Source organism: Gossypium raimondii, chromosome 5 (assembly GCF_025698545.1).
Source record: "Gossypium raimondii isolate GPD5lz chromosome 5, ASM2569854v1, whole genome shotgun sequence".
NCBI classification, from domain to species: domain Eukaryota; kingdom Viridiplantae; phylum Streptophyta; class Magnoliopsida; order Malvales; family Malvaceae; genus Gossypium; species Gossypium raimondii.
Window position 1 is genome coordinate 16,237,182 of NC_068569.1, and position 69,990 is coordinate 16,307,171.

General features: G+C 33.4%; 8 protein-coding genes across 13 annotated transcripts in view; 4 read left to right on the forward strand and 4 right to left on the reverse strand.

The window, feature by feature from the left end:
- Positions 1-723: 723 nt before the first annotated feature.
- LOC105770375 (probable thylakoidal processing peptidase 2, chloroplastic) lies at positions 724-3,217 on the forward strand. Of its 2 annotated transcripts, none has more exons than XR_001126196.2 (6): positions 724-1,751; positions 1,846-1,914; positions 2,006-2,074; positions 2,198-2,284; positions 2,422-2,600; positions 2,681-3,217. XR_001126196.2 is itself a non-coding variant. In XM_012591547.2 (6 exons), the coding sequence occupies exons 1-6, from the start codon at positions 1,071-1,073 to the stop codon at positions 2,799-2,801; spliced, it is 1,095 nt and encodes a 364-aa protein (XP_012447001.1). In that variant the 5' UTR covers positions 724-1,070; the 3' UTR covers positions 2,802-3,217. The 2 variants fall into 2 exon arrangements, 1 of the variants encoding a protein (XP_012447001.1); XM_012591547.2 differs by having other exon boundaries at positions 2,422-2,489.
- Positions 3,218-3,361: 144 nt separating this feature from the next.
- On the reverse strand, positions 3,362-10,897 carry LOC105770374 (protein NRT1/ PTR FAMILY 4.6). Its single transcript, XM_012591545.2, has 6 exons — positions 10,793-10,897; positions 10,599-10,683; positions 10,293-10,510; positions 4,617-5,051; positions 4,384-4,502; positions 3,362-4,306 (listed from the first exon to the last, which is right to left on the reverse strand). The coding sequence occupies exons 1-6, from the start codon at positions 10,793-10,795 to the stop codon at positions 3,445-3,447; spliced, it is 1,722 nt and encodes a 573-aa protein (XP_012446999.1). The 5' UTR covers positions 10,796-10,897; the 3' UTR covers positions 3,362-3,444.
- A 5,711-nt stretch (positions 10,898-16,608) lies between these two features.
- LOC105770822 (protein NRT1/ PTR FAMILY 4.6) lies at positions 16,609-25,647 on the reverse strand. Of its 3 annotated transcripts, none has more exons than XM_052630005.1 (6): positions 25,616-25,647; positions 19,012-19,090; positions 18,685-18,902; positions 17,849-18,283; positions 17,657-17,769; positions 16,609-17,590 (listed from the first exon to the last, which is right to left on the reverse strand). In XM_052630005.1, the coding sequence occupies exons 1-6, from the start codon at positions 25,616-25,618 to the stop codon at positions 16,717-16,719; spliced, it is 1,722 nt and encodes a 573-aa protein (XP_052485965.1). In that variant the 5' UTR covers positions 25,619-25,647; the 3' UTR covers positions 16,609-16,716. The 3 variants fall into 3 exon arrangements, with proteins under 3 accessions (XP_052485965.1, XP_012447630.1, XP_052485966.1); XM_012592176.2 differs by lacking the exon at positions 25,616-25,647 and adding an exon at positions 19,238-19,409; XM_052630006.1 differs by lacking the exons at positions 19,012-19,090; positions 25,616-25,647 and adding an exon at positions 25,407-25,430.
- Positions 25,648-28,695: 3,048 nt separating this feature from the next.
- On the forward strand, positions 28,696-30,738 carry LOC105769424 (serpin-ZX). Its single transcript, XM_012590047.2, has 2 exons — positions 28,696-29,276; positions 29,717-30,738. Exons 1-2 carry the CDS (start codon positions 28,887-28,889, stop codon positions 30,497-30,499), a joined length of 1,173 nt encoding a protein of 390 aa, XP_012445501.1. The 5' UTR covers positions 28,696-28,886; the 3' UTR covers positions 30,500-30,738.
- A 9,969-nt stretch (positions 30,739-40,707) lies between these two features.
- LOC105769173 (nucleobase-ascorbate transporter 3) lies at positions 40,708-45,363 on the forward strand. The gene is made up of 14 exons (XM_012589632.2): positions 40,708-41,373; positions 41,815-41,912; positions 42,007-42,183; positions 42,534-42,634; positions 42,802-42,877; positions 42,966-43,025; positions 43,106-43,290; positions 43,367-43,463; positions 43,576-43,662; positions 43,808-43,866; positions 43,996-44,087; positions 44,181-44,258; positions 44,352-44,512; positions 44,848-45,363. The coding sequence occupies exons 1-14, from the start codon at positions 41,211-41,213 to the stop codon at positions 45,061-45,063; spliced, it is 1,650 nt and encodes a 549-aa protein (XP_012445086.1). The 5' UTR covers positions 40,708-41,210; the 3' UTR covers positions 45,064-45,363.
- An 894-nt stretch (positions 45,364-46,257) lies between these two features.
- On the reverse strand, positions 46,258-49,368 carry LOC105769172 (probable disease resistance protein At4g33300). Its single transcript, XM_012589631.2, has 5 exons — positions 48,588-49,368; positions 48,075-48,478; positions 47,626-47,981; positions 47,314-47,519; positions 46,258-47,183 (listed from the first exon to the last, which is right to left on the reverse strand). Exons 1-5 carry the CDS (start codon positions 49,255-49,257, stop codon positions 46,345-46,347), a joined length of 2,475 nt encoding a protein of 824 aa, XP_012445085.1. The 5' UTR covers positions 49,258-49,368; the 3' UTR covers positions 46,258-46,344.
- Positions 49,369-53,373: 4,005 nt separating this feature from the next.
- LOC105769609 (protein OSB1, mitochondrial) lies at positions 53,374-55,368 on the reverse strand. The gene is made up of 4 exons (XM_012590351.2): positions 54,852-55,368; positions 54,635-54,773; positions 54,320-54,404; positions 53,374-54,034 (listed from the first exon to the last, which is right to left on the reverse strand). The coding sequence occupies exons 1-4, from the start codon at positions 55,181-55,183 to the stop codon at positions 53,754-53,756; spliced, it is 837 nt and encodes a 278-aa protein (XP_012445805.1). The 5' UTR covers positions 55,184-55,368; the 3' UTR covers positions 53,374-53,753.
- A 6,765-nt stretch (positions 55,369-62,133) lies between these two features.
- Positions 62,134-69,990, forward strand: part of LOC105769608 (mitogen-activated protein kinase kinase kinase 5) — a 7,907-nt gene continuing 50 nt past the window's right edge. Inside the window, exons 1-11 of one of the 3 annotated variants that reach the window (XM_052631249.1) lie at positions 62,134-62,683; positions 65,307-66,044; positions 66,132-66,219; positions 66,498-66,560; positions 66,647-66,810; positions 67,113-67,188; positions 67,738-67,797; positions 67,895-68,020; positions 68,287-68,496; positions 68,616-68,698; positions 69,640-69,990. The exon at positions 69,640-69,990 is cut by the window's right edge and continues 50 nt beyond it. In XM_052631249.1, coding sequence (XP_052487209.1) covers positions 62,277-62,683; positions 65,307-66,044; positions 66,132-66,219; positions 66,498-66,560; positions 66,647-66,810; positions 67,113-67,188; positions 67,738-67,797; positions 67,895-68,020; positions 68,287-68,496; positions 68,616-68,698; positions 69,640-69,868 — 2,244 coding nt within the window. In that variant the 5' untranslated portion in view covers positions 62,134-62,276 and the 3' untranslated portion in view covers positions 69,869-69,990. Of the gene's footprint in view, positions 62,684-64,478; positions 64,973-65,306; positions 66,045-66,131; positions 66,220-66,497; positions 66,561-66,646; positions 66,811-67,112; positions 67,189-67,737; positions 67,798-67,894; positions 68,021-68,286; positions 68,497-68,615; positions 68,699-69,639 lie in introns of those variants that run through there. The other 2 variants (XM_012590347.2, XM_012590350.2) reach the window with 2 other exon arrangements.

The window sequence follows — 69,990 nt, forward strand, 5'->3', positions numbered from 1 at the left end:
CAATGGTGTTTTGAAATTTTATATAAATTTCATATAGAAGAATAGAAATATAAATACACACGATATGATTTGAAGTCAAATATCTATTCAATCGAAAACTCATTTATTAATTGTATCAGTCTTTTATAAATATCTTTATTATATAATTCTTTTTTCACCAATATCGTGGATGTACTATAATATTGTAATATTTAAATAATATTTTATTTACTACTTCTAAGTGATTGGATTTATTTTAAAGATTAAATTTGAAAATTGTGTTAATTAAAAATTGAACACAAGTATTTTGTGGTTCACTATGGTTTAGTTGGATGCTTATTTTATTTTTACATAATTATGCCATGGTAAATATTTTTAAGTAAATTATATAAATATTTTAAGTTGTATTTTAGTATAAATATTTTATTTTTCAATATGTACTTGCTCTTTTAAAAAAAATTGTTGCCATTTTCATGATATAATTGATGGTTTATGAACTGGTGGGATCAATTTTATTAAATTTTTTATAGTATAAATATAATGGAGGTAAAATTCATAATTTACTAAAAATTGTCAGAGTTCAAAAAATAATATTTCAAAAATAAAATTTGATTAACTTTAAATTTTCGTATTTTTATTGAGTTGGATTTTTTTCTAAATGGCAAAATTCGTAAATATGGAAGCAAACAAGTCCACTAGTTGAGTGCATAAAAATAATCGCCGTCTCTTATAAAAGCCGTCTGGTGTAGACGCTATTTAACTTTTGCCTCCCCAAAAATCGCAAACCCCGTCCCTCTCCAGCTGAGCCTGGTTCCCTCTTCTTGGAAGAGCCGACGAAGCTCAGGTTTCCCACAATCTCCACCGTCCTTTCCCTGAAATAAACCCCACCTCGCTCCACAATTTAAAAAATCGCTTCCTTTTCTCTTCCACTGACCTAGCCCAACTCTCCAATTCCCCGCTCTCGTCTCTCCTTCACTGATCACCTACTCCAAAATGGTTTTCATTTGCTGTTAGTGTTTTTAAGATCAACCCTTTTCGTTTCCGGACCCAGTCTGTTCCCTATCTTAATTTACTTTTTCCAAATCCTAAATATGGCTATCCGTGTCACCTTCACTTACTCCGGCTACGTTGCCCAGAACCTTGCCTCCACCGCCGGCTTCCGTCTCGGCTCATGCTCCTCTCGCTCCGCCCATGAATGCTGGCTCCGTTCCCGTTTCCTTTCCCCAAACAAAAAGGCCGACATCGACTCTTCCCCTCCCCGTACCTACCATTCCGCTGCCGATCTGCGCCACCCTCGGTCGGGCATGTACTCTACCCTGGCCGCCGAGATCCTCAATGACGGTTGCAAGAATCCAATTATTGTGGGTTTGATCTCTCTGATAAAGTCAACGACATATGGTTCTTGTTCCCCGGTCACCACCATGGGAATTGCGTCTTTTAAAGCCACTTCGATTATCCCTTTCTTGCAGGGATCGAAGTGGCTTCCGTGCAATGAACCGACTCCTGGCGGACTGGAGAGTATTGAGGTGGATAGAGGAGGAACAACAAGCAATGATGGCCGAAATTTGAGCTTGGAGTTGGATCCCAAAGCGCTTGCTAAAAGCAGTTGGATTTCGAGGGTGTTAAACGTTTGCTCCGAAGATGCCAAGGCTGCTTTTACCGTTTTAACTGTTAATTTACTGTTCCGGTCGTTTATGGCCGAGCCAAGGTCAATTCCGTCGGCTTCTATGTACCCTACTTTGGGTGTTGGCGACCGCATTTTGGCTGAGAAGGTAAAAGTTTTTGATTACTGAAACACCCACCTTAATAGACAGTGAAATTTCTGATGTTTTGTTTAATTTGTTTCGTTTATTCTGATATCAACAGGTTTCATATTTCTTTAGAGAGCCTGAAGTTTCCGATATTGTTATATTCAGGGCACCTCCTATCTTGCAGGTAGGTCTTGAATTGCTTTTCGTTAAGCTCTAATTTCATTGCTTAATCATTTGCATCAATTTATAGCTGTTGATTTTATTTCAATACGCAGGAATATGGATACAGTTCAAATGATGTTTTCATTAAAAGGATAGTTGCTAAGGCTGGGGATTGTGTTGAAGTAAGCTCTTAAGATTGTGTAATTCATTTTCACATTTTCTTTGTTTCTTTAACTTTATCCCGATCTTTCTATAAAATGTATAATGATAACTGTTGCTGACATTCCATATTGAATTTGTGGTAGGCTCGTGATGGCAAATTGTTTATAAACGGCGTTGCACAAGATGAAGATTTTGTTCTAGAGCCATTAGCTTACAAAATGGATCCAATGGTTAGTGTCTTATAAATTTACACTGTCCTTGTTTATTTATTTTGTTTCTCTGGTTCTTCATCATGCTTTATTACATGGTCACTGGATCAATCACAGTGGTTAACAGAGTTCATCATTTATTTTGGATGATTTTACAGGTTGTGCCTGAAGGTTATGTTTTCGTGTTGGGGGATAATCGCAACAACAGTTTTGATTCCCATTACTGGTAATTCAAAATTTTCAACATTATACTAATGGCTATTTGGTTTTTAGAATGCATTGGAAAAGCCATGAAAGCAAAAGATGCAACACGGTTCTTCAACCTAACAAAAAGAATGTATGCATGGTGTGCCTTGTTGTTTTAGGACTGTAAGCTCCTATAACTGGCATCTTATTTCCAATTATCTTGTTTTTCAGGGGTCCACTTCCCATCGAAAACATTGTGGGTAGATCTGTATTTCGCTATTGGCCTCCATCCAAAGTTTCAGCCACTATATATGACTCGAATGTGGGGAAGAATGCTGTAGCAGTTTCTTGACACCTGAAATAACTTGAAAGACTTTATGTGAGTCTGAGCTGCAGCGAATTCGCACCTGGATTTATTGCCATCGTGCATGTTTTATTATGGATAATCCATTCATCATATTCGTTGTTTTTGTAAATTTATTGACGGCCAATTGTAGGCCACTCACAATTTTTCCTGTAATTAGAGTGTCAAATTTTCTTTGACAAGGATTTGGGCATCCCTTTTGTACTGAACTGAATTGAGAATAATCTGAGGTCTTAAGCTGAGTAAAAGCAGAGATAGGAGATTGTTGAAGAAAGGGGTTAGGTGATGGTCAATGTTTGTGCAGGCTGATTCCCAACTTTGGTGGGCCTGTGAATGTAATGTCAATCCCATATTTGGATTATGAACTTTGTCTTCATTTGTAATAAGGAAAATACCTTTGTCTTGTTCTTCGTGTGATCAGAGAATATTTTTCTCCACATTTTCCTAACCAAAAGCCGCGTCTTGCGCATGAAATCTTTACATGCACCCTTGGCGGCTTGACCATTATATTTTGGAGGAAGAAAAGCCTAAAACTGGATTAAAACGTATTCATTATGATGTATATAGATCTTATTCATGTGATTCACTTATTATTACATCAAAAATCTTTAAGCAGCAGCCTCTTGAGACCTTAATTAGCAGCAGAACCATGAATAGAAATTTCTTCTTGTTTCATTTCCTCCACGTTCTTGTACTTGTACCAAGATGCACACACCAAATAAATGACGAAGTTAACAGCACTTAACCCTGATAATAACCAATAGAAGTAGTTCAACTGGTCTCTGTTGAGGTTGTTTGAAGCCAACCAACCCCCGCTGGCCTTGTTCACCACCTCCACCACTACCGAGCTTATAAAATACCCAAATGCTAGTGAAAACCAGGAGAGGGCTGTGCTTGTTCCTTTCATTCCTGCTGAGCTCTCCGCATGGTAGAACTCTAGCAGCCCTACCAATGTGAACATATCAGACAACCCAAACACGGCGAATTGGAATCCAAGCCAAAACACACTCATTGGCAGTGGCTCATTAGAATCTACCATGTTGTGCTTAACAGCCACAGATTTACGCTTGCTTTCCATCACTCCAGAAATTGCCATGGAAATGGTTGAGAGCACCAATCCAACTCCAATCCGCTGAAGATGCCGGATTCCTGTTGGAATTCCTGTTATTCTTCGGGCTAGTGGAACGAAAATGCGTTCATAAATCGGAATGAAAATGAGGTTGAATCCCAGGGGAATGACAGGAAGGGAGGAAGCAGGGATTTCAAAACCAAAGATACGAGTGTCCAATGTCATGCTTTGTTGTATGGAGAATGTTTGGAGTTGAGCCAAACAAGTATTTATGAAAACTGTGCTGAGTACGATGGGAAGCATGCGCAGCAAAATCTTGGTTTCTTCAACTTGGGTCACCGTACTAAGCCTCCAGGGTCCTGGAGTCATTGCTGCTGATGCACCCCAAGTGGTCATATCATGAACTGCTGCTCGATCTAAGAATCTGTGTATTTTGTTAATCTATCCAGGTTAGGGCTAGTTTTTCAACAAATGAAACATGCCAAATTATAAACTGTGTACCTAAACTGATTGGTTCTCTGAAGATTTTCATTTTGTGTTCCTTTGTCATAAACCTCATAAAGTTCATCTTCCTTTCTTGGTATTGGAAGGTATCGGTTACGGATGGATGCAGCAAGTACCTTCAAACAGCAAAATGGAGGCCATGATTCACTTGGAAAATAAAATTACTACTATTTATTATGAAAATAAAATTACTACTATTTATTATGATGGAAAATTGGAAATAGACTTACCCGTAGGATTCGAATTATGGGGCTTCCTTTAAGTGCATTATCCCTATAAAATGGCTTGCCAATGCACACCAACACAATTGCAAACAAGACTGCTATGGTGCACACTCCAAAACCCCAGTCCCAACCTTTTTTAGAACTTATCCACACTACGAAAGTGACCCCAACTATAGATCCACCCGTCAGGCTAAACATGAACCAGTTGAAGAAGCTTGAAAGTTGCACAGCCTCTTTAGGGTCCTTGCTGTCGAACTGGTCAGCTCCCAGCAGTGGCAAAGCCGCCTTAACCCCACTGGTTCCTAGCGCTATCAGGTATAGACCTGTGTAAAGAATTGCTGCTTGGCCAGTATTTGCAGCCTCGCATTGTTTTGAAATATCCGTGCAAGGAGTTGGCCTCAGTTGATCGAAATGTGCTTGTACTGTCAGCAGGGCATATCCCTTAATATTCGAAAGCGTCAGGTCAAGTTTTGTCAGATAAGATGATTTTAATTATTGAATTATTTATATCAAGACGAGTTACTATATATATATATATATATAAAATTCTAAATAAACCATGGCTTTAACTACCAACGTTCCAGAAATTGATTGATCATGTATATATAGCCATTGTCAAAATGTGCATTTGTTGTGACATGCAATCCTGACCTAATGCTATGTTTGCGTGAGATGTAGCCTGTGGAGCAAGCTGCTCATGGAATGCTCATGTTAATTAAAGATAATTTAATCTCTTTTGGGTGTTTTGAAATCATAATCATCTTCTTTTCTGGCACTATATCTTCCATGAAAGCATCATATATACATAGTAGTGTTTTAAATATATATATATATATGTGTGTGTGATATATATACAGTAAATGAAAGAAAAATTCATCACGTCAATCATCCCACCATTCATAAGTTTTATTAATTATATAATTCAAGCAATAAATCTAATTTCCCATAGTAACAAGGATTGACCTCTCTTTTCCTCGAGTTCTAACACGTAAAAAAGTAAATTACATAGTTGATCACTTAATTTTCATAAAATTTCATTTTGGGCACTAAAATAAAAGTTTATAATATGGGCACTATTGTTTCATATTTTTATCATTTTGGTCATTAACGTTACATACTTTTATCATTTTAGTCACCCGCCGCTAATTTGTCATAATATACACTCATTTTAGTCACCAAATTTTTACAATTTTTATTTTGGTCACTCATTTTATCTCTTTAATTTCCTTTTTTAAGAACTCGTTTTAGTTTTTTTTTCAATTAAGGAAAAACTTGAGTTTTTATAATGAAAATCTGAGTTAGAAAAACCATGTTATCTTTTTATTTCTTTTATTTTTCTTTTTAGAATTAATTTTAGTTTTTCTAAGTAAAAGAAAAGGAAAAACATGACATTTTATAGGAATTACCTAAGTTTTTATAAGAAAAACTTGAATTTTTACAAAAAAATTAAGTTATCTTTTTCTTTTTCATTTTTAGAATTAATTTTAGTTTTTAAAGTGAGAAGGAAAAAACTTGGGGTTTTATAGGAAATTAACTGATTTTTATAGGAAAACTTAGATTTTTTCTAGGGTTGTTTGAACTAGATCGGATCGATTAGTTGAATCGAGAATCAACTGAGTTATTGGTTTGGAGAAAGGCATCAAACCAACTGACTTAGAAACCAGTTTGGACTAGTTGAATGTAATGACCCAATTTTCAGTGGTACTGGAAAATGCAGTTTTGGAACCCCATTTTCGTAAACTGAGTTTGTAAATTTAAATATTAATATTTAATAGGGTAATTTAAAAATGTATTAAAGTTTGGTCAAGAAATTTAGCCGAATTAATAGTTAATTAAGGTCCAAGGACTAAATTATAAAATTTTAATCGTTATAGAGTTTTAATTGTCAAGAGGCTTGAGGACTTAAATGGAAATTAGACAAATGTCTAAAATGATAATAAATCCATTTTGTAATAGGAAATAGTGGAAGATGACGGAAGATTCCACTAATTCTTGATTAATGATTAATTAAGCTAGATAAAACATGATTAGCTTAATTAAACCAAGTTAATTAACATCCAAGCATAGTATAAAAGGGCAAGATAGTTGAGTTTTGTCATCACTTTCTTACTCTCTACTATCCAAACCTAAGAAAATAAAGGAGAAAAGGGGTTGTTGCTTCAATCACATTTGACCATCAATATTAAATTGATTCCACGTCTTTTTCTTGTAATTTTTATAAATTTGGAGTCATGGGAGCTTGATTTAACTAGCACATGTACCAATTTATAAAATTGTTAAACTTTATGAAAGTTGTCATTGTTGATTTCTTGAAGAATTAGGCTTGAAATTGATAGATTTTGAGCTTAGAATATAAAAAGGACTAGATTGTAAAGTTACTTTAGCTTGTTTGTTAACTTCATTACATTAAGGATCAAATTGAATTATTGTAAAACTTGTTATGAAATTATGTTAGAAATAGAAAGTTAAGGTCCCTAATGATAATATTGAAATTAGATTTTAATCGAGGTTAGGAATTGAAAGTTATGACTATCCCGAGTTTAGGGACTAAACTGAATAAAATGAAAAAAATTAGGGATATTGAAAAATTGAGTTATATAGGTTCATGCATATCATAACATAAAATGGAGATATTTGGTATTGATTAATGTTATAAAATAATTGTTTAGATCGAGAATTGGATCGAAGTGGAGTTGATAGGGGAAAAGTTAAAATTGCATATTAAGTCCCTACAGTATCCACTTTACATATTTTGAACAGGTAAGTTCATATGAAACTTACCCCACTATTTTATTTTATTTTATATATGAATGAAACTTGAATTTTACTTATATATTAGAATTGAGTAGAATTAGTGAATTTGACACATGTCTCAAAGTGGACTAAATTGTAAAGTCATGTAAAAATTGGCTACATGGAATTGGTTCAAGATGTAAATGTGAATATTGATTAATTATATAACTCGAAAATGAGAAATAAAATTACATACAAGAATTGGTGTTGACAATTATATGGAAATGATGCCTGAGTAAAGTTAGTAAAAGGTTAGGATATGTATGGCATGTCATTAGGGTTATATGCGCGTTTAATTAGGGATTATGCATGTTATTACGAGATCTAGCATTTGTTGCAGATTCTCAGGTTATACATATCGAAGGTTTAGCTCGAACTGGTAACTTCGATATAATGCCAGCTTGTGTAAGCACTTTTGTTATAATGGCAGCTTGCATGAACAACTTATTCCCATGTATTCGAGTTTGTTTTAGTATAGTTCCATCGGGTGATATTCAGTTGATTTAAAATGAAAATTAAACTATAGAATGAAAATGAAAGGGTATTTGATGATACTTGATATATGAATGGTTACATGAATTTGTTTAAGTTTTGAGATTTCTTATGATTCTAGAATATAACTAATGCTTTTGATTGATGATGTTGCTATATTTATAGATATGTCATAATGTGCCAAAGGATAGTTAAGTTGGTTGCCAAATAGATTAGTTAATTTTGCCTTAATGATCGAGGTATGTTTTAGTTTCAATTTGAATTTACTAAACATTCTAAATGCTTACCTTAGTTGTTTACTTCCTTGTAGATTTGCACCTCCCGAAATTGCCAAGTCGGATCAACTAGGAAGCACACACTATTTAAAGATGATAATTATATGTTCATTTTGAGTCTAGGATATGCAACATGCACATATGGGTCCTAGTATGCTTGTGGTTATTTTGAAGTGAATGGCAGCATGTGCTTATAGTGAGATTTAATGTTGGATGTATATTTTGGTATATAAACTAATAATACATATTTTGGTTAAGTTTGATAATGTAAGAATGATGAATTTACCTTTGAATGGTTTGGTATGTTAAACTATCATTTAGGCCATTTGAATTGAGTAAACTAAATAATGTTGTAGGAATGGTAAGGTTCATTATAAGTATGTTGTGTAATTTAGTATATGTTTTGACTTATTAATGCTAATCTCTTGAATTGGTGGTTTTCAATTGGTAAGATGATTGTGTTGAGTTGGAAATTGAATGCATTTTGGTAGGTCTAGATGTAATAGTCATGTATATAGCTAAATGTGAATAATTAGTTGGTAAGGTATTGAATGGTTTATTTGGTTGTTAATTGGTTTAGCTAAATGGCCTTATTTTTGTTGAAGATGGGATGAAAACATGTTCGGAATGAATTGGAATTACTTAAAAGTGGATACCAAATGTGCATTTTGGCAAAAACAGGGGCAATGTTGCGACGAGAGGTCTTTGAAGTTGCAATGTTGTTCAGCAGTGAGTGACGTTGGGACAAGGAATCTTAAGGCTGTGACCTCGGTCCTAAACTTTTAAAAACTTTACACTTTGAACTTGCTTCATACTCGACTTAGCAAAATAGCTTTGTAAGCTTGTGTAATACCTAGAAATGAACATGTTACATTTTTTAGTATAAGAACTATGATTTAGTTGATTTTAGGACTGAATTGTAGTGTAAGCCGAGTCTAGAAATACATGTCACAATAGTTTATAATAGTGTGTAACATTGAATCGATTAAATCAATTTTTTATGAATTTTTTTAATAATTATCAACGACTTGGTAGTCTGTCCAATTTGACCATCGGTTTAGTTCTAAAAACCTTGATTTGTAGAAGGAAAAATCATTTTGTCTTTCTAGTTTCTTTTATTTTTAAAATTAATTTTAGTTTTTTCAAGAAAAGTGAAAAACATGTGATTTTATAGAAAATTACCGGTTTTTATAGGAAAATTTTGAGTTTTTACATGGAATTGTTATTAAAATTAATTGCTATCAAAATTAATTGTTATTAAAATTGTATCAAATTATATTTTTTGTACCAGTCAACATTTTGTAAAATCTAACATTTTGCTAGTAAAATTATTAATTGTTACTTCTATTAATTGTTACTAAAATTATCAAATTATTAATTATTAATTGTTACTAACATTTTGTTAGTAAAATTATTAATTGTTAATTGTATTAATTGTTAGTAAAATTATCAAATTATATCAAATTATTAATTGTTAATTGTATTAATTATTGTAACAAAATCTAAGTTTTTGTAACTTAAAACTTAAAATAAAACTAAAACTAGTATATTTTAAAAATAAAAAATATATATTTAATATATTTTCGGGCTGGGCCGGGCCAAAAAATTTTGCCCGAGGCCCAGCTCATTTTCTAAACGGGACTCATTTTTTGCCCAAGCCCATATTTCGAGCCTATATTTTTACTCGAACCCTCCTATGGACACCTCTGCTTGGCAGTTTCATTTAATATCATATAACATATATAATTTAGTTATTGTTTGAAACTTATCTTCATGATGAACTATTTTATATCACATATATATAAGCCATAAATTTGGATATACACTAAAATTTATGATTGTTATAAAACGCTAATTCTTGAATAATTTAATAATAATTTTGAAGTTAAAAATATGTTTTAAATCTATTTACTTTTTACATATTTGGAATTTTTCTTCTTTTATTTTCTAGGCCAAAAAGCCCTCGGAATTGGACTTCAAACAGACAGTTGAAATGGTATGAAGCTTTGATTTGTGGCAAGTGATTAGTTTCGTTTAAGAAACAGGAAAAAGGGGTTAATCATATAATTAATGGGGTGATTCCAATTTCCGTGTAAGAGAGTAAGGATGAACAATAACGTACCAAGAATTCCAGGAATCCAAACAGGATACAGGTGGTAAATCTTGTCAAAAATGTATCAGCAATGACTCCTCCTAAGAGTGCTAGAATGAATGATGTTCCCATGAAGTTTGTAACTGTGTTTACAGATTTGGTCAACCCAATGTTCATATACCCCATCAAGTATGTCACCAGGCTCACTGCACTTGCAATAAATGCCATGTTCTCCAGCCCTTCCATCCCTGCATGTACACATCAATCAACTCTCACAATCGAGTTAATAATAAGCAAATTATTTCATGAAGGTTAGGGCATATCATGGTTAATTACCGTAGACGAAAAGTGCAGCTTTAGTTCCTCCTACTCTTTTGCCCTGCCTTGATAACTGTTTATTATCACCATCTCTACTGATTTCCTGTTGGCAGTGTCACAAGAAAGAAAGTGATGATTATTAGCAAAAAGATATGATTAAAAAAAAAAGGATGGCGGATGCTTTCAGTTCATGAAGAAAGAGAGAAATTTACCATTTTGTTCTGAGAGCTTGTAATTTCTTCTTTCTTTGAGGATGCAAAAGAGAGAAATACAGAAAGAGAACGCTGGTTGTGGGTCAGTGTCTGTCTAGAGGGACATGACACATCAAACCCTATGAATATATAATATATATATATATACACGTAAAGTACATTTATCCAGCTTTTCCTTCCCTCTCGTATGAACAACCCTTCTTTCCTTGCATAAACTATCAAATTTTAAAATTCAAGTTGGTTCAAAACCTTTAATCAGAGCCTCTACATCCATCATTGCAGACACTAATTATCATCACTTGTTTTTTTCTTTTTCCCTATAAACTAATCAGATTATTCTAATAATTAGTAAATCTTAAAAAGATGAACAACAAGGAAACAAGGGGCAGTTAAATGTACGTAGGAAACGGAAAAAAAAAATAATTTTCTGGCTTCTGTTGTGTTCCCTCTCCCAAGTCTCAGCACTTACCTGATCTCAGTCTCTCATGAGTAAACTAAACTTCACCTTATTTGATTGACTCGATGGAAGATACAGGGAGATATTCTAATGGCCGCGAATCTGGATCCAATCCCCTCCACCCTCTTTTTTTTAAGACTTTCTTAGTACTTTGCTGTTTACTTGTTTCATTTGTTAAATTGTAACCCTCCAATCATGATTTTTGACATTTAAATTACTACCCATTGTTTCCCGCCGCGTATTATTCTTGATCGTGAATCAAGGTTTTGAATGTATATTTACTATAAAATTATCCCCAACACTTGGGTACAGAACTATGAATAAATGAATACTTACTATAAATTTATCATCTCTACATGTGCTGGCCACCTGATACATGCACGAATTGGGGGTGAATTTTATTAGATTCCAATCGTCAAAACTGTCAATTTTCATGCTTGAGAAATCAGTAGACTTGCGACGATTTTTTAGATGGGATCCTGGCATTTTTTTAGTTGAGATGTCTCATGGCATTTGAAGATTTATCTCTTAGCTTCGAAACGCATTTTGAATCACTCAATTTTGAATTCGGGAGCTCAAGTTATGACCGTTTTAGTGAAGACTGCACGAGCATAATTTCTGAACGGGATTATGACAGGAATTACGAATTTCGAGCTTTTAATTCGAGTTTAAATCATATTGCGTTCATGTTTTAGACTTAATTTTTATTATATATGAGCCCAATATTATATTTATCAGATCTTATTATATTATTATTATTTTATTCCGAATTTTTGATAATTATTAAGTATTTTAAGTGATTTATGAGTTTTATGTTAACAAGAAAATTTAGTTTAAAACTACTTCTTGTTTAGATTAAATTAGAGTTCTAGTATACTTAAGAGTTTTATTTAGATTTATTTAGCTAGCCTATATATAGGCCTTTACATTATACATAATTCATTATTATTCTATTTCTCTTTTGAGTTAATAAATTCTCTCTGGGTTTTTCTTTTTAAGAATTTTTCTTTAGTTTCTTTTAGAGTAGTTTTAACAATCTTTTTAAATTGTGGGGATCATTTTCAAACTTTTTTTGCCAAGGTTTCTATTTTGAAGGGAAATTAGAGCCACTTGAAGGGATTGTGGATTCTTCGTGTTTTTAAGGCTTCTTAAGACTTTTACACGCCACGTTCTATATTTCCATTTATCTTTTTTATCCGCTTACTTAATATTTGATTTATTATTTTATTTTAGTTATTTATTTTAATTTTTTTATCTGACTTGGATTCAATTTCATTTCAGGTTGTGTCAAAATCTAAATTTCTTTCTGAATGTCTAGAGCCCTAAGTCAAATCTGCGACTTTGACAAACTTTACGATCTGCTTTCACGTTCATCCATCTCATCCTTTATCACTACCAATTCCTTTTCAACCCCATTTTTTAGGTATTTTACTCTAATAATCTATGTATTCTATACCTTCAATAATTCAACGGGCTTCTTCTGGAATTTCAAAATAAGAAGAATGTACCAGCTGGAAACCCTAAACCTAGCTATAGGGTTGCCATTTTTAGTAACATATATCTTTTAGAATACCCACTTTGGTGAAGATAACATAAATATATTAGATAATGAACCTAGTTTTATAGTGACGGTAGCATATTTAATGCAATTGGGCGGGGGGAAGGGGATTCACTTATCCTGGTGGAGAATGAGAAATAATCTCCATATAGGGAAGCCATTGTAGGCAACAATATGGATTAATTATGAGCCACTTGGAGACGGAGGCATTAATTTAATTTCTCCAAGGTAAATGGTTTTATAATAAAGCCCTAGAACGATGAGATGGGTAGGCAAGCTCCGAAACATGGTGTAACTAAATGCTCACATTGTTGTTATGTTCCATCATGTTCTTTTGTCTGCGTTGGCCTGTTTAGAGTTAGGGCGTAGTCTGTAAGGCTTTTGGTCTGTCTATCAACATTTTTCATTTTTGTTCCGTTTCAATATTAAAATATTCTATTTTAGCCTCCCATATTCATAATCCAATTTAAATCCCTCAAATTTTATAATTTCATCTCAAATCTTCCGCATAAAATTTTTAATTTGCCCCTTTTATAGTAAAATTTTTTCACACCTAAAGCCAAATCTCATCTTTTAGAGGGTTTAGATAAAAAAAAATTAAGTCGGAAAAATGAGTTAGGGCTAGATGATTAGACCCGTTTAAAATATTGGTCAGACTTGGGCTCTAAGTTTCAAAGCCTAAGCTTCGCATTACTTGCTTTTAATATTGTAATATATTATATCATATCATATAAAAATAACTATAGAATAATATATAATACTACAATGTAAACATTAAAAAAAATTTAAAAATTTCATGTTTAGAATTTTAATAAAAAATATAAGATTATCAAATATTAATTTAAACTAGGATTATTTTATAAAAAATTAAAAATAAATATGTAACACCCCTATACCTGGTTCGATCCAAGGAACTTAATATAGGAATTTTAAATTTGGTGTTAAAGTGATTTTGGCTAATCACTAATATTTTTGAACATTTAAAAAAAAATTAAGTTCTCATAAATTATATTTTTGTCACTACTACTTGGAACACACTTGATTTTCCTAAATACATGCCTTTCTATTCAAAATTTTAAAACATACCCTCTTGGCACTTGGAGATGTGATGAGATAGATGCTCACAACCTCAATTACAACTCTTCAAAATTACTGTACCTAATTTGCGAACGGAAAACAAAACCGTACGCTGAATAAAACTCAGTGGTATTTCTATAATCTGAATATTTAAAGACATGATAATATAATAAGCACAATTAAATTATAAGGACATATTAATGTCTAGTATCATGACTATCATTTTTTTTATTAAACAATATCCTATTCGCACAATTGTTATATAAATGGTTATTCACATATCAAATTATTTTTATTCGTACAATGGTATTAGTCATGCAATACTCAATTCATGAATACATCATTATATACCATACTCAATTTTCATCACTTGCTATATAATAGCTTTCCATAATTTGTTTGCATATCATTTAAACAATGACACTATCCATTCCATATTCAATTCATGAGTATTTAACTCATGTATTCCATGTATTTACAACATATTTCATATTCTATTTTCAATTCACTATATCAATTTCATTTCTCATACTATGTCATTTAAATATAAATTATAAAATTTTATTATATGTTTACCCCTATTAACACGACTTAGACTCAGACGGATACACGGATCTAACCAAAACACACCAGTTTGGCACCTAGTGCCTCATCTGATAATTCGAAGTAATAATTTGACACCCGGTGCCTCATCGGCTAAACCGAAGTAAATTGGCACCCTGTGCCTCATTGAATTAATCCGAAGTAATGAATTGACACTCAGTGTCTTATCGACTCAAAGTCGAAAAAATCTCTGAACTCTTCCAATCCTATGACATGCTATCTATATCCGACTTAGCTAGATACATTTAATAGGGTTCCAATTCACTTTTCAAATACAACTAATATTCATTTCAATTCAAATAATCAATATATTCAATATATATACCAATTCAATTAATATAAATTCAATAAATTCATCACATATTAAATCAATCCATTTCAATTGCAAAACACAATAATTCTCACCTCAACACTTACCATATACATTAAATTAAAATACAACAATTAATAACTAGTTTTGGATTATAGAAATACAAAACGTCGACTTTATCTTTTCCTTTTTAGTCAATGATTCCAGTACCACGTTAGCTACGAAATTAAAACAATTAAAATTCATCAATACAAACAATTCAATTTCATATTTAATATTTCAATTTTTACTCAAATATTGCCTAAATTTCAATTTAGTCCCTAAACCGAGACTAACTTTTATTCTTCACATTTAGTTCTTTATTTTCATGCAAATTCCATTTTAGACAAAATCCAACTCCCTATTTTCACATAAATCTCTAAATTTCAAAATTTTCACAATTTAATCCCTATTACTCAAAACTTATAATTTTTCCACAATTTAATCCCTTTCTCAATTATTCAACATAGACAACATCTAAAAATTCAATAATTTCTAAAATTTCAGCATAGGTTAAGTAGTATTTAATACTATGATTTCAAAAACATAAAAATTACAAGAGAAGAGACTAAATTAACTAACGAATTGAGCTTTGAACCCTTGAAACCCTAACTTTTCTCCTTCTTTCTCTGTTTCTTTCTTTCTTTTTCCCCCTGTTTCGTTCTATTCTCTGTTTCTTTTTCAATTCCTTTTTCTTTTCTTTTCTTTTCTTTGTTTTGTTTTAATTATAATAATATAATAATATATATATTTACATAATTAATAAGCAATACATATTTTATTATTAAATATATATTTATTATTATTACACATGTATTTACCAACACCATCCGCTTGTCAATTTATGGCTTAATTTCTTATTTAGTCCCTTCAGTTTTCCTCTAATCTATAATTCAACTTTCTCCCTATATGCAATCTAGTTCTTACACCTAATTACTCTTAATTTAAACAAATTCACCTAACCAAAACCTAATTAACCACACAACTAACTTCCTAAATATTTTTAATAAATATTTACGAATCCGTTTGACGAAAACGGAGACCCGAAAGTACACTTTCCAATACCCGTGACTATCGGGTCGTTACAAAATATGAGAAAACTTAAAACAAATTTAAATTAATCATTTACATATAAATACTCAAGTTAAATTAAATTTCATATTTTAAATTCGGCCTAACTTCAGAAACACGATACAATGGCCCATCCCAACCCATCTACAACTCCAAATCTCACACACACACAAATGATAATCTAGGCTAAAGTACTACACTAATAGTCACCCAACTATTAGTAAATTTCTTTTTTGGTCACCCAATTATGAAAAATTACAAAATAATCATTCAATTATTCAATTTTTCATTTTTAAAACTTAAGTTTTTTTTTCTAAAAATAGGATCTTATAATCTAAATTTTTTAATAAAAATTTTAAATACAAATACTAGGCAATAATATTTACTATTTATTATTAACATCTTTATTATATAATTTACATATTTCAATAAAAATGTAAAATAATTTAATATACTTTTATTAATAAATAAATAATAAAATTACGAATTTAAATATTGTTTCATCAATAATTTAAATTACTATATTGTTATTTAAATAATAATATATAAAACATACAAGCAATTTTCTTTTATTCTATTTTGATTTTAGGGATTTTTTTTCTTTTTCAAAATGTATTGGTGGATATAAAAAACGGTTACATGCGATGTATGGCAAATTGTACTTCCAAGAAGAGATATAGGTTTAAACATGAAAGACGATATAACAGGAAGGGCAACCACAAACTTTGAAAATTAATCGTAAAACGGACATAGAGAATAGAAAGATTTAGGTGGATAAGAGTAGAAAATTCAACTATAAGCTGGTGCTACTAAACTGCATTTAACATCTCAACTTGCTTTCCCTCAGCATGATTTTCTTCTTTGTAGATTACTTCGACCTTCTTATACCTATACCATGACGCGCAAACCAAATACACACCAAAATTCACCACACTCATCCCTGCCAATAACCAGTAAAAATAGTCGAGTTTGTCTCTGTTCAGATTGTTATTATCCAACCATCCCCCACTCACCTTATTCACCACATCTACCACCACCGAGCTTAAGTAGTAACCAAAAGCCGATGAGCACCACGAAATGGCCGTGCCCAATGATTTCATCCCTGCCGAGCTCTCTTCGTAGAAGAATTGTATCAGGCCCACAAATGTGAACATATCAGCCAGCCCAAATATTGAATATTGGTATCCAAGCCAAAGCACATTCATTGGAAGAGGCTGAAGAGAATCCACCATGCCATGCTCACGAGCCACGGATTTGCGTCTCGTTTCGACAACTCCGGCAACCGCCATGGAAATGGCTGACAAAACCAACCCCACTCCGATCCTTTGAAGGTACCGGATTCCGGTTGGGATTCCAGTTATTTTGCGAGCAATAGGTACGAAAACACAGTCATATATGGGGATAAATATGAACATGAACACTAGGGGAATAACCGGGATGGAGGAACCGGGCATTTTGATACCAAGGACATGAGTATTCATGGTTGTGCTTTGTTGGACGGTAAAAGTTTGGAGTTGAGCTAAACAAGTATTCATAAAAACAGTACTAAGTATAATTGGAAGCATCCGAATTATGATCTTTGTTTCTTCAACTTGTGTTACTGTACATATTCTCCAGGGTCCAAGGTTTACTGATGTTGATCCATCGTCACAGGTATGTTCAATTGCTGCTCTGTCTAAAAATCTGCATATTCGAATTTAATGGTAAATATAGGCGAAATTTACAATTTATTATAATAAAATTGGTTACCTGAATTGATCAGTTCTGGGAAGAATTTCATTATGCACACCTGCAACGTCGTGTAATTCATCTTCTATCCCTGGTTGTGGAAGCTTTCGGTTTCTGATAGCCACCACAAATACCTAATAAAACAGAATAAAGTATTCTTTTGATTATCACTTATTAAGCGTATATCTATATATAGTTTACGAAACTAATTACCTGTATGATACGAAGTAGAGGGCTTCCTTTGGGAACATTGTTACGATATAGTGACTTTCCCATGCTTAAAACCATAATGGAAACCAAAACAGCTACCGTGCATACACCGAACGCCCAGTCCCAACCCTGATTTGTGCTTATCCACACGATGAAAGTCACCCCAATTATGGCTCCAGCGGTGAAACTAAGCAAGAACCAGTTGAAAAAGCTTGATCGTTTCGGATCCCTTTCATCGAACTGGTCAGCTCCCAATGATGGCAAAGCTGCTTTGACCCCGCTAGTGCCAAATGCAACGAGGTATAGACCAGAGAAAAGGATCGCAGCCTGGCCGATGTCGGCGGCCTGGCATTGAGTAGTTTGGCTTATTGCAAGACCCTGGCATGGGGGTGGTCTTAGTTGGTCGAAATGAGCTTGTACTGTTAAGGCTGCATATCCCTGCAAATTTAAGCATTAAATCCAACATTTCCAAACCAAGAGGATTAAATTTAAAATTCTTTTCGAATAATTAAGGTTTGTTTCTTACTCTTCAGGTATTAACTTGATTTTTTTTCCAATATCACACAATTTAATGAATTTGGCACCTAAACCTCGAACTACAAATTAATATTTAACATTGAAAATGATGATAGTTTTGATTTAGTAAACTATATGACTTTTTTTTTTGACTAGTTTTATCATGTTGGAGAACATGACGAGAAGAAAACATGTCTTGAGGTTAAATTTTAAATTTAATATAATTTATTTATACAACATATTTTTTAAATTTAGAATTTAAATTTCATGCATAATCTTTTGATTATTTTATATTATGGGCTATTATGAAAAAATATGCTTACCAACAATTCTATGCACCCAAATAGGACACAAGTATTGAACCTTGACAAATAGGTGTCAGATATGAGCCCTCCAAAGAGTGCTACTAAAAATGAAGTCCCCATGAAATTTGTAAGGGTGTTTGCTGATTTGGTTAGGCTGAAGTTCATGTAGCCATAAAAGTAAGTTACCAGGCTGACGGCATTTGAGATGAATGCCATATTCTCCAGCCCTCCCATGGCTGCCAAGAAAATCACAAACAAATAGGAATCAAAGACATTACAAGACGAGCAAATTTCTAAAATAAAGAAGGAAATGAAAGAGAGAAATTAAAAGAAATGAATGATTACCATAGACAAAAAGTGTAGCCCTGATCCCTCCACGTTTTGGTTCTTGCTTGGCCTGGCCATTAAAAGCCCTTAAAATACCCTGTAAAATAGCATAAGAGACCGATCAGCCAGAATAAAGGAAATGAAACATGTTAAGGGACAATGACAAAAACAAAGAGAGCAAGAATCGAGGGCACAAAATGTGCCTAATCCACAAGATGTAAAATAATTGGCTAGACCAACTTACCATGTTGCTGGTGAAGAGAGTGTAAAGAGATGGCTACTCCTTAGTGACTCATCAGTTGGTTTGATTTGATTATATATAGAGAGGAAGATGATAGTATAAAGCTATAAGTCTAACAAACAGGAAGGGATCATATGTTTTGAACATCTTGTTGGACTCATCATTTTGTTTCTTCTGAAACCTTTCTCTTTCACAATAACAGCCAACTCTTGTCTTGACTTCTTTTATTGTTAGTAGTATTTAGTAGGATGATGTTTCAAGAAATGGAATCTATAATTTTCAATTTCTTTTTTACTCTGGTGGTTTTTGTGTTTGAGATACGTAGAAACTCAAAATGGTAACCGGTAATTGGGACGACATGATGATAGCCGATAGGGAAGTGAAAAAACAATTTAGGTGTACGGAAAGGAAAGTTAATTTTTTGCAAATCGCATGTTTTTATTTTTAATAAAATTATTTTTTCAACTAAAAATTAGAAGCATTTAGATATCTTTTAGCTAGCAAGGCATTTGTAAACACGATTGCATCAACCGAATGAAATTACTCATCAATTTTTTGCATGTTCAATGATAAAACTAGCAATAAGCGTTTTTGAACCAAGTCTCGTGATGTGAAAGAAAATAATAATAACGTACAAAACTTGCCGTCAGTTCCAAATTGGGTAAACTTTATAAATAGTCACCCAAATATTAGTATGTTTCTATTTTGATTACTTAAGTTCAAATTTTTTCGTTTTAGTCACTAATGTTATCAGCATTTAATATTTTGATTACTCATCTGTTAAATTATTAATGGAGTCCTGACTTCACCATTTTCATTGCCATAATAACAAATTTAGTTTTCCAATATTTATAGATTCCATCAATTTGATCTCGGTTCTAAAATTTTAACAAATTTAACTCTCAACTTTACACATTATGTCAAATTTAATCTTGATTCATAAAATTTCAAAAATAAAAAATTTAAAAGTTCATTTTCTATAAAAAATACATAAAATTTTATAAAATAACTTATTTTCTCTTTTTGTAACATGACATTGATTTATTAAAATAATAAATTTATAAATAAAATACATTTTTAAAATCCACAAATAAAACATAAACCATATTCAAAAGTTTCTCTCTTTTTTTTTATAAATAATAATTTATTTATTATACGTCTGGACTTATTTTTAAATTTTCATCAAATTTCTCAAATATTGGGTATTGCTTTCATCTATAATCACCAGCACCAATTAGTTGTTGAGTTGTCGGTATGGCCTTCCAATTATTGGGTCTCCAAGACCTCACGCCACTTGTATATCTTAGTCAGATTCCCTTTAAACACTACCTCAAACACAATAAACTCGTTCTTGATTATTATCTTTTTCAACCTCAGACTGAAATTTTTTACCCAATGTGAATATGATAGTTGCTAATGTTGCAAAAAGAGAAAAGTCGAATCTACGTAAGTTTTAAATGTTTTCCCCCTTAAATTGTTTCTTTTTATAAAATTATCATTTTAATAAATAAATATCATGTTAGAAAATGATTAAAAAAATATTCATTTATTTGTAAATATTTTTATAATTTTGTATGTATTTTATAAAATCAAAATGAACATTTAAATATTTTTAATTTTTAATTTTTAAAATCAATGCTAAATTGACATCATGTGTAAATTTTTTGAATTTTTAGAATTAAGATCAATTTGATAAAATCTATAAATATTGGAGGACTAATTTTATTATTATGTTAATGAGAAAAGGTTAAATTAGCATTTCATTAATGATTTAACAAATAAATGACTAAAATATTAATTTTTTAATAATATTAATGACTAAAATTGCCAAAATAAAAAAAAACACTAATATTTAGATTACTATTTTATAAACTTTACGCTAAAACAATTTTGGGCACAGTGAAGTTTCGTCCGTTCCAAACTTGCCGCAGCCTAACACGACTTTTGGGCAGAGTCACCCGTTCCAATTTTGCCGCAGCCTAACACTGAATTCTCCTTTTTATTTTTGGAAGGCAGCCTAAAAAGGTCAAAACTAGTTTTAGTGGTATACCATTAATTTGATTATTTTATATTCATCATCCAATTAATCTTGTGGGAGTTTAACACACATATTCATTTTGATATTTTATCTATATTTTTATGGTTCGTGTTTGATGTTTAAAGTTTAAAATTATATTTTTATTTATAAATATTATTTTTAATTCCTTATATTATAATGTTGCGTTTAGTAGAAGTATTATTTTTACATATATTTTGATATATGGGTTAGTAATAAACTAATTCAATTAATAATATTTAGTCACTCATATGACTTATTTTAATAAAAAAGAAATTTTTCTTATTTTTATAAGAATTATTACTCATCTTTCAAATTTTAAATTTTAAATTTTAAATTATATTAATTATTTTTATTTTATATGAGCACATATTATTTCATCAAAATAATCTTACCTAACCAGACTCTTCAATTAAAAATAGCATATCAAATGTAGACTATGTTATTGAATTTATTTATTTTATTCTACGTTTACCCATTTGAATAAACCAATCATACTAGTACATTTTAACAAAAATTTTAATGAATTTTATAGAATTAAGATTGTAATCGATGAATAAAAAACTGTCGAAAAATATTTCAATATCTAGACTTTTACTTGAAAACAAACAAGATCCTTGTTACATTATTTTCATGTTCATTATGCTTAAAGCTGTACCGAGCACTGTTCCATCATGTCCTGCTTGGGAGAGATGCTGACACTATGGTGCTTTCTTGGTTGATTCCTCTTCAATAACTTGTAGCATCCTCTGGATCGATAAAGCGTACGAAGTCTGGAATGATCTTTGCGAACGTTTTTCTCAAGGTGGCATCTATTGCATCTCTGATTGAATTTTCGACCACTCTCATCTGGTTCTTGCTCAAACCTTGTTATTGTGGTGCACTGGAAATAGTTAAGAAATATCAAGAATCTGACTATGTGATCAGATTTCTCAAAGGCCTTGGTAATCAGTTTGCAGCTGTCCGTTCTCAGATCATGCTTCTTCCATCATATCAATCACCGCATTCGACGAAGTGGAGATGTCAAACGCCTGTAAAAAGCTAGCCAACGTCAAGTGAACCATTTGAAGGCCAAAATACCCCTTTCTACCAAAATCAAATGGGATCAATTCGAAATACTCACCTCTCCCAACATCCAAATCTTTATGGGTGGTTAAAAACCTTTCTAGCTTGAGCTCTAACACATCCGATCAAACCTAGTGTCGAAACCATATTTTAAACATTTGATGAAATTTTTAAAAATTATTTTTTAAAACATCAGGATTTGCACATATACCTAAAGCAACATAAGTTAGATATAGCTAAAGAGTGAAGTGCAACATAAGTTGATATGGAACAAAAACGAAACAGAAACTTATAACACAAATTATACGATCATAGCATCTTACAATCATATAACCATAACTCGGTTCATATGCACAAATTAATAAGTTCATACAATAATAGCATATACTCAATCATATAACCATAACTCAATATTGCATATTCGTATCCAAGCCAAAACACACTCATTGGAAGAGGCTGAAGAGAATCCACCACATCGTGCTGACAAGCCATGGATTTGCGTCGCGTTTCGACAATTCCGGAAACCACCATGGAAATGGTCGACAGAACCAACCCCACCCCGATCCTTTGAAGATATCGGATTCCTATTAGTGACTTTGATCACGTAGATAAGTACAAATCAGGCTTGGAATTGGGCGTTCGGTGCATGCAAGATAGCTGTCTTGGTTTCCATTGTGGCTTTAAGCATGGGAAGTCAGTGTACCATAACAATGTTCCCAAGGGAAACCCTCTCCTTCGTATTATACAGGTAATTAGTTTCATAAACTATATATAGATATACGCTTAAAAGTGATAACCAAAAGATTACTCTACTCCACTTCTTTAGGTATTTGTGGTGGCTATCAGAAATCGAAAGCTTCCACAACTGGGAGATGAATTACATGAGGTTGCAGGCTTGCACAATGAAATTCTTTCTATAACTGATCAAATTAGGTAACTGGTTTCGATGATCTTAGTGCATATATTTTGTTATAATAAGTTGTAAATTTCGCTTACATTTACCATCAAATTCAAATATGCAAGTTTTTAGACAGAGCAGCAATAGATCAACATCAATAAACCCTGGACCTTGGAGACTATGTACCGTAACACAAGTTGAAGCAACAAACATCATAATTCAGATGCTTCCAATTATACTCAACATTGTTTTCATGAATACTTGTTTATTCCAACTCCAAACTTTCACCATCCAACAAAGCACAACCATGGACACTTCCAATTATACTCAGCATTGTTTTCATGAATGCTTGTTTAGCCCAACTCCAAACTTTCACCATCCAACAAAGGACAACCATGGACAATCATAGAATCCGATATTGGTATCCCATGGTTGTGCTTTGTTAAATGGTGAAAGTTTGGAGTTGGGCTAAACAAGTATTCATGAAAACAGTGCTGAGTATAATTGGAAGCATCTAAAATATGATCTTTGTTTCTTCAACTTATGTTAATGTATATAGTCTTCAGGGTTCAAGGTTTGCTGATGTTGATCTCGTCAAAGGTCTGTTCAATTAATGTTGCTCTGTCTAAAATCTACATGTTTGAATTAAGGTTACTTGAATTGATCAGTTTTGGGAAGAATTTTATTGTGGATGCTTGCTACCTCGTGTAATTCTCTCCTATCCCTAGTTGTGGAAACTTTTGGTTTTTGATAGCCAACACAAATACCTAATAAAGTGGAACAAAATCATATTTTGGTTATCACTTATCAAGCATATATATATATATAATTTATGAAACTAATTACATGTATAATACAAATTAGAGGGCTTCCCTTGGGAACATTGTTACCTTACAACGACTTTCCCATGCTTTAAAAAAACAATGGAAACCAAAACAGCTATCGTGCATGCATCCAACGGCCATTCCCCTAATTTGTACTTATCCACACGATGAAAGTCACCCCAATTATGGCTCCAACGGCGAAACTAAGCAAGAACCAGTTGAAAAAGCTTGATCGCTTAGGATCCCTTTCATCGAACTGGTCAGCTCCCAATGATAGCAAAGCTGCTTTAACCCCGCTAGCGCCAAATGCAACGTGGTATAGACCAGTGAAAAGGATCGCAGCCTGGCCGCTATCGGCGGCCTGACATTGAGTTGTTTGGCTTATTGCAAGACCTTGGCATGAGGGTGGTCTTAGTCGGTGGAAATGAACTTGTGCAGTTAAGGCTGCATATCCCTGCAAATTTAAGCATTAAATCAAACATTTCCATACCAAGAGGATTAAATTTAAAATTCTTTTTGGATAATTAAGGTTTATTTCTTACTTTCCACATACTAACTAGTTTTTTTTTTTTTCGATAGCACGCTATTAGTGAATTTGGCATGTAAACCTCGAATTACAAATGAATATTTAATATTGAAAGTCATCATATTTTGTCAGCTATATGACCCTTTTTCATTTTGGTAATACTATTACGTTGCTGGCTTTTCTTTTAATGGTTTGTTGAGCCAAATCATGGAGTTGAGACAACAACAACTAATTAAAGAAAGAAAAATAAATGTTTTGATGATACAAATCGTTCTGATTGGATGGGTGGACATGATATTTATTTTTTTTATAGTTTTATATGTTGAAGCATGTGATGAGAAATATGTCGTAGAGTTAAATTTGAGATTTAACATAATTGATTCATGTAACATATTATTAAATTTAGAGTTTGAATCTCAACATATATAATATTTATCTATTTCTAAATTAGTGACCATGATGGGAATATAGGCTTACCAGCAATTCTATGGACCCAAACAAGACACAAGTCTTGAACCTTGACAAGTAGGTGTCAGAGATGAACCCTCCAAAGAGTGCTACTAAAAATAAAGACCCATGAAATTTGTAAGGGTGGTTGCTGATTTGGTTAGGCTGAAGTTCATGTAGGCATAAAAGTAAGTTACCAGGCTTATGACATTTGAGATAAATGCCATATTCTCCAGCCATTCCATGGCTGCCAAGAAAATCATAAACAAATAGGAATCAAAGACATTACAAGACGAGCAAATTTCTAAAGTAAAGAAGGAAAGGAAAGAAAGAAATTAAAAGAAATGAATGGTTACCATAGACAAAAAGTGTAGCCCTTATCCCCCACGTTTTGTTTCTTGCTTGGCCAGGTCATTAAAAGCCCTTAAAATACCCTGTAAAATAGCAACAAGACCAATTAGCCTGAGTAAAGCAAATGAAACATGTCAAGGGACAATGACAAAAACAAAGAGATTAAGAACTACCTTATCCTCAAGATGTAAAATAATTGGCTAGACCAACTTACCATGTTGCTGGTGAAGAGAGTGTAAAGAGATGGCTACTGCTTAATGACAGATCAATTGGTTTGGTTTGAATATATAGAGAGAGGAAGATGATAGTATAAAGCTACAAGTCTTGAAAACAAGAAAGATCATATGTTTTGAATGAAACAAAAAGAGAAGAAAAGTGCAACTACTCGCATACAAATATTGCCCCTAAAAAAAAAGCAACTGCCCAAAACAAATTCCATACAAAGTGCACTCTGTAACTGTTGGGATTTCTTTGTTTTATTCATGGAGTTAGGTAGAATCTCAAAATCCAGCAATAAGTTCTTTAAAATTGATATTCCTCCCTGTTACAATAAGTAATCCACGTCTCACACAGTGCCATTGCCCTCAATTAGAGGCATAAAAAACCTTTACCTTTTGTCATGATGCCATTGGTGCTTGAATCTTTGATTACTTTGATGATAAACTCTTATTTAGATTAAATAATACGTTATTAATTAAGTTAAATATAATTTTAAAATATTTAACTCCAATTGGAGTGAAGTATAGTTAAATTTTCATTATTTTGTTGTTAAAATTAGAAAATACATAGATACACAACAACAAAGGCATAATTTCTTTTATATAAAATTTGCTTGGTAAATAGATTTCCTCGTATGTGAGGAGCTCTGGAACAAAACATTTGGAGCTGTGTGCTACTTTGGGTTCTCTTTAAAAAAATTCAGACGCATATGCATGTTGGCTTTAACAAATTGCCAATGCCAAGCATTTCTTGGGTGAATAAAGGAATCATGGTCATATGGAATTCAAAGCATCTGCAAATCTCCCTAATTCAAGGTACAGGGATAACTAACAGCAAATGCTCCAGCTCTTCACTCCGTTATATAATTTATATATTGTTATTGTATTTCCAGTATCATGACAAATTCTAAATCTATTAGGAACCAGAGGTTTTTTCTGTGGTAAAGCCAAGTTCCGCACAGCTTTACTAGATTTTTAAAACCACTATTTTACCACTTGTATAAACATATATACTAAAATCATAAATACATATATTATGTATGCAAAAGAATTACATATACCGAAATTATGTTCATAAATAAACTTATATTACATTAGAAATCCTTAGCAAAAGAATTTGAAGCAAAGTGAAACAGTATTGCTGAGGTCGACTTATGATGGGCTATTAGACTGAGCTAGATCAACAGTCCAGGTGGGTTGCTCTGAGGCAGCACCTCTTATATTTACGTGAGTGAAAGTCTTGAAGAAAATAGAAAGAGATTCTATTAAGTAATAGAATTAGTGATGCCATGGTCAACTTTGTGGCTTTGGTATTTATAGGTCTTTCTTGACTGTCCAAGGTTGTCCGGGCTTCCTCTCAGATCGATTAGTTTCTCCCGCTCTTTTAAGGATGTTAACCCTTATTTGCTTTGCTAAACTGGGGATGCTAACAAGAGAGAAGCAAGGAGTATGGCTTGTGGGGTTGAGAGCCTGTGTAAGGCTTTTGAGCCTCATAATGCTTTTTAAGCTTGGATGTTTTTTTGGGTCAGCCTGCTCTTTCTTTGGGGGTTGAACTCATTTATTGTGGCTCCACATGATGCTTGAACTTGTTATCTAACCAGTATAAAGCAGTTAATATTCATGGATACAGATATTTTCAATACCCATTCAGATATAGAGAGGAAACATAGATCAATATTTTCCCAAAAATTTATTTGAATTAGGAATAAAAAGAAGCTAAGATAGTATGAAATTATATGATTATGTTCTAAATTAATAAGATGATAACTTAGCAACTAACATTTTTTTCTAAGCGATTTGCACTTGCATAATTCTCTTACAATTTCACAACTGTAACCCTATTTAATTTTGAAATTTTCAGCCTAGTAGATATCTTTTAGTAGTTTGTAGTGTTGTAATTGTAAATTTTAATGCGCACAATATTCATGTATTAATTGTTTTTATGATTTTTTTAAGGAATTTAAATGACTTAGCAACATGTAAAATGGAATAAAACCATAAAATACCTCTTGAGGCATATTTTGATTTGAAATTATATGAAAAAGGGAAAAAAAAACTCAAATTTGAATATAAATTATGTTTGGAACTCAAAATAATTTAATCCAAACCCATCTAATTATAACCCTCATTTCGACTTGAAAGGAGATATTGTTATACCTCGTTCGCGTCAAGACACGTGGCAAGCTAGAAAGGCACCAAAATAATAGGCCTGCCACCAACAAACTGGGAGATCCCCTACAAGTTTTTCCTTCTAGGATGACCATCCGCGCAAGTGCAGGCCAACTATTGTCCAGGTTTCAGAGTCTTTATTGGAACGTAAAGTTGTTGGTCACCAAATGTCATGTGTGTTCAACTATTCCATAGCATCAAGTTAGAATAAATGACAGGATCTGTTCCATTACATACATCCTCGTCCCATCAAAGACATCCACCCACACTTTTCATAAATACCACCTTACACAAAATCCTCACATGTAAATACCTCCAGGAACGAAGAAAAAAGAATTGACTCTCTAAGATACCAACCCTACACTCAGCTAACTAACCTTCAACCTTCATACTCTCCTCATCTTCATTTTGTGTAACTTTAGGCTCTCCACCCCGACTGTTGAATGGGTGGACCGACCTCCACAGCAATTATCACCCTCTCCTTTATATTCATTCATTGTTGTATCACTGTATCAACAACTTTAATTTAGTTATTTAAGTAAATTCATCAATCAAATTAATATTTTATAATTTGCGATATTAACTAAATAACTTAATCAATTATTTCAATAATAGTAAATATATAGTAAAGTATGTATAATAAAATGAAAATGTAAATATTATAATAAAAATAAAGTTTTGGTTAAATCTAGCCACATAGAAATTCTTTTGACATTCTTAAGATTTATCTGATTGAATTAGTAAGAAATGAATTTGTGAAATTTAATCAAAACTTAAATAATAGTATACATGGGCGGACTAGAAAAGTGAATATAAACTGGATTTGAGCCCAATGAAAGCCTTAAAATCCACAAAGAAAAAGAGTGGACAGCATCGACTCTTTCGCTTAATTCCTAAGCAAAACAAGTTGTCCTAAGCTTACGCGGCAAAGCCGCTGACGGTTCATTTTCTTTTCGGCCATCACAGACGGTCCATTTTTACAATATAAACAGTTCCCATTTCACAATATTAATTACTAGACGGTAGACCAGCCCTGCTTGACTCCTGCTAATCAAAGCCAAAACCCTTGACCTGTTGTTTCCAGCTCACATTCCGGCGATGGATCTCCGTGAATCGATCACTAGCCAAACCGACGTCGCTTTGACCCTGACCAAAAACGTTCTCCAAACTGAAGCCAAGGACTCGAACCTACTGTTCTCGCCCCTGTCGATCCATGTTGTGCTCAGCTTGATCGCCGCTGGTGCTAAGGGTCCAACCCTCGACCAGCTCCTCTCTTTCCTCAAGTTCAAATCCAACGACCAGCTCAGCTCCTTCTCCTCCGAGCTTGTTTCCGTTGTCTTCGCGGATGGAAGTCCAGCCGGTGGTCCCCGGTTGTCATTTGCTAATGGTGTTTGGCTTGACCGGTCTCTCCCTCTCAAGCCTTCTTTCAAACAGGTTGTGGACAACGTCTACAATGCTGCTTCTAAGCTAGTCGATTTTCAAAACAAGGTAATTTATTTCTCTTATTTTGCTTGCTTATTGAATAGTAATGGCGAGTGAATGAAAAATAAGTGCCTAAGAACTTAGTTTCTGCCGATGGATTTGGATTGCTATGTGTTTCTTGCTCTTACAATGTCTCGTATTTTAGTTCCTTACAGTTGAAAATCAAATCTGTCTCTGACAGGGTGGATTCTTTGTGTCCCAATCTTAGAAAGGCACAGCCAAAATTTTAAAAACAAAAATTTCGAGTTATTTTTTTTATAAATAATTGCAAACGTTCCTTGAAACTGACTATCTATAGAAAATGTATGAACAATTTCCAGTACAACTAGCTAGTAATGCACGAGGCTTTTTTTTTAATCATAATAATGCATTAAGATAGGTTAATGGGCTCTTTATCAATTTTCTTAAAGAGAAAAAAACATTTATTTTGGTATATTTGTTTGAAGGCGGTTCAAGCGGCGGGTGAAGTAAATATGTGGGCGGAGAAGGAGACCAATGGTCTTATTAAAGAAGTTCTTCCTCCAGGATCAGTTGATGCTTCAACCAGACTTATATTTGCTAATGCACTCTATTTCAAAGGAGCTTGGAATGAAGCATTCGATGCCTCAAAAACAAAGGACCATGACTTCCACCTCATAAATGGTAGCTCTGTTAAGGTGCCTTTTATGACCAGCAAAAAGAAACAAACTGTTAGTGCCTACGATGGTTTCAAAGTTTTAGGGCTTCCATATAAACAAGGCAACGATAAGCGTCGTTTCTCCATGTATTTCTTTCTTCCAGATGCAAAAGATGGTCTGCCAGCTTTGGTAGAGAAAGTGAGTTCTGAGTCTGGTTTCTTAGAACGCCACCTTCCATATCAACCAGTTGAAGTGGGTGAATTCAGGATCCCGAGATTCAAAATCTCATTTGGACTTAAAGCTTCTGAGGTTCTGAAAAGATTAGGACTTGTGTTACCTTTCTCTGGTGAAGGAGGTTTGACAGAGATGGTGGATTCGCCTCAAGGTCAAAACCTATATGTTTCAAACATATTCCACAAGTCTTTTATAGAAGTTAATGAAGAAGGGACTGAAGCTGCTGCTGCTACTTCTGCTGTCATAGCACTCAGGTCTCTGCGTATTCCACAAACTATAGACTTTGTGGCAGACCATCCATTCCTCTTCTTGATCAGGGAAAATGCGACTGGAGTTGTGCTCTTCATTGGCCACGTCCTCAATCCTCTTGAAAACTGATGAGTCCGTTGTGGTCATGAGGCAGGAGAATATGTGTTGTATTTTGCAGATGCTAGAGCAGGAGCTAGAGCCTGATGCTACTTGAGTGGTCTGCATGTTAAACCAGTGTAAATTGTGCTTTGTTGTTTGTTTGGTTTTCGTAGTTGTTCTTAGCTGTTCAATCCATGTTTAACTACTTCACTACTACATGTAATTCACACGAGAAATAAATTACGGTCTCCTGGTTTTTAACGTGTTAATTACTTTGACTCTTAGCTCTCCTGCTTATGTGCTCATTAATTACAAATTTTCTGGACTAATTGTATTGCATGGATTACGTATTAGATGATGATGATCCGATTCCAGGGGTTAGAAACCCAAATTCCATATAGATAGGTAGAAGTGGAGGGTGGGTGAATTTGGATCAAAGGTTCAAGATTTCTGAAGCATTAGAGGATTAGGAGTTTGTGTTGCGGTTTCTATGGTGGACGTAATTTAACAATTCGTTGCAAAAGTTAGAATTTTTTTTCACATCTATGGATTGCATCGGTAAAATATCATGGTTGTCATTATACTATGAGTCAGACTAGATTTTGTTCCTTCTAAAAAATATTAGTCTATGTAGGTTAAATCAATCAACAAATTGATCCTTTTGTTAAATTATTTTTAATGTTAAAAGGCGTAATCTGTTTGGTTATTCGACATCCACGTCAATTGTTAACAATAAAATGGATGAAATTTTAACAAAATGGATCAATTTATTCTTTAATCTAACATTTTAATCTAATATTCAAAGATAAATTTACTCATTTTTAAATAAAGGAGATCAAAATGTAATCTAAAGGTCTTCATGGTATATTTACGAAACTTAGAATAGGTATATTCAAATTTTAAAATAAACTTTTCATATTCCTTGAAGTTGATATATAAATTGTTAAGTATAACTCCTATTTTCAGTCAAATTTAAAAATAATCTTTTAGTTAAACTCTGTTTATTTGTTTTAGTCAAACACCGATTAGTTTAGATTATTTTATTATTATTTGACATATGAATTTAGCCTATAAATAGGCTCTTTTACAACCTTAGTAAAAACACCCATTAGAGATTAGAACTTATAACACATTTAGAGAATTTTGTGTTTATCTCCATTTTTTGTACTCTTCGTTCTTTTGCCATTATAGTAAAATTATCTTTGCCCGTGGTTTTTTATCCTCTTTGGAGGGGTTTTTCCATGTTAAATTTATGTGTTCAATTTCTCAATTTATTCCGCTATTTTTGTTACTTGTTGCTTTAATCGGGTCGATCCCTAACAAGTAGTATCAGAGCTAGTTCAAAGATCAGCTCATTCAGATATGGCAACAACAAGGTTTGAAATTGAGAAGTTCGATGGTGAGACAAATTTTAATCTGTGGTAAGTTCGGATGATGGCAATTCTAGTTCAATCCGGTTTGAAAAAGGTTGTTACCGGGAAAAAACCTGAGAATCTAAATAAAACAGAATGGGAAGAGCTTGATGAAAAGGCCTTGTCTGCAATCCAGATGTGCCTTGCGAATACGGTATTGCAGGAGGTATTGATGGAGAAGACCTCATCCGCCTTGTGGAAAAGGTTAGAAACTCTTTATGCGACTAAGTCTCTGACTAACCGTTTAGTGTTGAAACAACGTCTATTTACGTTTCGCATGAACGAATGTGAGCTTCTTAGAGATCACATTAGTCAATTCATTACTCTTTTAAATGATTTAAAGAACGTTGAGATTCATATTGATGATGAAGATCAAGCTATGCTATTATTGTGCTCTTTACCCCCTTCATACAAGTCTTTCAGAAAGACCCTGATTTATGGCAGAGACAAAATCTCGTTCGAAAATGTGAAGGGTCATTTGTTGAGTAGAGACAAACTCGACAATGAGCTTTATTTGGATAGCAAGGTAGATAGGCAAGCTTCCGTTTTAGTAGCATCAAAGAAACGAGACAAAGGTGTCGCTATTGTAAAAAGTTAGGTCACGTCAAAGCAGATTGTTATAAACTGCGAAATAAAAGAGCTGCTGAGAGTAACGAGGAAGATGTAGCTGGTGCTAATTTGGCCGATGAAAGCAGTGATGATTTCTTGTTAGTGTCAACAAGCAATAACTCCAAGCTCACATCCAAGTGGATCCTAGATTCGGGATGTTCTTTCCACATGTGTCCCAATAGAAAATGGTTCTCTACATACAGTTCGGTTGAAGGTGGAGTTGTGCGCATGGGAAACGATTCATCTAGTAAGGTAGTTGGTATTGGAACTGTTAAAATCAGGACACACGATGGGACAATTAGGACACTCTCAGATGTCAGGTATGTACCTAATTTACGAAAGAATCTCATCTCCTTGAGTATTTTAGACTTGAAAGGATGCAGAATCAACATCGAGTCGAGCGGTATTAAAGTATCTCGTGGAGCTCTCATTTTGTTAAAAGGTAAAAGAACTGGCAGTCTTTATATTCTGGAAGGTTCTACAGTGACCGGTGAAATCGGACGTCCCTCATCCGTTACAGAGTCGAAGTCAACTTGTTTGGAGCGGAGGCAACTTAGTCATAGGAGGGAAAAATGTATGACCGTTTCGTTGAAGAGATGTTCTTTTTTGGATGCATGTTTTGAAAAGTTAGGGCACTGTGTTCGTGAAAATCAAACCCGAGTTAGTAGTTAATAATCAGAGAGCACAAATGTGCTAAACGGAAACCACTGTCGTTAATAATCAGAGAGCGCGCTAAAGTTCCTTAATGGCATGCCACTAATATCCTAGTAGTTCTAAATTCCGTCTACTTGGGCATTAAAACTGAATTTTATACATAAAAAAATCCAATTATCATATTTACACAATTTCACATTTACACACACATATATATATTCATAATATATATATATATATATATATTCCAATTCTATTCAACCAATATAATTTCATCACATATCAAGACAATCCATTTCAATTGTAAAACACAATAATTCTCACCTCAATCATTTACTATAACATTTAATCAAAATATAACAATTAATAATTAAATTCGGATTATAGAAATACAAACCAGAATTTCGACATTAACTATATTTTTCCCTTTTAGTCGAGAATTCTAGTACAACGCCACTACAGAATTAAAACAATTAAAATTATCAATACAACACCATTCAATCTCACATTAAATATTTCAATTTTTACTCAATATTTATCTAAATTCTAATTTAGTCCTTGAACCGAGACTAACTTTTATTCTCAAAACTAATTTCATATTTTCATTCCATTCCCACTTTAAACTAATTTAACTCTCTAATTTCACCATAAATCCCTAATGTTGAAATTCTCTCAATTTAGTCCCTACTATTCAAAACTTATGTTTTATTTTACAAATTAACCCTTTACTAACTCCTAACTTGAAATTCAATCAATTTAACCCTTAATTCATCAATTAATTCAACATGAACAACATCTAAAAATTTACTAACTTTCAACATTTTAACTTAAATCAAGTAGTATTTTGTTCTAGGATTCCAAAAACTCAAAAATTACAAGAATAGGGACTAAATAGACTTACCAATTGAGCATGGAACTTCAAAACCCCAATTTTCCCTTTTCTTTCTTTCATTCTTTCCTTCTTTGTTTCGTTTTAAGCTTTCTGTTTCTTTCTTATTTCTTTTCTTTCTTTTGTTTTATATATATATATAATAATATAATAATAATAATATTTTAATCTAAAATATCTTATACTTAAATAATAAGTAAATTATACATATTATTACAAATGTATGTATGTATATATTTTATTACACATTTATTTTATTATTACCACACAAGTGTAACATTTTTGGTTTATTTACTTGTAATAGCCCTTTTTGAGTCTGATCAGAACAGTGGTTTCGGGACCACTTAACCGAGTAAAAATATTTATTATATTATTTTAATAAGTTTTGCAACATGATGGAATTATAGTATAAAAATTTCATTAAGAAATTTTACCGTTTAAATACTTAATTTGATAAAAGGACTTAATCACATAAATTGTAAAAGTAGCATGCTATAAGTTAAGAGTAATTATTTGCTGATAAGTTGAATGAGAGGTCCTTATTATGTTATTGGACCAATGATAGTGGTGCTGGTCATAAATGACCTTAAAACATGTGAATTATGCTTTTATTTCATTAAGGTTAATTTGGTAAAATGGTTATTAACATTGATTTAAAGTAAAAAACAAAAGCAGAAAGTGACATTTTTTCCTTCTCATGATTTTAAAGTTTAGAAAGCCAAAGTCATAGCTTTTACATTCGGCCAAGCTTAGATTTTCAATTAGGGTATGGTTTTTATTCCGGTTTTAATAATTTTTACGTTTTTGAGATCATTGTTTTGTATTCTAGCTAGCCCGTACCTCAATTTCTGAAAATTTTGATGATTTTGAAATATGCCATTGTTGAATACTAGTATATTTTGAAGTATTATGCTAGATTATTGATGGGTATTGAAATATATACAAGTTTTATAAAGTAAATTTTGACCAAATGAGCTTTAGGGATTTAATAAAAAATAGAAATATTATGTTAGAAATGTGAAATAAATGAAAATATGGGCTGATTAGAAGATATATATATTTCGCTAAGAATACGTATAAAGAAATTTCATATATTTTGTGTTTTGTGAATTAGGAACTAAAGTGTCAAAATGTGAAAATATGAAGGCTATTTTGTAAAATGCCAAAATATATTTATATGGATTGAATTGATTGGTTTGGTGAATAAATGAGTTAAATTTGAATTTATATAGATCAAGATAAACAAATACCGGAACTTGATCGGGGGAAACAAAAGTTAGACGGGTAGACGAAATTATTCGAGCAAATACGAGGTAAGTTCGTGTAGCTAGAATTAAATTATTAAATATTTGTAATTGTCCAAAAATGAATGTATGTAAGTTGAATGAATGATATACTTGAATTTTAAATTACCGGTATACTATTATATTACTGTTTACATGAATGCAAATGAAATGTTACAAATACTATATACGTTATATAGATTTGGCATGATAATAGGCATTGAATATGAAATTTTGAGTATTTAAATGTATGTACTTAATAATATTAGATATATATATGTACACATATGAATTGAGAAATTGAGTTATTGATTTTGCATTGCTTAATTGATGAAATTGAATAATACTGAGCCCGTTTGAACTTTAGAAAATTGTCGGATACGAGTGACTTGTCACTAGGGTTACCATTTGGTCGAGCTCCTGCATTTGTTACGGACTCACCACAGCTCGTATGAGCTTACCGTTTCAGCTCAATAGAGCTTACCGTTTATCAGCTCGGAATGAGCTTACCGATCATGGCTCGAAAGAGTGAAAATGACAATGAATTGACGAATTTCTGATAAATACACTTATAGTATATCACCCGTGTATCCCTCGATGTTCTAATAGCTTCAACGGGCAGAATTACTGTTACTGATTATATGAATAAGCTATGTAATTAGATGGATGAGTTACCGTTGATATGTATAAGTTATGGATAAATTTCTGTTATTACCGATGAATTGCAGGTTATATGAATAGGAAAGAATTGATATAAATGTTATATGATTTACATGATTTAAAAGTTACATGAAATACATGATTTACATGGATTGTTGTTTTATGAATATATGAATTATAGGGACGACATGATATATTTGGCTATATGACTAACTCGTGGATGGTGATGTGAATAGACTTTGTGGACAAATAAATTGATTTTAATTGTTTTAATGCTTAGATATTAAATTGAAAAATTTTAATTCTATATTATACGGCTTACTAAGCTTAGTGCTTACTTCATTCATTTTCTTATGTTCTATAGATTCGGAAGCTAGCTCGATTTTGGACAAGGTCAGAGATTGGCTATCACACTATCAAAACGATTTTTGGTACTTTTGGACCTCATGCAATTAATGTAAATATGGCATGTATAGATAGTTTTTGTTATGAATTTTTGGGTTTGATCAAGCTATGTGATATGACTTGAGTTGGAAATGTTTAGTTTAGAATGGAAACATTATGTGTTATGTTCATTTTGGTACTTTGATAAAGGGTATTTTGGTATAATTGAATATATAAATGCATTGGTTGAAATTTGAAATTTGCAGGAATGTTCAATAGTTATAAATGGGTTATATTCAATTTTTAAAAAAAAAAAAAAGAAAAAAGAAAAAGAATGAAGTCAATTAGTAAGAATTTATATGAATTTATGATTATATATGTTTGTTATTTATTTAAGATTTTTTTTTGTAAATTATCCAAGATATACGATAATGCCTTGTAACCCGATTTCAACGACGGTTTGAGGTTATAGGGTGTTACATTACTAATTTAGTCCCTTGATTTTTACTATTTCATAATTAAACTTTCACAATCAATTTAATTTAGTCATTTTATCTAATTGACCTTAATTAAGTCAAACTCACCTAATCAATTTAATTTAATCCAAATGTATGTATATATTAATATTTAAGAACTTACTCGTCGGATTTAGTGGCCTCGAACTAGGGGTGTGCAAAATTCGGGTAAAACCGAAAAAATTCGGTTAACCGATCGAATTCAGTTAATCGGTCGATTAACCAAATTTTTTCGGTAGGGGGTCGGTTAATTATTTTTTAATTTTTCGGTTAATGGTTAATTTGGTTCAAAATCGGCCGGTTAACCGAATTTTTTCGGTTTAACCGAAAAAATTAATAAATAAAATTATAATATATAAATAGGCCCACTATTTACCTAAACCCAATCCAAACTCAAGTATCCAACCCAACCCAATTACCCAACCCAACCCAATCATAAAAATTACAAATAATTTAATAAATAAAAATAAAATTCAAAGACTTATGTAATGTTTTTAGTTATATAGTGATTCAATTCGGTTAATTTTTAACCAAAAATAAAAAAAACATATAATTTTCGGTTAATTCGGTTAGCTGACCGAATTAACCGAAAAAATTTATGTTCGGCTAACGGTTAAAAATTTTGAAAGGTCGGTTAATTCAGTTAATGTTATTTCGGGTTGGTTAACCAACTGAACACCCCTACCTCGAACCACTATTTCTAACACCACTGAAAATTGGGCTGTTACAGAAGGCTTGCCGAATTCAAGTAGGAAAATTTCTATTTTGGTTGTGGTGGACCATTTGACTAAATATGGTCACTTCTTGGCCCTATCTCATCCATATACAGCTAAAGATGTGGCACAAGAGTATCTGAATCATGTTTATAAACTTCATGGCATGCCTGATTCAATTATATCAGACAAAGACATAATTTTTGTTAGTGGATTTTAGCAGGAGTTATTTTGACGAGCGGGTACCAAACTTCTGTTGTTCACAGCTTACCACCCTCAAACAGATAGTCAAACGGAGGTATTAAATTGGTTTCTTGAGAATTATCTGAGATGCATGACTAGTGAAACTCCTACAAATTGGTTCCATTGGTTTACCTCTCGCAGAGTGGTGGTATAATTCATCTTTCCACTCCTCTATTCAACTCACCTCATATGAAGCTTTATACGAACAGTCTCTACCACCACATATGCCATACTTAGCAGGAGCCTCTTCAGTAGAAGTGGTTGACAGAAGTTTGCAAGTTAGGGAGGCTGTTAGGAAACTAGTGTAATTCCATTTTAAAGGGCTCAGACTCGTATGAAGTAGCTCACTGACAAACATCGGTCCAATAGGAGTTTTCAAGTTGGTGATTTAGTATACTTGTGACTGCAACCTTATAGGCAGCAAACTGTTAGAAAAGTTCTTAATAAAAAATTATCTCCTAAATATTATAGACCTTTTTCCTGTGATCAAGAAAGTTGGGGAAGTGGCATACACTCTACAGTTACCTCCGGGCTCTCATATTCATCTGACTTTCCACGTTTCTCAGTTGAAGAAACATATAGGCTCAACCCCTACTCAAGCTCACTTACCCTTGGTTGATGCTCATGGTGCACTACAGAAAGTACCGGTCAAAATCGTGGACAAAAGGATAGTTAAAAAAGGAAACCAAGCTGTCACTGAAGTTTTAGTTTAATGGATAGACTCCTTTCTTGAGGATGCGACCTGGAAATATCTACCCTTGTTTCAAACTAAATTTCCTCACTTTCATCCTTGAGGACAATGATCTTTTTCTTGGGAGGCAGTAATTGTTATGGGCTAGAAAACTAAGTAGAAATGGGAGAGTAAAAAAAAAGGTCTGTTCTAAACGGTGAGTTGTATTTAAGTAAAACGGTGCGTTTTAGTTTTGGAATCAAAATTTAATGCGGTCGTTGAAAGCACCAAAAATATCATATCCCTAATAAATAATGAAAAAGAATTGTAAAATGGAAGTAGAGTCAAATCCTCAGGGACTGAACTTGCAAAATATCTTGTTCCATGAAATCCCAAGCAGAATCTTGCCCAAGAAAACCTGCGTTCTTAGAAAAAAATAAAATAAAAAAATAACAAAATTAAAGGTTTGGATCTGGAAACGAAAAATAAAATAAAAATAAAATTAAGAATATTGAATCGAAAATTCGAGAAATTAAAAATAGAGTTGAGAGAAAGGAAATTTTTATGGGGGGTTCCAGCCTCTAGTTGTCTCTTTCCGCCTTGGGTTCAATTCTCGGCTTTTAGATGATCCTTCCCAAACCGAATAAGCCAGTTATGGTGGAAGAGGACGCCTACGACCACCAGCTCCAAGGATTTAAACTTACGATTTAGTAGAACCTGACTCTAGCCAACAATCGCTTCTGTGGGTTCGTCTTATGCTAGATCAACGCTTCTCAATGGCGAATCCCACGCCATTTTATCTCTTGGGCTCGCCAACCTCTGACGCAGTAAGCTAATGAACCGACTGTGCAACCTTCCCAAAACATACAAAGCGGCTGCCTTTGCATACGTTGAAACGCTTACTTCTTAAGGGACATGGACGAAAGCGTCAGCCCCGTAGTGCGGAAAAATGATGAATACTCGACAAGGAGGCTAAGTACAGACTCTAAGCCTCAATAACCTTTTTTGGGGAATAACGATAACTTTCGGCTAGATAGGATAATTTAGCAAAACGGGTGTAAAACTTTAGTTAAACGGTGAGTTTAGTTATAGCAGAAATTGCCACGTTATTTTCTTGTTATTTTTCCTTTTTAAGCATGAGTTGTATGGAAAACGGTTATACTAAAGGAAATATCAGAATTCTTCTCTTCTCTCTGTTGTTCTTCTTCTTCTCTCAATATTTTACTATTCCGGATTTGAGATTGCATCAGTTTCAAGTCTATTCCATGTCTTTCATAGAAGTTAGTGAAGAAGGGACAAAAGATGATGCTGTTAGTTTTGGTGATATGAGAATGTGATTGAAGTGGTTTTGTTCACTGGGCAAGTCCTCAATCCTCTTGAAAACTGATAAATCTACTTGAGAATGTTGGTACCTATTGTTACTTGAGCGGTGTGTAAATTCTACTTTCTTGTTTCTTGTTAGGAATGAAGGAAATTTTGGGGAAATGCAGGAACTGGGTCGAGGAATATCCATGGTATAAGCCCAAGTGCAGAGTTGAATCAGGCGACCAAGACCAAACTCATACAAAAGGAAGCAGGCCCTATATTAGAGGAGTCCAACCCAATACAACCAGTTGAAGAGCAAGCCTATGATGTCAATGAAATTGCAGGATTTCTTTTCTCAAATCCCTAATTCCTTCAATTTCCGGATTCCGAAATCGCAAGCTGCTATAACGTTCAATTCTCATCTCTGTAATTTGGTCTTACTACTAATTTAATCAGCAATTAGAGAGATTTACTAATCAATTAAAGCATATATATATATATATATATATATATAAAATAGGATGCTCAATACCTAAAAGAAAAAATCAAAATAATTGAACGCATGGCCGCTGCCACATCTTTATAGAAATAAATAAAGGATTTACTTTTGATGTTAAGTGTGTAAATTTACATTTTATCAATTAATCTAATACGTTGATTTGATTTTTTGCAAGAAAAATATTATTACATGTAAATCCAAAAACGTGATATTTCTATGAAATAATTTGGAAGTTTATACAGAACTAGTCATACTTAAGATTAGAAAAAGTTATGAACACAACAACATAGCATAACTATTTTAAAGGGAAAACAAACACAAAGGTTAGAAGAATAGTGAAATTGGTGCAATTATGGATAAAGGGCTGAGATTAATGGATTAAAATAGCTTTTGATTTGACAACTTTGAACTTTACTTAGAATTTGGATTAGAACAGAGTAGATTTGGCTTTTTAACAAATTAAGAAAGTCTCATCTTTTTAATCCGTGATGGGAAGAGACTAACAAAGATGGAAGATTTGTTCTCCCTTTCCTCTTCTCTGTGTTATATATGTATTTCAAAGTTTTCGTTAATGAAAATGAGCTGAACATGAATGAAGTGCTTTCTTTTTCTTTTTTAATATTTTCCATTATTGGAACAAAACAAAGGTGCTTTCTTTAATAATTTCTGTTTATTATTATTTTATTGTGCGTCGGTGATTTATTCAGTAGAACGGGAAAGTTGAACAGAAAAAAGAGTACTTGGAACGAACTTCAAAACTTTTATAAGTACTATACTAGTAGGAATCTGAAAAAGTCTACTATTAGATACTCAGTTTCAAGTGAAGAAGAACAAAAAGAAGATTACAAGGACTGCACCGTAGGGTATTAACTGGAAAAAAAGAACCAAGTAAAAGTAAAGAAAAGATGGGTGAAACAGAGAACCACCACCACCACCACCCACCGCCACCGCAAGCGGCTGCACCGCCGGCTGCACCACCCAATCTTGCCCTTTCAAGGGGACCTACTTGGACTCCTGCTGAGCAACTCCATCAGCTTCAATACTGCATCCACTCCAATCCTTCCTGGCGTCAGTTTCTCTTTCCTTTTTTTGGCTTTGTGATCAAGTATTTACAGTTTAGTTTGATAAGGAAGCTGACCAAAAGTTGAAATTTTTATGCTAAAGTTGCTTGCTTTTCAGTTGTTGTAGCTTTCATTTGCATGTTTGTACTTAGTGAAGTCAAAAGATCAAAGGGGATCTAAGTTTTTTTCTTTTCTAGAAGTTATTATAGTGATAGGTTTGAATATATTGTGGACATGGGTTCTTTTCGTTAGATTCTTTGAAGGACAACTATGTATTATTATTTGTTCTGATTCTCTTTTGTTTTCATTTAGTCATATTACTTTGTACATTATCATACCCTTTTTCACCTTAACTAGGGTAATATCTTTTGATTTCATGTAACTGTAACTTTTTTATTAGAACAGAATCCTTTGCATCTAATCTCACAGAATCCAACTTGTTTCACAGCTCAAGCTCTTTTACTAGCTTTCCAACACTACATTGTGAATCTTGGAACTACAGTCTTAATTGCAAGTAATATCGTGCCTCTGATGGGTGGTACTCATGTATGTTTTATGACCAGTTTGGATACAATATCTTTTTAATGAATACGATGCTTTCTTAAATCTCAGATTCCTAATCCTCTGTCTCTATGAACAGGGTGATAAAGCCCGGGTTATTCAAGTGTTGCTGTTTATGTCTGGTATAAATACTCTGCTTCAAACACTTATTGGCTCAAGGCTTCCCACAGTGATGGGTGCATCTATTGCGTACACCTTACCATTGTTTTCGATCATCAATGATTATAATGATGAGGACTTCGCATCTCCACACGATGTATGTAAACTTTAGTAAGATATAAACAAAAGTAATAGAGGGGAACTTATGAATTATAAAGTCTTTTGTGCTGCAAGTAAATTGGGTTATTCTTCATTCAGTAATTAGATGTACATCAACCTTGGTCTTAGTTTGTCTCTACTATTTTTGCTCTTTCTGATTATATCTCAGTTACCTACCAAATCACAATGCTATTTTATAGGTTATAAGCTACATCATCCTCGATGCTCAAACGTAGTGTACATGCTTAATATATTTGCTCATTGTTGTACACTTCCTATATTCCATTTCTCATTCATGGCTAATGACCATATTGCTTAATGATTATAATTGGGGGTGCTTGCTTGCAGCGGTTTGTTCATAGTATGAGAACCATTCAAGGATCAATGATAGTTTCTTCCTTTCTCAACATCATCCTTGGGTATGGGCGGGCATGGGGGGAGCTGACAAGGTAATGGTGAATGTTGTTTTGACTAGCAACTTGTACAACATATGTATTTTTGGCTTGCAGATGGTTGCCTGCTTGTATGTATGCATGGTTTGAGATGTTTGATTATTAAGCTATCAAGTTTTGACCACTACTTTTTCTAAGCGTTTTCTCCTCATCCTCCTCTCTAGATTCTTTAGTCCCATAGTTGTGGTGCCAGTGGTTTGTCTCGTTGGTCTTGGTCTTTTTGCCAGAGGCTTCCCATTGGTAATCCTCTATGAATGCTTTTGTGCTTGATTGGGACTGATAATATGCTGATTCAAACTGTTTTTAATGTAATTAACTTATGATACAGCTAGGTAACTGTGTGGAAATTGGCCTGCCTATGCTCATTCTGCTCATGATTTGCCAACAGGTAAATAAGCTTCTCTGAGTGTAAAGTCTCCTGCTGACATGCCTTTTTATTTATTTGACAAGGACTATTGTTTGCTGCAGTACCTGAAGCGCATCCATTCAAGAGCACATCTAATACTTGAGAGGTTTGCTTTGCTTTTATGCATTGGTATTGTCTGGGCGTTTGCTGCTATCCTCACTGTCTCGGGTGCTTACAACAATGTTAAGCCTGCCACTAAACAGAGTTGCCGCACTGATCGATCTTTCCTAATGTCTTCTGCTCCTTGGTATAGCCATGATCTGCTGCTCTGCTTGTTTTATTATTTCCCTTCATGACTCATTATTTTATGTCATTGTTTCTAGGATCAAAATTCCATACCCATTTCAGTGGGGTACGCCAATATTCAGAGCTAGCCATGTGTTTGGGATGTTAGGTGCTGCACTAGTTTCATCTGCTGAGGTTTAGTCACGATCATAAATGACTTCAATTCTATTCGGATTTTCTATTTTGTAAGGTCAATGTAAGGCTGCTTGTTTTATCTGCTAACATTAAGTCTATACTTTCAATGCAGTCAACTGGAACATTTTTTGCGGCAGCTCGGCTTTCTGGTGCCACAGCCCCTCCAGCACATGTACTCAGCCGAAGTATTGGCTTACAGGTCCTTACCTAGACTGCTGTGAATTGTTTATTTAGAGGTTATTCATCAATGAGTTCTCTAAAATTGATGAACTGTAGTCCTGAATCACGTTATAATATTTTGTCAGTGGTGAAGATAACTTGGTCATCTTGCTTCTAAATGCCAGGGTATCGGTATGCTGCTTGAAGGGCTTTTTGGTTCTCTTGTTGGTACTACTGCATCTGTGTATGGAAGCATTGCTTTTTTAAAGAGAAGTTCCATTCTATATATAGTAGTTATTAACTGTAAAATCCATAACTGATAGCACTATGCTTTAGAAACTTGTTTCAGTGTCTCATCTGAATGATGTTGCAGGGAAAATGTGGGCCTTCTTGGACTTACACATATAGGAAGCAGAAGGGTTGTGCAGATTTCAACTGCTTTTATGATATTTTTCTCCATATTTGGTTTGTTTTTGTACTTGTTAATTATTTCATTGAAAAATTTGCCTTTATATTCATCATTTATATACTCGATTGTGTTGCGGTGCATTCTTTCAGGGAAGTTTGGTGCTTTTTTTGCCTCTATTCCATTGCCAATATTTGCTGCCATTTACTGCATTTTGTTGGGAATTGTTGGTGAGTGAAAATGTAGTCGTGATAGTTTTGGTTTTTGACATCCGATTCTTACTTTAATTGGGAATCCCCGTCCCTGTTTCCTTCGTGATGCAGCTGCTTCTGGGATCACATTCATACAATTTGCAAATAGTAACTCTATGAGAAACATCTATGTTTTGGGTGTCTCTCTATTCCTGGGGTTATCAATTCCTCAATACTTCGTAACAAGCAGAACTTTTGATGGTCATGGACCTGTTAGAACAAATGCTGTATGGGTATGTTATTTACTGCAATCGTTTTGTTCACCATGTTTCTTGTCTCAGTCTAGTTAGTTAGAAACTACTGAATGGAATAAGGCTCTGGAGTTGGATAACTAAAATTCTAACAGAAAACAGGTCTGCATGATATCATTTACCGACATCTCTTAGGCTGTGCAGATGATTTATCATGTGAAATCTCATAGTTTTTACCTGATTATATGTTCAAAATGTTTGTTTAGTTTCCTTTTAGTTTACATGATATTCTGAGATGCATTTTCATTTAGAAATATATCTTTCTTGTCTCTTTGCTTCATCTGTCTGATATGCATAGCCCATTGTAATGCATGCAGTTTAATGACATATTGAATACAATCTTCTCATCACCGGCAACTGTGGCGATTATTGTTGGGACTTTGCTTGATAACACTCTCGAAGCAAATCATGTGGAAGATAGAGGAATCCCATGGTGGAAACCATTCCAGCACAGCAAAGGAGATGTTAGAACCGAGGAGTTCTACAGCTATCCCCTCAGAATAAATGAATATTTGCCCTCCAGGTTTCTCTAAACGTAGTAGCATACATTGTTCGTATATTAGCTACAAATTTGGGCATATTTCATGTTTATATGTACGAGTCATGTTAAATCATTCATGAAACCGTCACTTCTGGGTCAATGCGCAGAATTTTAATCTTCTACCGCCTTTTAGTTATTTTGTTCACTGTTTAGGCTCCAAATACTCAAGGTAGACAAGTAGTGAAAACAGATAGAAACTGTGTTTCTGCTTGATGATTTAACTTGGTGTGAAAAGAACAGGGTGCTGGTTGAAAGTGCATTTAGAGAAAGAAATTATGTTTTAGTCTTGAAAGAGCCCATGAGATCATATTCAAGTGCCTTGTTTGGGTATTCATATCATATTTGTGATTTTTGTAATTTCAACCTAGTTTGAACAAAAATAAACAAGTTATTTAATCTTTAACTATCATCACTAATATAATCAAAAGAAGTTAGTCTGAGTTCAGGATGTTTGTTGTTTACTGATGTCCACCTGCCCAAAAACTGAAAAAGAATAATGCTTTGTTTACGAGGGTGATTGATCACTTTCTTTTGACATTTTCAAAACTTGGAGTGGTGGCAAAACAAAACGCCAATTAATCATCCGTGGTGCTTCTAGAACCGCACGTCTTTATCAGGTAGGTTAGTCAAGGAAGACTTTGGATTAAATAATTCACAAGTTACGCCAAAATGGTTAAAATAAACAAAGGGGTTATTCTTTTTGTTTGCTTTTTATCTAATTTTTTCACTCATGGCTAGACAACGAATCTAATCTAAACGTTGATTGATGAAATCATGGATTTCGTGAGGATATGTCAAGTGTGAACGGATCGTGCAAAGCTTACTGACAATAGACCCAAACAGTCCTTATTTGTGGGATCCACGCGTTTCTATCTCTTTACTCGTTTCTTGTTCCCCTTAGAAAATGGGGGTCTTTGGCTCTCTCTCAAACCAATCAAGCTAAGCTATATCCATTAATACTTCTCAGCCGCCCATCATCATCTCAGATAATAACATAGGGGTCTATTCATGGTGTTACTTTTTTTTTTCTTTGGGGGTGAGCCTCTTCTTGACTAGTTGACTTAACAACAACAACAAAAAAGGTTCTTTTGTAGCTAGATACAATGTTTTTCGTATTTTTCTAAAATATATTCATGGCTGAATTTCTTTTAATGATGAAACTATCTCACATCAAGAAGACCAGAGAGACTCATAAAAAGATTGCATTATTAAAAACATGCACATTGATATCTACATTAACAGATACATGATATGCGAATATGTTGTTTTACTATCAGCCATCAAGCCAGTCCAAGCTATAGCATTTCTCTGCGACTTGAACATGAAGGTTTGGGTTGGTCTTCTCCAGGTATCTCCATTGCCAAGAAACTTCATCATCGCAGATAATTCGGCGCAGTGACTTCATGTTGGATAAAGCAGTTCGTGGTGGTAGGCTCACAATCTGTGAGCATTCCCTCATGTCTATCTTTTCAAGGCTTGCTAATCGAACTATCTCCCCAGGTAGACACCTCAAGTTAAAGCATTGTGAAATATCAAGGTATTTTAACCCAATGAGCTCGCCAATTCTGGGAGGTAGCATCTTCAGCTCTGGACAAGCATACAACCTAAGTACCTGTAGTTTCTTCAGCATACCCAAATCAGCAGGCAATTCACATAGTCGGTGGCAGTTGGTTATGCTCAGGTTCTGGAGTGAATTCACCTCACAAATGCTCGATGGCAACTTAATCAAATCATGACAATGATCAATAATGAGCTCCAATAAACGAGGGAAGATCAGGGGCAGGTCTATCACTGATGGATTAAAGCTGTTATTAACCTTGCAAAGAACCATAGACAGTTTCCGCAAGTTTTTCATGTGAACAGTGGGATTGGTCAATTGAGGAACCCACGTTTTTTCAAGCCATAGGCTTCGCAAATTTGCCAGATTGGTGAGGACTGAAAAATTCTCAAGTATTGCCTCATTTGTACCGTAATTTATGACAATAAGTGCCCTAAGCTTGGGCATGTCGTCTATGAAAGGAGGCAGGAAGTATTCATTGGAGGAAAAATTCAAGATAAGTACTTCAGCCTTTGGGAATTCCATGCGAAACCAGTCCATTTCCCTCATTTCTCCTGTTTCAGATTCAATGAGCAAAACACAGTAAGACAACAACATGATTTGCAGTAGAAATTGTGAGTAAAGCTCGGCTACTAAAACAATCTTATTTAATGCAAAGCAATTGAGAACCAGTGATTATGATACCTGTATGAACTGAAACTATCTGAGCATTGAATGGCTGGTCTGTGTTTCTTTCCCATTCTCTGGGGAGTTCAGTATCTCTTCTAGGCATAAGCAACCGCTTTCGCTCGTTCACATCCCCTTGATTGCTCAGATGAAGAGCAAGGTCTCTCAACACATCATGTTGAGTAACACAGATTTCATAATAACTACTGTACGCATCTCCAACCCTGCACAACACAATTCAGAAAAATAAAATTAAAAATCAGGTATCTCAACCAACTAAAACCAACCCGACTGATTTGCTTCATAAACAAAGAATTTCGAGCGACATACCGTGGGTCTTTCACCAAAGTGAGTAGATTCTTATCAGAAAGCTCGACAAGAATGGCAAATGCTTCCTCCTCGTCAATGTCATGTATCTCAACCCACATGTTAATGAGAACATCAAGGGGAATTTTTTTATCTTCTGGAAATGATCCCAAATCCAAGAAACATTCCTTAACCTTTTTGTTCAAGTATTCCACGCTTATTGCCATCCGCTCCAGCAACTTGTTTTCATGAGACTCGCAGATCGGTTCTCCTCGCAATAACCTTTTCTTAGCACTGGCCCAATACATTTCAGGTTGGTCTCGCAACGAAGCTCCGATCACTTTAAGTGCCAAAGGAAGTCCTTTGCACTCATGAACAATCTATCAAATCCAGAATTTAATAACCATCAGCAAAGGGGAAACAAACAACAAAATAGAATAACATTAATTAATACTTGAAGTTAAATTAGTTACCTGCTTGACCAAAGTCTCATTGGCAGTAGGGGGAATCCATTTTTGCCCGAAAGCAGAGTGACAAAACAGGGACAATGATTCATCTTCCCTCAACAACTCTACATTATAAACTTCGTTGACAACAGGTGTCGGGAACTTAAATCTTGAAACGACCAGAGTTTTATATGTTGGGATCCTGAAAATTAGTTGTTCAAGTGCGGAAAGGGACCAGACATCGTCCAAAACAACCAGAGTTCGCGGTCCGCTTCCCCACTCGCACTGTAGCTTCCCTTGTGGAACAAACAGGTTATTGGTATAACCCATGGCCTCGTTTCCTGTAAGAAATCCCCATATTCTTGCCCTTAACTGTTGCAGATCCGGTGATTGTGATACAGTTAAGAACAAAATTCTGTTGTTGAAGTAACCTTTAAAAAATGTAAACAGAGGTAATTAATTCTATCATAATCGACAATTAGCAACAAAAAGAAAAGGAACTTTATTTGATTATTTACTTACATCAAGGAAAACACTTACTTCGAACTTGATTGTCTCTACAAATTTCATTAGCCAACGTAGTTTTCCCTGATCCTCCAATACCACAAATTCCAACAACGTTCAAATCGTCTCTTCCGATTATCATTTTCTTCACCTTACTCTTCCCTAAATCCAAGCCGACTCCATTAAAAATTCCCAAACTAGCCTCCTCTTCAACTTCCATTCTCTTAACCGCTTCTTCCACCCACCCCCCGGCACCGATCTTCATCGAATTGAGCCTCTGCTCCAACCGGCCTTCCAACCGATCGAACCTTTCCATCGTTTCGAAGCGCATGTGGTGAACGTCGGCCAACAAGTGAGCCTGCATCGGCCCGCTAACGAATCTCGAAACTTGTTTCTCTAACCTCTCCATCTTCCGGGCCAACTGGAGATTCTTGTAGACGTTCCAACGGCCAGAGGCCAGGACTTTGCGGGCCAATTCGAGGCCGCCGCGTAGAGTCTCGGAGAAACGGTCGAGTTGAGATTGACGAATGGCGGAGAGTTCCACGCCGGAGTACTTGATTTCATTGATGATGGGAAGGAGTTCTTCGATGCTAGTAATGAGATTGTCCGCACTGGATTTGCAGAGGCATGACTTGCGTGAGATGGAGAGTAACTGTTTTAGAAGCTCAGTTGCTATTTCTCCGGCGAAAAAGTCGTTAAACGCCATTCGCTGTTACTGAGTTTAATCTGCGAAAACCATTTCGTAAAAGAGTGAGTGGAGTGACTTGGTTATATATCCTCGATGGCGGGCGCGCTCTTTTTCTTTTTTTTTTTTCTTTTTCGTTTTTGTGGTACATGCGAGCGCACTCAAACTGCAAAGGTATTTTTTTTGGAGAAAAAAAACTGGAAAGGGTTTTTTTTTTTCTTAAAATAAAGGAAATATATATTTTTGGGTAAATTCTCCAGTTAGTCACCCTAAAACAGAATCATTCTTATTTTGATCACTTTAAAATTTATTTTGTCAATTTAATTACTGTCATTAGAAAAATTTCTGAAAATGGTCTCTCAGCCGTTATGTCACTAACGGGAAGCTGACAGGGCATACCATGTCAGCCAAATTTCCACCTATTACGTAATTAAATGGTTAAAATTTCCCTAAATATAAAATAAAGTAAAACGACAATCGAGTTATAATAAAACTAAAAATTCAAAAAAAAAAAAAACTCTAGCTTGAACGGCAGCCATGGATCTCAGACTGTTCTTTGGCACGACTTCATAGTTAGAAAGCTCGAATTTAAGCTCAAGTTCCATTTCTTCATTTCGAAGCTCACAAATGGTTGATCAGGGCCTCATGACATGGTAGCTTGTTTCTTAGCAACAAAACAGTTCCTTCCTCATTTCATTTAAGACCAGAAATGTTTTGTTGATGAAAATGAAAATGTTTGTTCGATTTCTTGTTTTCCGGGTGGTCAAACTTTGTGTCCTGTGAAGTCGAGGAAAGGTGGTGGCGAAGGGGGTTGGGTTTTATTGGTGAGTTTGTCGAGGGAGGAAGGGTATGTTGAGGAATCAGGAGAAGATTGGGGGCAAAACGGGGATAACAATTTCGAAATGGTGGAAATGGTGGAAGAGGAGAAAGGGAAGAAAGGATCAAGTTCTTTGAATACCACCAAACATCTCTGGGCTAGTGCTGTTGCTCCTACGGTTTCAAGATTTTACTTTTTCTTCTTCCTTTAAAAAAAAAAAAAAAAACTTTTTGATTGTTGGGAAAAAATTGGGTATGAAGACAATGATGAGTGATTTCTTTGTGTCTTGGTTTTAACTTTTGTTTCAGATGGAAAATTAAATAACAAAACTTTGATGGTGAATATTCACTGTTTTAAGACTTTTTTAATTTTCCATGACTGGGAAAAAAAAGCCAAACCAGCCCCGACGGCAGCCCATTGTCCAGCAACATCTCTGACAGTTGTTCTAAAGAACAAGATCGATTTCTCCCATAGCTAATGTCAATCGCATAACGAAAAAAATCCCTCTCCTCCAATGCAAAAATATCCAAAAGCTAAAGAGACAGTGCAAGAATGTGCGTCGGAGTTCATCAGCTTCATCACCGGCGAGGCCTCCGATGAGTGTCTTGAGGATGAAAAGGAAATGTTTGGGCATGTTGTTTTCCCATAACCCAATTGTCGTTTTACATTGTTTAAATCTAGGGAAATTTTAACCTTTTAATTACGTGGATAACAGGTGGAAATTTTGGCTGACTTGGCATGCCCTTCCCATTAGTGAGATAACGGCTCAATGACCATTTAAAAAATATATTATAACGGTAAATTGACAAAAAAAAAATTTAGGGTGATTAATAAGATAATTTATAATATATTTTTCTTTTAGAAAAATCTTCCCTTATTAATTTTTATTTTTTATTTAAAATGCTTCTTTTTTTTTTTTGCAGAAAAGATGAATACATTACATTTGAGTATATAACTGTTCTGTTTTCAAATTTTCTATATTTTTTCATTAAACATAGTAATAATAAGAAATAAATTAACATATAGAGCTTGAATTTGGTAAAAAAATTCATTTGGTACATGAACTTGGTTTATATTAATCTCAAAATTTGACAACTTTTTTAATTTGGTTCTCGAACTCTAATTCTATTAAGATAAAAATACGAGATATTTTAAAATTATATTATGTTATCATTTAAAATTTAAAATTTTATATAAAATCTAAAATTTTAAAAATTAATTAAATCATAAAGAAATTTTGACTTTTTTGTATATCTTAAATTTTAAGTGATTATGTGGTACAATCCCAAAATATCACATCTTCATACCTAAATAAAATCTAAATTTAAGAGTAATATGAATAAAAAACCAGAGACCAAAGTGAAAAATATTGTGAACTAAAATGTTAGTTTACCCTAACAATAATCGACGGAAAACTAGATCAAGATTTCGTTTTGGGTTTTTTTTAAATTAAAAATAATTAAAATTAATTTATAATAAAATTTCCATTCGTCATGCCACGTACTTGTTTTAGATAATTTCAAGTTTTAGATCTTATTTTAAAATGGTCTTTTATTGCAAGCAAATGCTGAAGTGAGGTGACATTTTTTTGGCTTATTAACTAAGTGAGATAACCCCATAATTAAAAAATTAGTATGATTATACCTGAATTTTAATTTAATACTTAATTTGATATATAAATATAAAAATTACATATTGATTTTTGTTAAAATGTATATATAATTGTTTTTATTTTAATTCAATTGTATATATTTAAATATTATATCTTTATAAAAATTAAAACAAATCGAAAATTTTAAAATTATCCCTTTTAACAAATAATACCTAAGTATTACAATCTTACAAAATTGCTTTTGACTCGTCAATCCAAATTTGTAATACCAAAAAGAAGACTCATTTATATAGCTGATAGTACTCAATGAGGAATGATGTTTGGGTACCTCTCCTAAGTTTTGAATTAGCGTTAAATCAAGGATGAAAATATTAATTTTATAACATCATACTAAAATGACTTATGAGGTCTACTAATTTCGTTGTTAATGTAAATCATTATATTATTTTTTAGGCTAAAAGCTCATAATTTCTGAATTTATTCCCCTCAGTTGAAAAGTCATATTAATAGAAGAAACTTGGTGTACTAAAGCATAAATGAATGGCTCACTATTATTAAAAGGTGGGGACGTTAGTGTCAGTGTCGACCAATAATAAGGGTGGTTGACGTTGATGCCTGAAATCCCCATCCTGCCCTCCCATCCATTATCATTTCTGAGCCAATTTGCTTAGATCCAAGTCAACATCCACCATACTTACACTTGATTGTTTCAAACAATAACAATAATCATCAGAACTACAAACTAGCTGAATAGTTTAGTAGTTGAGTTTCAGTGGGCTTAATTAAATGATCTTCAAATCAAAATATTCCTCAGCTGTGGAATGTAAAGACCTTAACCATGCAGGAATGCTTGCCTATTCTTCGACTGTGGTGAATACTGAATAATGGGTTCATTGGTAGGTAGGTAGGTGACAATGCTGATTTTTTTTGTTCTTCTTTTTGACCAAATTTATTTCGTTCAAATATTGCATACCTAGCTAAGGAAATTAATCCTACATGATATGATTGGGTTGAGACTTGACTTGTTATTTGGTTACGTATAATTGTATGTATTATTAGTGTCATTTGAAATAGAATGTAGGTAAATTTACTGAATCAAGTGACATCAATGCAATTTTAAAATTGATTTAAAAAATCATTACTTCATGTAATAGACTAATAGAGGGGTTTGTGTCTTTTATTTTGTTACAAAGAAATTATTAACACATTCAAAATTCACCTCTTTAAAAATTACTATTCTATTTAAATTATAATTTCTTTTCTCAAGGACTCACTGACATATTCTATATATGCCTTAAAAGAGCATACCTGAGCATCTCAAGGACTCACTGACATATCCCAAATGAGCAAGTAGTTGTCTGATTTGATCGGTTTTCAATTTGTACGCGACGTGGACTATACTACAAGTTTTGTATATTATACGCCAAGTCATCGCGTTCTTTTATGCAACTACTTCTGGCGACTAGGTCCAAGCGAGGACCAAGATCAACCACCAGGCCCCTTTTTTGTATAAATTTTGTTTCGGCCATATTATATTTCTTTCTGCAATTCAAATAAAATCAAACCATAGCGACCCATATATCCACACCCAATAAAGAACTGGGCCCAATCTCATGCAAACTAATCCATCAGCAAGAGCTACGTGTGCTACCTCCTGACCTGGAAAACATTTTGGGTTTTGTGAAAGATATACTGCAAAGAAACAAAATGAAGAAAAAAGCTTCAAATATGGATAAATGGATAAATGAATCTACGTGTGACACGTTTAAACATGTACATGTCTTACAAAAGTTTAGTTATGTTGTAAAATCAATTAGTACTTTCCACGCAAAACGTTTCAACTCAAGAAAACTAGTAAACAATACTTCTACGGTGTTGTACAATTCAATAATTACCACGATCCCTAGTTAGCCACATAACTATAGCACTACAATTACCGTAAATTTCCCAGTAGTAACATTGTTGTTTCCAGTTTGTTATTGTCCTTCATATTATGGCTCAAGTTAAAATCTTTCTTTCCATTTGGATGATGCTAGTGAACCCCCAATACTAATACATGCCCTCCTCTTGGAATCCTGCACATTTATCCTACTCATCATACTCCCATTCAGATATCCTATAACGGCGACTTTCTCGGTCACCTAAACCTTCTGCCAATTTTGAATCAAGCAGCTGGAGTTGCTTTTTAATCCAAGGAGGATCGTTGGGATTCAGCCAGAGAGCTTCACCAGTATCTTTGTGCTTGAAATCTGGCTGTCGAGGGTTTTTCTTACTTTTCCTATTGTCCCACCATTCAAACGGGTTGGTAAAAAATACTTGCCACAAGTAGAGTTGGCTATCATAACTCCCCATTCCAGCTTCACCTACATCTTTTAATAGAGAAAGAAAACACAATAAGCATGGAGCAGATGAAGAATGGAAAACTTCAAAGCCAATAACAGTCAAGAACTGATATTCTAGATTTTGCAATGTTCTTAAGATCAAGGACTAAGCCCTAAAATTGGCCCAACATAAGAGATTAGACATCTGTCCAGCTAAGTTGTAATAAAGGTACCATATAAACTCAACAAAAAGAAGCTCCAGCTATGAATGAGTTCACAAGAGGCCAGAAAATTACTACCACGAGTTAAAAAAGATAGACGGAAACATTGTACCTTGTTCTGATTCTAATTCCTTGCATTCTCGGGTGGTCGATCTTTCACCGTGGTGAGTAACAAAACTCAACTCTGTCACAGTTACCTGCAATAATATATGAAATGAACATGCATGTAAATGCATCCTTCTTATTTGCATAAACAAGAAGGGAAGTAAACCCATACATTAAATAAACATCATGTTAACTCCATTAATGCATCAATCAAATTCCATTAGAAGCTTAGGATACCAAAATTAACCAACGTAAGTTTGATTGATATCATTAATCATAAACAATTGTAGGAAAAAAAAAAGAGCTTATTTTTCTGAAGAACCTTGTAATAGATTATGAGTTGCTTATCTAGAGTAGCGACAGAGAAAGACCCCAAAACCCCTGAAACATAAATAAAATCCCCAGGCTTAACATGTTCCATACAAATTTTCCCCATCTCGCTCCACATCTGCAGTCTAATCCTGTTTTAAAATCATAATTCCAGCATTAAATTTTCAACAAGGTTAAACTTAGAAAATAACCCAGTAAAAGAAATTTACTTGAATCTGCAATCAGAATCATAGGGGTTTTTGACATTGAGGCGAGTCTGAACCCCAAAGTAATCGCTCCTGGTATTCATAACGTTGAGAGGCTCGCCCACTGTTCCTATTAAGCTGATGCGGTTCCGCGATGGAGGCTCCACTTCCACAGTCGTCGGCCGCTGGAATTTAAGAGCGAGCCGGTAAATCGCGCTACCTTCTTTTTCATCGTCGACGAAATGGTTTGAGAACCTGCGATTTGAAGCTACGGATGAATGGAATGAGTTACGATTTGGAAGGGGAAGTTGGGAAATACGTCGGAGGATTAACGCTCCGATACGACGAACTATCATAAATCCAACACGTGGCAGTGATCGTTGAGGCCCACGACTCTTTACTACCGACGGGATAATTGAAAAGTGAATGTTCGGGTGGTATTCAAAGCGGAAGAGTGGCGGGGTTTTTCTTCTGTGAGAGGGGTTCTATCTTCAGACGGAAGAAGATTGTAAACATGTACATACTAGTCACGTGATAGAAGCACTGGAGAAGGGGTTTTTCCACCTAGAGAGTCACGTGTTTGGATTTTGTAGCCTCTTGTTTTGCTTCAACTAGGCCGCTTTCCCTAAGGTGACACTATCATCCAATGGTGTTAGCTAAATCTAATATTATTACTCGTAATATTATATTTTAGAATAAGCTTAATATTTTGATAATTTCTAATATAATACTTTTTCTAATTATATTAAGACATCGTTGTAACACTCTTTACCCGTATTCGACATCGGAATAGGGTACGAGACATTACTAGAACACATACACTTGTAAACGTATTTAACCGAGTTATAAAACTTCATCTACATTAAAACTTTCAAATTATTAACATGCTTTTATAATTATTCATAATATATCCTCAAAATATTATATTTATAATAAATAGGACCTACGAGACCCAATACATATTCATGCAATTCACAAGTCTTAATAATTCAATGTTTCATTTCCATTTCATTCAATTCACAAATTTCTCATGTTCACAATTCAAATCATTAAGTTCAATACTAATACGTATTTACCATTTAGCTCAATGTTTATCGATTATATCATTTATTAACACATTTATGAAATTCTCAATTTTACAATGAATATATCATTTTAGCTTAAATAACAACATCAATTCAACTCATCATCCTGGTATAAATTCACTACCACTTATTCATTTACTATAATTCTTTTGGGCACATTTGTCACTTACCATCCTTAATCAAACTAGGAAATGGTTATGAAAAATTGAGTACTTTACTTCCACTTTGTTATAGTATAACTATGGTCTTGCGTTGCGTATGATCACTTAGCACTTTCCGAAGCCATAACTCTGCCATGGTCTTACACAGATCACATTTATCACTTGCCACTTGTCATTGATCAGATAAGTGTAGCTAAAGCTACTACTTATCACTTGTTACTTGTCACTGATCGGATAAGTGTAGCTAAAGCTACCACTTATCACTTGTCACTGATCAAAAGTACTCAAATCTAACGTTCCGCTCAATTTGATCATTTATTCGGTTTTGCATTATTATTTTATTCTCAATTCAGCATCAAATATATCTCATCATACATTATATAATTCACGAAATTAACATTTAATCATTAAATTTCTGCCACATGAACTTACTATTTCATTACCTTTCCACACTCGTTTCCTATGCACATCACACAAGATATAAACATATCATTCAACCATAGTAGCAGGCTAGTGTATTTAAACATAACTCTTTTTGGAACTAACCACGTGATAAACCATTTCACTAGAGATTACATAATTTAAACATTACCACCCCTTTCATGATCACAAGCATATTTTCAATTAGGCACTTACCATTTCAATGCATAACTTATAAATTTAACGTGGCATAATCCAACCACTACTTGGTTAAAGCCTAAGCATGTACACCAAATATGTTAGCCAAATACACATATAGCATAAGCATTATAAGCATGGATGAGCACAACATTTATTCATGTATCACGTTTACCAACATGTGTTAGTTCATAAACCATTCATGACATTATTTCATGCCAAATCATATACCGAATATACCATACACACATACTATGAAACTTTATTTTCACACATGAGCTTAAACCATGACCAATAATGCACAAATATAAGCATCATTTCTATTTCATCATTTATCAATTATAATCAAGCATATGACCAATTATACACAAATCATTCATATATTTCCCAATTTTCCTCCTCTTCCTCTCCATTCCACATCCTTAATGTGTATAACAGATTTAAACAACATTATCCATACTATCACTATTTTCCTGTATGTAAATTCAAGCTGTCTGTTTGATTCAGAGTCACTAATTTATTTATATCTCGAGATACAGAGCTCCAAATTAAGACCGTTAATTTTCCCTAAAACTAGACTCACATATCTTCTTACCATAAAATTTTCAAAATTTTTGGTCCAGCCAATAAGTACAGTTTATTCTTTAAATTTTCCCCTGTTTCACTGTTTGATAGTTCCGACCTCTCTTCACTAAAAATTAATTATCTCATTGTACAGAATTCAAATGATGTTCTCGTTTATTTATCTTAAAAATAAACTCATTAAGGATTTTAAACATATAAATTATAACCCATAATTATTTTTATACAATTTTTAATGAATTTTCCAAGTCAAAACAGGGGATTCCGAAATCATTCTGACCCTGTCTCACTCAAGTTCAAATATCTCATAATATAAAATTCTTTTGTGTACAACGTTTCTTTTATGTGAAAATAGACTCATCCAGCTTTAATTTCATATATCATTCAGCCTCTAATTCAATTTCCACCATTTTTGGTGATTTATGCCAAGAAAGTCTCTTTTCTCTCTCCTAGGGTTTCTATGTAAATTTTGGGGAAGAAGATGATAGAAAAAGATGATATGTTCATGTAATTAATTATCATCTTTTAATTCCCCAAATTCCAATTTAGTCCCTTTCTTTTTATCAAATTCCATGGATGATTCATCCATAAAAATCTACCATCTTTTGATTGACAGTCTATTTACCATATAAAGACGATCTAGTTTTGAATTTCATAGCTATTTAACCCTTCTAACTTCTAGAATTCAATTTCTACATTTTATACAAATAGGTCATTTCCTTAATTAATCACTAAATTGATAAAATTTTCATATCAGTATTTTCATGCAACCTTCCTATCATAATGCAACCCGTGTCATAATTTTAAAATAAATTTTTTCTTGTCGGATTTGTGGTCCCGAAACCACTGTTCCGACTAGACCCAAAATCGGGCTGTTACAATCGTAATATAATGTATAATTTCATTACAACACTTTTTTAAGTTATATAAAATTTTGAACATAATTTAAAATTTAGGATAAAAAAACACCTTTAGTCTAATGATATTAATCAAAGTTTTCCCCAAAAAATTAAGAAAAATAATTCAATTATTTTAGAGTTGGAGTAAACTACAAAAAAGTCACTTTTGTTTACCTCATACTACATTTTAGTCACTTGTATTTGAAATATTACGTTTTAGTCACTTACGTTATCGTTTTGTTACGAAATGGTCAATTTACCGTTAAGCTTCGTTACCTCCCTAATGGCAAACCTACATGACAATCCAAATTGATTTTAAATACCAACTTGGATGTCCTACGTGGTAGTCTAAATTAAATTTATTTAATTAAAAACTTATTTTTATCCCAGCAGCTAGACATCTAATTTGGCATTTAAAATCCGTTTGGACTGTCGCGTAAGACTGCCATTAGGCAGGTAATGGAGCTTAATGGTAGAGTGACTACTTCGTAACAAAACAATAACATATATGACTAAAACGTAATATTTTAAACATAAATGACTAAAATGTAATATGAGACAAACAAAAGTAACTATCTTTATAGTTTACCGTTAAGATTGTTGAAAACCTCAAAAGCGGTTTGGAGGTTTATATTATGAAGTTAAAATTTTTTTTCTTTTCATAATAAAAGCATATAAATATATTATTATAATTGTTTTAATGGTTGGTATAATAAATTTGAATTTATTAAAATATTATAAATTTATGAAAATTTAAGACTAAAAAAGTTAAACTTGTAAAACAAAAATAATTTATTAAAATTTACTTATAGATAATATTATATTTCGTCAACTAAACACTTGGATATTACATTTCACTCGTAATCTTATATTTCCATACGAAATGCTATTTAAGATTCGACAAACTGAACGCACCCTAAGAACTAGTTTAGCATTGTTTTTGAAAAACACAGTGAAAAATTGATTTTGAAAAGTTTGGTTGGAATTTTATGCCCTTAGTATTGCTTTTAAAATGTAAATTTAAAAAATAAAATGTTTATTTTAATCATGAGGTTGAAAAGTAAAAATATACATTTAAATCATGTTCATATTCTTTGATATTATGATATTTTAGTGTGAATATAAAATAATTTATTGTAACTCATTATTAATATTTTGATATATAAAATATGAATTTTAAATATTCTTGAAGTAATTGACATTAATTTAATTTGAGTATATAAACTATATTTTAAATATTAAAATATAACCATTACAAATTTAAATATATAATATTATATATTTGAAAAAATTCCAATAAGAAAATAATGCTTGCTATTTTATAAAATACCCTCATTATTTTAAAAATAATGTATAATATTATACATTTGAAAAAATACCCTCATTATAATGCTTGCTATTTTATAAAATGAAGGATTTTTAGTAATTGTTTAATAGGGAAAAAAACACAAATGAGTGAATATATATATATATATAAAATAGTTATTTCAACCGTTAAAAACAACATAATTTCTTTCCCGCCATATGCCTTTCCTTATTTATTGGTAACTCAGATGTTGTTATCATTCCTCCAGCTCCATAGTCTAGCTTAGCTTGCGGTTCTTCGGTTGGATGTGGTCCAACTTTTCTCATCCACAAAAGGGAGACGTGTTTTATTCAAACTAGCTGGGATATATGAAATTAACTTTACCAAGCCTGAGGTCCTATTTTCCCTTTTATTTTATTCTATATATTAAAATTCATATATTCAAACCAATTATTTTTGTCTTAAGTGGTTGAATACTGAATGCATATCACATAAAAGAATAATGAGTCAAGTATAAGTGTGATTGTACTAGCACTTTGTTATTTTTGCATGTGGGATAAATACAACTCTCTTGGTTGGTTATATTTTGAAAGATCAAACCTTACACACTAATATTATATATATATATATATATATATATATATATTGTTCCACCTGATAAAAATAATGTCAATTTTAAGCCTTATTGCTAAGTAACGTGAGCTACATAATTTATTGTTTCAAGTAACATTCGGTACATACTTACCCTTGTTTAATTCGCGTTGGTCAAGCCAACTTTCAAGACACAACAGGTGTTCTTTGTCCTAACTTTACAAATACTTATTTTTTATTTTTAAGAAAAATAAAATCCACAGCTTAATTAGGATCAGCCAAGGGAGGAACATCCATTTGCAGATTAAAACTGTTGAGGCCCAAGGCTGAGCATTCGACCAAGCTCGTAAAGCCCAATATGACTGACCTTTACAGAGACCTGTAATCGACACTTGTTGCAATGGGTTTGGTCAGCCGAAGACAGAAACTAGTTGGTCAAGCCATTGCATTCGATCAAAAAGCAACCATAGTGAGGAATATATATGGGATTATATGTCTAAAATGTATTTAAGAAAACGTAAAAAAATTAATTAAGTTTCTGTATTAAATTCGTACCCAAGTCATTGCCATATTAAAATAATCAATTAAGTCATTTCATTAACGGTTTCGTCATTGACTATGTTCACAATTAAAATAAATTGATTGATCAATCTAATGGTAACATGTGACAACTTCTAGTTTAATTTAATATTTTTTCATAAATATATTAAAATAAAATTTTTATAAAAATTATTAAATTATAAAAAATCTAATAATTTTAATAAATTATAAAAATTATAAAAGTAATAAACATATTTAAAATATTTAAAATTTTATAAAAATATAGTATAAAAAGTATTAAAATATTAAGATTGATATAAATTTATATAAAATTATAAAAAAATCATAAAAATGAATTGGTTGAATGGTTTGCTATAAATGGTAGAGTTTTGTTTTGTTTTTTCAATAAAGAAAGGAAATTTACTAAAGAATTAAAGGGTTATCCAACTTGAATGATATTTGTTGTTTGAGAGAATTTGAGATTTTTATAGCTATATTCTTTGGGTTCGAAACTCGTGTTTATCATGTATTTGATAATACGCTCTTTTGAGAATTTTCGAAATACATCGGAATTTTGGATTTCCTTACAAGAAATGTCACTTGGGTGGTGCAATGGTGCTCATCGGAGGTGCAAGCGGAGGGGAAGAAGGTGTTGAGCATGGAGAAAACAATGAAAGTTGGAAGATTTTGATTGGTGGATCCAAAAGTTTGATTCGAATTAAAAAATATATTTAATTTTTCCAACAACAATAATTAAATTAAAAGAATTCCTTTTAATGAAATTATTGTTTTTAAATAATCAAAATAAAAATCTCTTAAAAGTGAGATGACGAATTAAGTAGTTTACCTTTAAAAGAATCATTTAAGTGTTATGAAAAAAGGTATTACTTAATGATACATAGTTCAATTATTGTTAGAGAAGCCGAGCTCCCAAAACATAATTTCGCGCCCTACAGACACGGCGTAGGGTTGATTTTGTCAAAATTGACTTTTTAATTTATTTTATTTCAGGAATTCAAAAAAAAAAAAGTAGAAAGAAGGAAAATTCTATTTATGTCATTATGCCACGCTATTGGTCAATTTCAGACAGGGACAACTATAATAATAAAAAACAAAAGAAAGAAAATCACGCATTGACTTACTTTTTAATGAGAAAAAGATTAGAAAGCAAGAGACAAGGATAATCAAATGTCGTGTTAATTACTCCTGTATTAAAAAAAAAAACAAAGGCCGGTTGATTTAAACCAAAACAAACTTATAAGATTTTAGCTTTATCGTTAAAGTCTCATATTTTTATTTCTTATTAAAGTCTTGAGTGGACTGTAAAATAAATTTTATTGACGAATGTTTTTTAATAAACTTTGAGTTTGAAAAATAAAAAGCATTCAACAAGCTTAATCCCATTTAAAAATGGATTTAATTCAACTTTAAATTCATTCCAAGTGAAATGTGAGTACCAGATAAATAAAAAATATATATTTTTTAAGAAAATGATAGAAGACAAAGTAAACAGAGAAAGAACCGAGGTGTTTCCGTTGTTCTATCGTAACAGCGAAAAAGAAAAGAAAAAAAAACACACACAAACACTCTTATGTTTTGTCCGTTAATTTTCACATGACGACGACGAGCTCAACAAAGACACGTCTCTTGTTCTTGCTTTCTGATCAATGCCTATTTCTCGCAAAACTTCTCCTCATTTCTCTTCTTCTTTGCCGTCCTTTCATTCTGATCTTCACCGCAACGTTGGCAATGCCGGCAATTCTTGTATTAACCAAGCCCAACAGCAGCGCCGTCTCACGCGTCAAAGGAAGCTCAGGCACTTGACCGACGACGAGCTGGGCTTAAGATTTGGTGATATCCACCGTTCCTTCTCCTCTCCCTGTTCCCCTGATACGCCGGCGAGGATGGACTCCAAGTCTCCTGAGAGGTTGGAGCATTGGTCTTCGTACGCCGAGCCCAAGCCTTTGCCTCTTCCTGAGGGGTTTTTTAATCGGAAATCCAAGACGTCCGGTTCCAGTCCTGGACCGAGTAAGCTAGCATCACCTGATGAAAGGCTTGCCTCTGTTGTCGGAAGGTAACCCTTCAACATCCATTCACTTATTTTTAAATTATTTTCTTAGCTTATCGGCTCTTTAGTTTTTTCCGGTTAATAATTCAGTACTTAAGTTTATGTGTTAAACTGAAATATAAAAAGACCCACGTTTGTCGGTTCAATTCTGTACATAAACTCATCTACTGGCAAGCAAGATCTAGAATAAAATATATTATCACTTTTTTTTTTTTGGTATTGCCAACGTTGCAGTGGTTGCCTATATGTGTGTATATATTTATATTGGAGAACTGAACTGTTGGCACTAGAATTTCTATGTTGTCAGTGCTTCTGATAAATTTGGTTAACGAAATTCTCAGGAAGAATGCAGATCACGTTGCTAAAAGTGCAGCAAAATCATCGGTCAATGTTCATAAGGAATTCTCTCAAGACGAATTTGTCGAAAGCTTTACAAATGGCACAAAGCCGACGGTGAAAAAGTAATAAACATATTTAAAATATTTAAAATTTTATAAAAATATAGTATAAAAAGTATTAAAATATTAAGATTGATATAAATTTATATAAAATTATAAAAAAATCATAAAAATGAATTGGTTGAATGGTTTGCTATAAATGGTAGAGTTTTGTTTTGTTTTTTCAATAAAGAAAGGAAATTTACTAAAGAATTAAAGGGTTATCCAACTTGAATGATATTTGTTGTTTGAGAGAATTTGAGATTTTTATAGCTATATTCTTTGGGTTCGAAACTCGTGTTTATCATGTATTTGATAATACGCTCTTTTGAGAATTTTCGAAATACATCGGAATTTTGGATTTCCTTACAAGAAATGTCACTTGGGTGGTGCAATGGTGCTCATCGGAGGTGCAAGCGGAGGGGAAGAAGGTGTTGAGCATGGAGAAAACAATGAAAGTTGGAAGATTTTGATTGGTGGATCCAAAAGTTTGATTCGAATTAAAAAATATATTTAATTTTTCCAACAACAATAATTAAATTAAAAGAATTCCTTTTTAATGAAATTATTGTTTTTTAAATAATCAAAATAAAAAATCTCTTAAAAGTGAGATGACGAATTAAGTAGTTTACCTTTAAAAGAATCATTTAAGTGTTATGAAAAAAAGGTATTACTTAATGATACATAGTTCAATTATTGTTAGAGAAGCCGAGCTCCCAAAAACATAATTTCGCGCCCTACAGACACGGCGTAGGGTTGATTTTGTCAAAATTGACTTTTTAATTTATTTTATTTCAGGAATTCAAAAAAAAAAAAAAAGTAGAAAGAAGGAAAATTCTATTTATGTCATTATGCCACGCTATTGGTCAATTTCAGACAGGGACAACTATAATAATAAAAAAACAAAAAGAAAGAAAATCACGCATTGACTTACTTTTTAATGAGAAAAAGATTAGAAAGCAAGAGACAAGGATAATCAAATGTCGTGTTAATTACTCCTGTATTAAAAAAAAAAACAAAGGCCGGTTGATTTAAACCAAAACAAACTTATAAGATTTTAGCTTTATCGTTAAAGTCTCATATTTTTATTTCTTATTAAAGTCTTGAGTGGACTGTAAAATAAATTTTATTGACGAATGTTTTTTAATAAACTTTGAGTTTGAAAAATAAAAGCATTCAACAAGCTTAATCCCATTTAAAATGGATTTAATTCAACTTTAAATTCATTCCAAGTGAAATGTGAGTACCAGATAAATAAAAATATATATTTTTAAGAAAATGATAGAAGACAAAGTAAACAGAGAAAGAACCGAGGTGTTTCCGTTGTTCTATCGTAACAGCGAAAAGAAAAGAAAAAACACACACAAACACTCTTATGTTTTGTCCGTTAATTTTCACATGACGACGACGAGCTCAACAAAGACACGTCTCTTGTTCTTGCTTTCTGATCAATGCCTATTTCTCGCAAAACTTCTCCTCATTTCTCTTCTTCTTTGCCGTCCTTTCATTCTGATCTTCACCGCAACGTTGGCAATGCCGGCAATTCTTGTATTAACCAAGCCCAACAGCAGCGCCGTCTCACGCGTCAAAGGAAGCTCAGGCACTTGACCGACGACGAGCTGGGCTTAAGATTTGGTGATATCCACCGTTCCTTCTCCTCTCCCTGTTCCCCTGATACGCCGGCGAGGATGGACTCCAAGTCTCCTGAGAGGTTGGAGCATTGGTCTTCGTACGCCGAGCCCAAGCCTTTGCCTCTTCCTGAGGGGTTTTTTAATCGGAAATCCAAGACGTCCGGTTCCAGTCCTGGACCGAGTAAGCTAGCATCACCTGATGAAAGGCTTGCCTCTGTTGTCGGAAGGTAACCCTTCAACATCCATTCACTTATTTTAAATTATTTTCTTAGCTTATCGGCTCTTTAGTTTTTTCCGGTTAATAATTCAGTACTTAAGTTTATGTGTTAAACTGAAATATAAAAAGACCCACGTTTGTCGGTTCAATTCTGTACATAAACTCATCTACTGGCAAGCAAGATCTAGAATAAAATATATTATCACTTTTTTTTTTTTGGTATTGCCAACGTTGCAGTGGTTGCCTATATGTGTGTATATATTTATATTGGAGAACTGAACTGTTGGCACTAGAATTTCTATGTTGTCAGTGCTTCTGATAAATTTGGTTAACGAAATTCTCAGGAAGAATGCAGATCACGTTGCTAAAAGTGCAGCAAAATCATCGGTCAATGTTCATAAGGAATTCTCTCAAGACGAATTTGTCGAAAGCTTTACAAATGGCACAAAGCCGACGGTGACTACAAGGAGCGGTGCTACAAGTTATTTCTCATCTCCTGCCAGTCCTCAAAGATCAAACACCCAAGATCACTTTAATTCTTATGATGTTGCAGATTCAACCAAGTCTTTGTTAAGTCGTCGCAGGGGTTTTCCTGGCGAGAAAATTTTCGGGGGTGTTAACTACGACTTGAGGCTGAAGGTTTCGGCCAGGAGTGCTCCGACGACGGCTTTGTCTAGTCCCTCCGTTAGTCCACAAAGATCAAGAGCCATAGATCTCCATGAATCAAGTGGGTTGATAGACTTAGATGTTCCATATTCAGGTAGGCCTGCTGCTTATAATGTTTCACCAGTAAAAAATGTACATAGTCCTGAGAATTCTCCACTGCATATCCCTGGTCCAAATAAAACTTCATCCTACCATGGAGAGTGGCTTGAAAATAATAGTAATCAAGTAAATGCCCATCCTTTGCCCCTTCCCCCTGGAGCTTTACCATCATCATCACAATCACCGGTGCCACTACCATCACCGGTCTCAAATCACGTCATTGAAAAACCAATGGCAACTTCGATCATAAGTCAATGGAAGAAAGGAAAACTTCTTGGACGTGGTACATATGGAACTGTTTATGGAGCAACAAACAGGTATGCAAGCCTTGTGAAGCAGATTTTGCAGTGTTTCTTGATTTCTTTGTAGCAGAGGTGACATTTCATTTCTTTCCCTTTTGACAGAGAGACTGGAGCTTTGTGTGCAATGAAGGAAGTTGAGATCATCCCTGATGACCCTAAATCTGTTGAATGTATAAAACAGTTAGAGCAGGTTATATTCTATGTCTTAATTTATGCCTCAATAACCATTACATATGCTTTCGCTTCTCCACTATCTGTTGCAAGATTGGGGCTTGAAATTCTCTTAGAAGCCCACATGTTTGGTTAAAAGACCATACACGATGCTTTCACTTTGTTCTGCTAAGTATCTAATACTACTTATTAAAATGGTCTATGGAACTCCCTTGAAAAGCATAGTTATCTGAAATCACGTCATAAACTTTTCCCTTTTTAAGCTATTTAAATCCCTCCTGGTCTTACATGTTGCAGGAAATTAGAGTTTTGAGACGCTTAAAGCACCAAAATATTGTTCAATACTATGGCAGTGAAATAGTATGCAGTCCTTCCACTTCTACACTATGCTGAAATAGTTACTTTTAAGCTGGGTTAATTTGAGGGGTTCATTGTTTCATATATAGGTTGATGATCGCTTATACATATATTTGGAGTATGTCCATCCAGGCTCAATTAATAAATATGTCCGTGAGCACTGTGGAGCTATAACAGAATCAATAGTTCGCAATTTCACCCGTCATATTCTATCTGGCTTAGCATACCTTCATAGTTTCAAGACAATACACAGGTGACCTTCATGCTCTGTTAGAATTATATAGCAGCTTAACTACTTGTTTATTTTGTATTTAGTGCGTTCAAAATTGATAAATCAAGGGCGAACAATCCTTTGTAAAATATATAAATTGCAAAATCCTAATGCACCAATGGTTCTTTTCGAACTTTTGTTGTAAGGGAACTTCTGCTCCATGTTACAGCCATCGAAATGGTTGAATTAAAAATTTCTTCTAGATGTGATTCTGTTTTTTGTTATAGTATTTGATGTATCTTGTCAACATCGGATTTCATTCACTTGAATGCTTGTTCGTATAGGGACATAAAAGGTGCAAATTTGCTGGTCGATGCCAACGGGATTGTTAAACTTGCTGATTTTGGCATGGCAAAACATGTAAGTTTTTTACTTCCTTTTAAATTTCTCATGTGCCAACGAAAAATTTACTTATATTACCTTGCTTCTTCAAGGGTAGTTTTTGTTTTTCTGAATAATCAATGGTAGTTTTTCAATTCCTTCTCTGTGGTATAAGTTTTCTGGCTTCTCAATTTGCATGTTTCTACGATAAGTATTCTGCAGAATGTAGGCACCTGTTAGAAAAATATGCTGGGGAGCTAGTGCCTTACATAGTGAGAACTTTTTGCTTTTCCAATAGCAACCTATTCTTTCAAAGGCCATGCTTTCAGTCCCTAGGCAGGTTCTCTGTTTATAGATAGACTCCTGCTGGTTCTTTTTAGGGTCACAAATACCAATTGTCACCTTCATGGTTGTTTACCTGGGACAATGAACTCTTTTAAGCTGCTCTAATACATAGATTTGACTTGGGATTATGATAATTGGTTGTGTTAGTCTAATGTATGTGTGATATATCCTTTTAAATGTTGTCAGTCTAATAATTTCTTTCTTTCTTTCCTTTTTCTTTTTCTTTTTTCTTTTAAATTTCAGCTTACGGGATTATCCTACGAGCTTTCTTTGAAAGGAAGTCCATACTGGATGGCTCCTGAGGTGATTTACTATACAGTAATTTGTAAAGACTTTTAGGCTTTTCCATGGCTGTTTCTACGTTTTTTTTTTTTGTTTACTTCTGTTATTTCCACTGCAGGTCATAAAAGCTGTCATGAAGAAAGATTCCGATCCAAATCTTGCTCTGGCTGTTGACATATGGAGCTTGGGTTGTACCGTCATTGAGATGTTTAATGGTAGACCTCCTTGGGGTGAACTTCAAGGGGTAAGCCCATGGCCGTGTTTGAACTTTTCTTTTAACTTCAATTTTTTTTAAATCGCATCTCTATTTTCTGTCTTATTTAATTGCTCTCTTTTTTTCCCTGAAATTATTTAATTTGCTCTCAGTCTATTTCTGATACCTTTGCTGATATTAAATGGACTTCACATATGGTTCTGATTAAGATTGTTTTTCATACATAATGTAACTAAGGAAATGTTTCCACAAAGGGTTTTACATTAATGCTTTTACTGTCAATTTTTATCCATCAGCCTCAAGCTTTGTTCAAAGTTCTGAACAAAACCCCGCCTGTACCAGAAGCATTATCTCCAGAAGGAAAGGATTTTCTACGTTGTTGCTTTCAAAGAAATCCCGCCGAGCGGCCATCCGCAGCTACGCTACTTGAGCATCCTTTTGTACGAAATTCGGCTGATCAAAATGGACAAGCCCTCATGCAGGCCTTTTCTAGAATGGATCTAACAGTAAGCATCTGCTAGAAGTTTCTTGTTTTGGAACCATTAGTGAGCTCTCCAAGTAACATTGTCTTAAATTGAAAGGCAAATATGATTAGTATGCTGATACTATATCTATGTTCGCATAGGATAAATCACATAGTATGAGAATAGAAATGATGTCGACTTCCCTGGGAACAAGGATGACAAACGGGAAATTGCCGTCTAATAGGTATACGATATACATATTGGGTAAATTACACCCATGGTCACTTTTTTTTACTTCAGGTTACGTTTTAGTCACTTATGTTTGAAATGTTACGTTTTAGTCACTTATGTTATCGTGTTGTAACATTTTAGTCATTGAGCCATTAATTGTCGTTAACGGTATAACGGTAAGCTAATGTGGCGCATTAAATCATCATTTCAAAAAAAAAAATTAGGTTAAATTATACAATTGGTCCCTATATTTTTTTCATTTTGAGCAATTTAATTTTTTCTTTTATGTTCTTTTAACTTTCTTTTTTTTTTTCATTATTTTCCATTCTCTTTTGCTTCTCCCTCTATTTTTCTACCTTCTCCATTTTTTTCAACATATCAGGAAGTCGAATTGGCAGTGAAGAAAAAAGCATGGTATGGGTTTATGGGTTTTGGTTGTAGGCAATGATAGTTTTCGACTTCCTACTTATTTCTTCACTGTCAATTCGACTTTTTGATATGTTAAAAGAAATGGAGAAGGTAAGAAAATAGAGGGAGAAACATAAGATAATGGAAAACAAAGAAAAAAAATTAAAGAACATAAAAAAAATTAAATTGCTCAAAATGAAAAAATATGGGGATCGATTGTATAATTAACCCTAAAATTTTTGTTTGAAATGATGATTTAACGTGCCACGTCAACTTACCGTTATATTGTTAGTGACAATTAATAGCTCAGTGACTAAAATGTTACAACACGATAACATAAGTGACAAAAACGTAACATTTCAAACATAAGTGACTAAAATGTAACCTAAGGTAAACAAAAGTGACCATGGTTGTAGTTTACCCTATACATATTTACACTGATGTGGAATGAGTTTGATCCTGCTGCACCATACATTCCACTCTAGACACTGCATGATTAGTTTTCCTCCTTGATGATTTTTGCTTTCTTTCTTTTATTGTCCTCAGTGAAACCAGACGATTAGGCTATCCCAAAACCAATAACTGTGCCGCAGCTTCGCACCATCCCCTCGATCCTGCTCTTGAGGTCTCGACTTACACTTCTGGAACAAGAGTGATTCATGGTTCACATAGTTTCAGCCCGTCACATGTTTCAAGCAATATGCCACTCGGTGCGGTGAACAACCACCCATTTGCTGTGGGGCGGATGCAAGGCAAGGAAGTCCCGCACATCTGAAACTTGGGTTCGGATTCAGATCGATGAAATGTAGGAAATTGTTTTAGTGGATGTTTGGGGGGTCAGGGTTTGATGACTGGCGTGATGTTCAATTTCACCATTTTCACGGCTCTGATAAACAT

Excerpts from the sequence above, each read along its gene's own strand:
- LOC105770375 (XM_012591547.2), top strand. The coding sequence starts at position 1,071 with ATGGCTATCCGTGTCACCTTCACTTACTCCGGCTACGTTGCCCAGAAC. Across the intron at positions 1,752-1,845 it reads ACCGCATTTTGGCTGAGAAG|GTTTCATATTTCTTTAGAGA; the intron begins GTAAAAGTTTTT and ends TGATATCAACAG. Across the intron at positions 2,285-2,421 it reads CTTACAAAATGGATCCAATG|GTTGTGCCTGAAGGTTATGT; the intron begins GTTAGTGTCTTA and ends ATGATTTTACAG.
- LOC105770374 (XM_012591545.2), bottom strand. Across the intron at positions 10,511-10,598 it reads AGCTGCACTTTTCGTCTACG|GGATGGAAGGGCTGGAGAAC; the intron begins GTAATTAACCAT and ends GTGTACATGCAG. Across the intron at positions 5,052-10,292 it reads TTGGATTCCTGGAATTCTTG|GGATATGCCCTGCTGACAGT; the intron begins GTACGTTATTGT and ends TCGAATATTAAG.
- LOC105770822 (XM_052630005.1), bottom strand. Across the intron at positions 18,284-18,684 it reads TTGGGTGCATAGAATTGTTG|GGATATGCAGCCTTAACAGT; the intron begins GTAAGCATATTT and ends TTAAATTTGCAG. Across the intron at positions 17,591-17,656 it reads CCCAGAACTGATCAATTCAG|ATTTTTAGACAGAGCAGCAA; the intron begins GTAACCAATTTT and ends TCGAATATGCAG.
- LOC105769424 (XM_012590047.2), top strand. The coding sequence starts at position 28,887 with ATGGATCTCCGTGAATCGATCACTAGCCAAACCGACGTCGCTTTGACC. Across the intron at positions 29,277-29,716 it reads TAGTCGATTTTCAAAACAAG|GCGGTTCAAGCGGCGGGTGA; the intron begins GTAATTTATTTC and ends ATTTGTTTGAAG.
- LOC105769173 (XM_012589632.2), top strand. The coding sequence starts at position 41,211 with ATGGGTGAAACAGAGAACCACCACCACCACCACCCACCGCCACCGCAA. Across the intron at positions 42,184-42,533 it reads ACTTCGCATCTCCACACGAT|CGGTTTGTTCATAGTATGAG; the intron begins GTATGTAAACTT and ends GCTTGCTTGCAG. Across the intron at positions 42,878-42,965 it reads TTGCCAGAGGCTTCCCATTG|CTAGGTAACTGTGTGGAAAT; the intron begins GTAATCCTCTAT and ends CTTATGATACAG.
- LOC105769172 (XM_012589631.2), bottom strand. The coding sequence starts at position 49,257 with ATGGCGTTTAACGACTTTTTCGCCGGAGAAATAGCAACTGAGCTTCTA. Across the intron at positions 48,479-48,587 it reads TAGAGACAATCAAGTTCGAA|GTTACTTCAACAACAGAATT; the intron begins GTAAGTGTTTTC and ends CATTTTTTAAAG. Across the intron at positions 47,520-47,625 it reads ACTTTGGTGAAAGACCCACG|GGTTGGAGATGCGTACAGTA; the intron begins GTATGTCGCTCG and ends TGTGTTGTGCAG.
- LOC105769609 (XM_012590351.2), bottom strand. The coding sequence starts at position 55,183 with ATGATAGTTCGTCGTATCGGAGCGTTAATCCTCCGACGTATTTCCCAA. Across the intron at positions 54,405-54,634 it reads AACTCATAATCTATTACAAG|GTAACTGTGACAGAGTTGAG; the intron begins GTTCTTCAGAAA and ends ATATTATTGCAG. Across the intron at positions 54,035-54,319 it reads GGAATTAGAATCAGAACAAG|ATGTAGGTGAAGCTGGAATG; the intron begins GTACAATGTTTC and ends CTCTATTAAAAG.